Raw genomic sequence first — 72089 nt, forward strand, 5'->3', positions numbered from 1 at the left:
GATGCAAAGACATACCGGGGAAATGGTGTGGTTGCAGGGTTGGACTAGGATCTAGAAGACTCAGGTCCAATCCCCATTCTGCCATGAAGCTCAGCCTACCTTCTCCCTCATGGGGTTATTGTGAACGGAGGAGAGGAGAAAGATATACACCAATTTGAGTCTCCAATGGAGAAAAGTAAAATTGCTTGGTGTAGTCGTTAGGAGCACAGACTTCGTTAGGAGCATGACTTCTGGTGAGCTATGTTTGATTCCGCACTCCCCCACATGCAAACAGCTGGGTGACCTTGGGCTGGCCACAGCACTGATAAAGCTGTTCTGGCCAAGCAGTAATATCAGGGCTCTTTCAGCCTCACCTACCTCACAGGGTGTCTGTTGTGGGGAGAGGAAAGTGAAGCGGGTTGTTAGCCACTTTGAGACTCCTTCGGATAGAGAAAAGCGGCATATAAGAACCAACTCTTATTCTTTTTCTAAGTAAATTGATAAATAATAACATAGCCAAATAATCATGGAGGGGCAACTGAAAGAAACATCAGCTTCAGTTTCTCTGTCCAAAATTCTATCATGCTAAAATGGCTGCTGTGCTCAAGAAAAGCTGTGGTTCCGTTTATGCTGCTGCTAGTATTTCAAACAACTATTCTTTATTAAACTATGTATTGTCTTTCCTTGTGGCCCACAGTGGCTTACAAATGAAGTTTGAACCAGACAAAATAAAATCATATGCCAGATAACCCAACTTCTCCTACAAGATGTGTCAGTCTAAACCCTATTAAAAGACCTAGCAAATGACATGGCCTTATGGCACCTCCTAAAAACTTCTAGTAATTCTTATTCTAACAAGGCAAGATATAGGTATTATTTATTCCTTGAGTGAATGCTCCCATGCCCCACAATTGTCATCTTGCAGTCCCACCTTCCATCCTCATGCACAGCTCTGTGGTATTCTGAGGTGAGACAGGGCTTGCTTCATACACTACACTTTCAGGACAGCCATTCAAGCCTGGCTTTCTCTTTCTTCACGTGGACTTCCATAGACCCCAGGTCCTGATATGTTTCTGCCATTTTTTCCACCACAGACTCACTGCGTTTTTAAATCATGCATATGCGGATCCTCCAACTATCCTACCACTCTACTAATCAAAGCCTGAAGCCTTCCTCTGACCAATAGCCGCTTAATTTGGAGGAAAGCTCCTTAGGTTGGAGGAACTTGTTGGATCCATGATACTATCTTGATTGAGACTCCCAGAAGGAAATTCCCTTTGCACTTGCTTCTCCAGGTGTGTAGTTCTAGCCATTCCTCTGTGCCCATAGCTGGGCATTTCTCAGCCTGCTTAGAGGAATGTAGATTTTAGTGCCACAAGATTCCTTTTTGTTTTTGCTCTGAATGGCTGTTCCACCAGTCGTTCTCTTGAAGTTTTTCTTGAAAACATTATTCTCTCCAGGTGTCAACAAGATTTTTCTCTTCCTCCTCTTAAGTAAAACCAAATATTCCACTGGTTATGTAGGTTTAAAAAAATATGAATACAAGTTTTTACAGACTGTTTGAGAATATTTGTAGAAAAATTATAGTGATTTCAGTGAAAGCATTATAAAAAACAATCATTAAAAAAATGGCACACGGGTGACCTGAAATGAAGGGGGGTGAGGTGCAGTGGTCGTGAACGGAGCAGAAATGAGATTGTGCGGATATCATTTCTCCCAGCTTGACACGGCTGCTTCATCAAGGGTTCATTTTAGTGCCCCTTTTGGAATGCACCTCAAGAAAAAAATGTCTTAGATAATCAACAATGGAAATGCTTTTCCTGGCACCTAAATTGGTTTCAGGACTTTCAATTAAATTGTGACAGTCTTAGAGATGGAATCCCCCTCCCCATTGCATTAATATCCTGGAGCAAACCTTTTGTGATAGTATACAGATATGAAGTACTAAAGCATGTGAGGATGTTTCTGGCAGAGCCAAAGAGCAGCAACTTTGACCTGTATGGCTTTAAAGTTACTTCCATGTAGGCCTCCTTATGCATGTCACCATTTTAAAAACAAACAAAGCTTTCAAATGATGTTAATCCATTGGTTTATTGCAAAGCCTATCGAGAAAATACTGGTTATAAAGAGAGGTTTGCTTGATACCGTGCCATGGCAGATCAGACAGATGGATGGGAGGTAAGCTTTAGCTATTATTTAACTTTGAGACTCCTTTGGATACTGAAAAGAGGGGTATAAAACCCAACTTGTCTTTGTCTACTTTTAGAGAACTTGACCTTTCGTTGATTGACATGGATGCCTTTCCTCCCATTTACATGCAGAAGAAGAAGAAGAAGAGTTGGTTCTTATATGCCGCTTTTCCCTACCCGAAGGAGGCTCAAAGCGGTTTACAGTCGCCTTCACATTCCTCATGCAACATTTGACAAGCTAAAATATCAGGAAAGGAAACCACCTTATTCCCAAACTTCTTTGAGTTTGTTTTTTTTACCATCCTCTGGAGTTCTCCCCAAATTGCACCTGATTTCCAGACTACAGAGATCAGTTCCCTGAAGGAAACAGCAGCATTAGGTGGCAGAGTCCTTGGTAGCATAACCCCACTCCCCTTGTGCTCCCCAACCTGTGTCCTCCTCAGCCACCATTTCTAAACCTCAAGGAACTTCTCAAGCCAGAGATAGCAACCCTAGAATCTATGGCGTACCTCCAGTGACATCTTTAAGAGCAACAAAGGTTTATTCAAGGTACTAGCAGAAAAGCATATTGTATAAAAAAATACAATGGGCTCTAGCCTCCTACTCCCCCCCCTCCAACGACAGCCCTGCAGAAGCCTCACCAGGCCATGGCGAAGCTGGTCAGGGCAGGGGCAAGTTCAGGCAGGCACTCCCTGCCTCCCCCTGGGCAGCCTTACTAGGCTATCACAAGGTTGGTTGGGGTGGGGGCGAGCTCTGGTGGGCGCTCCTTGCCTCCTCCCTCCGAACAGCCCCAAGGAGGCCTGGTTGGGGCCGCCTTACATTACTGCTGCCTCTTCATGCGGCTGGAAGGCGGAGGGAAAGACTGCCAGGGACAGCGTGTCCCCTACCTAATTGGTCCTCTGGGGGGGGGGGTGAGTGCCCTCCCTGAGGGCCAATCAGGGAGATGGATGCAGTTAGGGGTTGGCCATCTCCTGTCTGATTGGTGCTCTGGGGAGAGTGACTCCCCAGGGTAGGCGATGGGTCCTCCCACCCACCCCTGGCTTTATTTATGGTATAGATAAACTTTTGTTTATGTGCACACTTCATCAGATGACTATATAATTGTATGCACATGAAAGCTTATACCTTGAATAAACCTTTGTTGGCCTGGACTCAAACTTTGTTCTGCTGCTTCAGACCAACATGGCTATCCACCTGAATCTATGGCCTCCTACTGTCTATAAATGCTTACATATAAGTGGCAAACTTTTCATATGCATAATGATCCTCTTTTGGGAGCTTTATGTTCTCATTGTGAAAACAAGCTTACTCCCTGAAAACTTAGAATTCTGCTCAGGGTTGCCAGGCAGCAGTAGGCAATTGCCTGCATACAGTTGCCTGCCGCCAATTAATTCAGTGATGAGAAGAAAGCGTGTAGGAATTGTATTGCTGACACCATGATGTACTTACCAGGTAAAAACCCAGAAGTGACCCCTGCCCCATGGTGCTCTGAATGCTCCAGTGATCTTTCAGGGTTTTGCCAAAAACATAACGTTGGTGATGCCATTTTCCAGGGCTCTGGCCCTGAAAATTTCCTGGGAGTTGCCTGCAGGGGCCTCAGCCTTCTGAAGCTGCCATTTCAGGGACCTAAACTCTGTGTGTGGAAATCAATGGTGATTACAGATGAACTCCAGGGCCCAACTGGAGGCTGGCAAGCACAGCAGGACATGGTTTACTACAGTCCCAGGTGAAACTGTCCAATTCAGGTGGCAGCTTTTGGGGAAATGTCAGCAAATGGTTAATTTAGTTTACGAATAGATTTTTCCAGCATTGAGAAAGACAATATTTGGATTTTTTTTTGTCAAAATGGATTGGTAGGATGGCCAGTCAACAACTGGCAAATGTTGGGAGTTGGGGGGAGGGGGACATGGGAGGCATTGTCAGTGTGATAACTCTACATCACTTTGGGGCAACTCATGATGTGACATAAAACCATAGAGTTTACAGTGATTCCTTGAGTTGAATGTTACCATGCAATGCTGTCATACTGACAGCACTATTTTACATTTAATTTCCTGCTGACAGAACAATGGTGGACACTGGGGTTTGCTGGCAGGACGTCTCCCACCATTGGTCTGGCAACCCTAGGCTTAGGCCCCTGACTGAAGAATGTGACAAAAATATAACAATATTACCCAATAAACTTATCTAGCTGCCGCATCTTTTCTAATTACATTGATTTAAACAAATGGGTACTAGATGTTTGTACATATTTTACTCCTACTTGGTTTCAGATTGCCAGGCAGAAAATCTAGAGCAGGCCAGAAGTGCACACAGTTAGAGATCAGGACTCCTCATGATAAACTTTCTAAGCTGTTTTAGTATCTGGCATTATAGAGTACATCTTTGCATATCACACCCACATGGGAAATTCAGCCAGACATCCAAATGGCTAAAAATACAAACTATTAAACTCAGTTTCACTTAATACCATAAGTCTCAATAAATGCATAATGAAAACTATTGTTTTCTCAGTAGAGCTGAGTGGGGTGGGAAACATGTCAGAGTGAAAACAGGGAAGAAAAGTCTCAAATGTCCTAGTTCTGTCTTTCTTCTTCTCTGTCATCTTGGGGACGTCAGTCAAGGTTTCACAATATCAGGATGTTTTTGTTTTGCCTATTCACTCCAAGTGGACTGGTATTTGAATGGACTGTGGATGACTGAGCATACATTTTGCATGGGAAACATTTAAAAGAAAAATGGGTAGGCATGCTGTATGTAGGGGAGAGACTTTTCTTTCTTCTGTTCCCCACTGGACCTAGACTTCTGTTATTCTATAATCTGTGTAAAACAGAATTGTTCAGGAGATGACACATAATGGAATATAGGGCAGTTTCATAAAGGGTGTAGAATTTCAATCTATTTCACTGATAATTGTATGCATTATCCTGCTCTTACTGCACCTGCTGAGCAAAAATCTTATCTTCCCAACACACACACTTTCTGGAAACACTTCCTGATTACCAAGAAAGTATCAATGGCCATTGTGGCACCCCAGCGCATCACATGGGGACCCCAGGTTTCTTGGATGTCTCATGCTATTTGTCTGCATTGTCTTACACTATGTAACCTTCCTTCAGTCTCCATTAGAAAAATGGGGTATACATAAAGTAAATAAATGAAACTCTATGCCAAGACAGTACTTTGCTTGGGTAGACTTTTTTCAAACCATTAAAAGCAAAAGAAAAAGAATAATCATGTAGCTAACCTCTTCTTGCCCATTCAGGTGGATTTTTAAAGTAAGTTTTGGAAAATAAATTTGGTTCCTTCCACTCCTTTGTTAAAGATCAACTTGGAAATTCTGACTATTTCATCTACAATCCTCACATAATAAAGGAGTGGAAAACATTTTTGGGGAAAGAAGAGGCCGAAAGCCACAATAACAGAACCTTAACTTTCCTGCTGTTTTGTCTTAGCTTCACCCACAAGAATCCTTGGAGGGTAGAGAAGGCTTTAGCATTCCATGTGGGTTTTACTGACTAACAAGAATCACCAACTGGTAAGGATGGGCAGTTTTAGAGGGACAAAGAACAAAGTGTCATGTTAATGGCTTTGTTGTCACACTTCTGTTCCAATTCCAGTTTTCCTGTAAATATTAATTTTAGTATCTGGCATTGCCTCCCCTCATTGCTATAATAGAATTGTGTATGTTATGTGTTTGTCACATGTTGTAGCTTTGAAATAAAAATCTCCCTATATTGGGGAGAGTGGAAAGCAAAATGGAGACGAAATCATTACAAATGTCAGAAAATGTAGGGAGAGATGAGAAATATATAATGAGTTGCTGCCCTCCTGGTAAAGACTAAAGATTTATTGGAATTTCCACTTATCACCAGTAGACGGAGATCAGTTCACATGGAGAAAATGGCTGCTATGGAAGACAGACTACGGTGAAGTCTGGCTCTCCTCAAATCCTGCCTTCACCAGACTCTACCCCCAAGATTGTACCTCCCAACATTACTAGTAATTTCCCAACCTAGAGCTGGCAGCCCTAAATATGTCCCTTGTCATCAGTGTACTATTTGGATGAAAGATACAAATGTGACCAATAAAGAAAGGATCACCTAGAAAAATGTAAGGCCCAATGGGGTTAAGGCTCATCATAGGATGTGCTAAAAGTTTAGATCTCTTTGGTGCTCATACTGTTCCATTATGATTTGACCTCATTATTTGGTTTGTGTACCAGTTTTCTACATGCAGGGGCATTTTCCAGGAGAAAACGTTCACCCACTCATTTGTTTTGCAGCATTCACAGTGCATCTTTCTCTCAAAGAGTTAAGGTGGAATGCAACTCTCAGAGTCACCGGGTGCAGTCGTGGAAATTCTGAACAGAATTTCAGAATATTCCTTGCAAAGTCTGGACAGGCATCACATTGCCCGGTTGAATCTGCTCTTTGAAACAACAGGCCTTTCTGACAGAAATGCTGATTTTATGAACTTAGGCAGATTGTGGCCCTTCCTTGCATAGCCAGGGAATTGCTGATTGCCACTGTGGGATGGTAGGTGAATTTCCTCCAGGCCAGGCTGGATTCTGGAGATTTTTGGTGGAGGGAGGATCATTTGGGCATGAAATTGGAGTTACTGTTGGGTAGGCAGATAATTGGGAGTTCCCGCAGTGCGCAGGGGGTTTGACTAGATGACTCTGGAGGGCCCTTCCAACTCTATGATTTTATGATTCTATGAATCGCCTCCTCACAAGCAAATGTGCCTTCAGGTATGATTCTGCGCATATGATTCCGGGAATAAACTGCAGCGACCTCGATGCAAATTCTACGATAACACGCACAGGTTGGATTGCAAAGCTATTTAGGACTGGGACGCCGGCCTGATTGAAAAGCTCAGACTCCCTTTCGGAACTGTGCTAAGAAGTCACTACTCCCCCGGCCCTTCCTTTCAGCCACCTCTGATAACTACGGGAATAATACAGCGAGCCGCTGCAACTGGAAAGATGCAATCTTTGCTCTTAATTCTACAGCTCCCCTACTAGGCAAAGCCCTAAAAATAGCCCTCCGGCAGGAGCCTCCCGCCCCTCCCCCCGGCTGCTATTATGTTCTCGGGCCCTGACTTTCCCAGTACTCACGTCACAACTTCCACCCTGCTGAGGTCACAACCTCATTAGCATACCAAGAAGAGCCCAGCCAGTCAGAAGCACCCAGGCTTGTGACGCCTTCGTTTCCAAGAGTATTAAGAGCCCGGGTTGCAGCCTCCGCCGGATTAGTGGAGCGGGGAGAGAGCGGCGGACGTGATAGAAGCCTCCCTCGAGAACATCGTTAGCCGCTGCCGCCGCCGCCGCTTGTGCGGCCGTGAAGCCTCGACCTCCCCCGGCCGCTTCCTTGTACCTCCTTCGCATCCTCACCCCGGAGCCTTAAAGGGGCCACTTGGACCTCAGCACTGCACTCGACATGAGCCAGATCCAGCACTGGAATGGAAGCTGCGTTAGCAACTGCAGCCGGCCAGACATGGTACCCGAGATCGCCGCAGCTGTGGGCTTCGTGTCCAGCTTGCTCCGGACTCGGGGCTGCGTTAGTGAGCAACAGCTTCAGGTTTTCAGCAGGGCCCTCGAAGAGGCGCTCACAGGTGAGACCAGGGCTTGCCTGTTCGGGCGACCTTCCCGCAGCTGGGCCCCCTTTCCTTAACCAGGCAGCAGGACGGCAGGTCAGGCTTCCCCTTTCTTCTGCTGAGCAAACGTCTGGGTGATTCTTCTGTTTACCGCCTGCCGCCCTTGCTTCCTCTTTGTTCGTCTCGGTGATGCCCTTTGCCCTGTAAAATGAAGACTGCTTGGTGTTTGCCTCTCCTCTAACTGTAGCTTGCAGTTGGGATTTTAGGGGGGTGTTTTGGGGAAACTGTAAAACTTGTCAGTTTTTTGTAGCTACGGAAGTCTAAATCCTTTCTAGTCAGAGGCAAACTTTAAGCTCCCCCAAGCATACCGTTTGCTATGGCTGAATAAGGTGACTTCTCTGTTCTTGTAATTGAAAAGCAAGTGAAGGAAGGCAGGCATTCACTGAAGAATTATTTTGCACCATCTGTATTAAAATGAAGAATTAAAATGAGGAAGCAGATGTATGTTTTGGGGGACCCCTGTGGTCTTTGTACTCCTCATCTGTGTTTATTTTCTAAGCCCCTGTGAGCAGAATAGATTGGTCTGTAAGCAGCTGGTGTCAACAGACACAGTGCGTTGATGCTGAGGCCTATTCCTCAAACCATTTTCAGCTGTACTGGGGTGTGAATTTGTTTCTCTCCTTAGGGGAACTTCCCCAGATGCTTCTTTCTGTTGGCTACTTAGGGCAGCCTTGGTCAAAACCACTGCCTAATCTATGTTCCCAACATTATTAGAAAACACAGTAGGAAGGGCTTTCCAAGCACACTTATTACCAGATAGAGCCTGTGCATTAGCTTGCGGTAGGGAGAGGGTTGCTGGGGTATTTGCGAAGGTTGTGGTTTGCTGAACAACTTGAAGTTATTGGCAAAGTGGGCAGACAAGTCCATTCAGAAACTCTCCTGGAGCCTTCAGAACCTGGCTTCTGATTTCCTGATGATTTGAAAAAGGAAACTTTCATAAGGTTAGGCTTCAAATAGGATTAACAGTGAATACATTCAGTGTGTCTGTTTGTCTTGGAAAATAGTATGAGAATTGTCTAAAGGGAAATCATGGGGGCAGGGGAGAAATCTCAAGGACCTTGTTCTATATCATAAGAGGAAAAGAGAGAATTGTGCCAGACAAGCACAAAGCTCATAAAACCTTAGATGTATAAAAGGGTCCTAACAGAAACCGCTCTACAGATATCTGTTGCTATGTTTTGGTGTGTGCGATACCTCTTATTGTGAAAATGCCCTGCTACAAGTTGTTTACCATTGTTGTTTTATCTCTTGCCTTTTTCAGAGCATTACAAACATCACTGGTTCCCTGAGAAACCCTTCAAAGGCTCTGGCTACCGCTGCATCCGTATCAACCATAAAATGGACCCTATCATCAGCAAGGCAGCTAGACAGATTGGACTCAGCCTCCAGCAGTTATACCAGCTGCTCCCCAGTGAACTCACACTCTGGGTAGACCCTTTTGAGGTCTCCTACCGGATTGGTGAGGATGGATCCATCTGTGTTTTGTATGAGGGATCAGCAGCACCTGTGAGCTCCTATGGGATGCTCACTTGCAAAAATCAGATGATGCTGGGGCGCACCAGCCCTTCCAAAAACTACATGATGACAGTCTCCAGCTAAATGCTCCCAGTTGTCTTTACACTGCCAAGACATGGGCTACTGTATACCTCAACCGAGGATGTATTTTTAAAAAAATGAAGAGCTATTTATATTTTTTTAAAAAAGAGAAAATCCAAAATGAAATCCAGTAGCAAGCACTGCTCTTTCTGCAGAGTGGTGTTGAGGTGCCTTTCTAAAGCTGTTGCAAGCTTGTGAGTTTATTAAAATAATGCCAATATCTACCTAATTAGTGTTGGATGACAATTCTGGAGGGTTGGCCTGCCTATTTGGGAAACTGCAGGGTTGGGAACCAGAGTATAGGGGGTGGGGCAGGACACAGCACTTTTAAGCAGTGACTCATTCTGGGGTAAGTGCTACAACAACTGTGAATTTTATGGCCAGAACGCCAGGATGCAAGTACTCAAGCAATGAACCATACATGTTGACTGGGACATTGTGAGCTTACTCTAGCCTTGCCTTTTCATTTCTTCAAAAGTTGCATGTTTATTTTCTTACACCAATACAAGTGTTTTCTGACCAGTTTCACCCACTATACCTGTCTGATCAACTCCTCCCCTCCCCATGACATTTGTTAAAACACCCAGTCACAGCTGTAGCCACATTTTCAGTCCCTTGGGTGATGGGGTTTCAAGTGGCGGCCCATCACTTTGCACAGGAGCTTGATTTCTTTCTGCACATGGTCCTGTTCTTCACGCTCATGCAAAATTCCCAGTTTGCCTTGTGAAATACTAAGGAACTTTGCTTGGCAGGTTCTATCTAGATCTAGAACTGGTCCTAAGCAGAGTTCTATCTATCTAGATCTGGTCCTGAGCAGAGTTACACCTAAGTCCAGTGGGCTTAGAAGGGTGTAACTCTGTTCAGATTGCACTGTCTGATTACTCTGGAAATCAACTCCCATACACAAAATAAAATGGTCAGGCCAATGTGAACTTAATCTACCTGTTAGGAAAATATTCACTGGGTTTTGTCTGTTTCACTGCCTTTATCTTGCCCTTGTAAAATTCCTGACAATGCTGCCAATAAATGCCAAGAAGCAATTAAAAAAAACAGGGCACTTAACTTTTAAAATCTGCTTCAGAGCACACAGTTGGTTGGCTCTTAAGTTTTGAAGAGGCAACTGCTTTGCAACCCCCAGAGCTGCTCCTCCTACCTTTTGTGAATTGAGTTCTCAGACACTGTGCAATATTTTTCATAAACCTTGGGCACTCTGGAGGAGGAGGAGATCCTCTGGGATAGCTTCTGTTGTCAAAGCATCTGTAGTTTTTTTTTAATTATTCTCCCACAAGTCTTCATATGTTTGCGCTTGAGTGCATTAATGTCTGAACTCGGACATCTCAGTATCACAACAGCATGCCATTTAAGACATATGATGGCCTTTTGTACAGAATAGTTTAAAAGCTTCTTTTGTGAGGGGGGGGAGGGCCAGATATGTCAGGATCTTCTTTTGTGCAACCACTGAGATGGATGGAAGCTTTGCAGGAACTTTGACCATATTCTTGTATGGTTTACATTTATATCAGTGATGTTTGCGCAGGATCAGGTGCAGCGTGTCCCAGATTTCTTAACTTGCAAAATTTGAAACTGCATCAGTGCAGTGATGAATTGTTTTGTTTCTTCTGTTTCCGTATATGATGCTCTTGTTTTGAAGAGCAGAGTCTCTACTCAGCAAATACAAAGGTTGTGAAGCACTAAGTGTCCCCTATAAGCTAAAAAGTGTCTCCACTCCGTTAGCATAATTGTGCAATATTTGGTGACATGTTAAGGGGAACATTTTCTGCACTGTAGTTTCCCCCTCCCAGAAAAGTTTCTGTTCCAGTCTACATGGGAGTCTCATTCCTTATCTGGTGCATAGAAAACATAGGAGTGGGAACTGAAGTATGTTCTGGGAAAATGTTTATTTTGCTACACTCCCTGCCTCTACGTGGAATTTCCCAAATGCCAGTACTTGTTTGGCTTGCCAGGTTGCCATGATTAATGAAACTCTGTTAAAAGGTATCTTGAAATTTCCTTTTACTCCCACAGCATCAATGAAGGGTGCTTGTAAAAACCAAATGCTTATTCCATCTCCTTTGTTTTCCTCTCCAGTGTCCTTGAAAGGTTGTTGGGGGGGGGGGGAACAGTAAAGGTTACCAAATAGCGTGCTATTGTATTTGGCATGGAATCTAGTATTAGGATATTTTTGTTAGCCTTAAACCAACCAAATTTGGGCAGGATCTATTTTGTAATTTGTGCATGTAAAAGCTGTGAATTGATGTATGCTCTTTGTTGCCTTCTAATGACAAGCCTGACACAACCTGTTGCAGTGCTGAAGAACTGTGTCTTAGGAACGCCCTTTGCGTGTGAGTCTGTCTCTTTCTCCCCCTCTCCTTTTCAAAAAAGTTTGCAAAACTTGAGCTGGATTATTGAATGGGACCTACTTTCATAACTGGTGAAAATAATCAAGAAGTTTGTAAGCTATTTTGTGTTGGGGTCTGGGAGGGGAGGGCTGAGCATTGTACAATAGTGTTTTTATATGCAAAATGTACAGATATATTGAGAAATGTACACTTTTGTTACTTTAATAAAATTGTAGCAATTTAACTATGTTGCGGGAAAGATACAAAGTACTTGTTTCTCCTTTGCAAAAAGGTTCCCAACATCTTTGGCTCTGAAATAAAACAGTGTTGTGATTTAAAATGATCTAGACAATGTATAGTCAATAGCTTGTCATTGACCTGGTATTGCAGAGCAATCATTGCTTTTGGTGCACTTTTCTTCCTGTCCTGCTAAGATCGTGGATCAAGCTGACTTATGTAGTTCAAGTGAGACTCCCTGACAGGTTGGCTATTGTGGAGCCAGAACCTTTGCTTGTTCGACAATTGTTCACAGTCAGAGCAAAGACACAATAGCTGGAGGACTACTTATGAATTATTTTAACTGTGGATTGTTTGATTAATAATTCTGAAAGTGCATAGGGCCTCAAAGGAATCTGCATGTTGCAGATGATGATGACATTAAACCAGTGGTCCCCAACCTGCGGTCCAGGCCGCGGTTCTCTCTCCCCGCCCCCCCCGCAGTAAAAAACTTCCCAGGCCACAAGCTTGCGGCCCAGGAAGCTTCTTACTGCGGGAGGGGGGAGAGGGAATCAGGGCTGCGCCGCACATCATGCATGCACGCCCGACCGCGCATACGCACATGCGCGCAGCGTGGCCAAAATCGCGCATTGGCGACACTTTCGAAAGTGCCGCGCAGCGCGCATGTGTGCATGTGCAGCCCGGCCTCGGATGCGCGATGCGTGGGCGTGGCCGCGCATGCGAGGGCGGGGCAGTTGCCCTGCCGGTCCCCAGCCGAAAAAATTAAACCATCTAGGTAGGGAGATGGCGGAGGCAGCTACATGGCAGTCAGCTAAACTGCCCTACTTCCATGACTATCCTGCAGTTGAGCTACTAGGGGAATTGGAAGTGCCTTGAAGGTACATGATGATGGTCCTTCAGAACTGCAGGAGAGCAGCTTTTGACCCGTAATGCATATCTCAATATAGGAGGACTGGCTGTGCGACTAATGGTGGTGCCCAGGCTATGATGGCTGGGGTGGGTGGATGATGTAAAGTCTGCCCGGTAATCATGTCTGATTACCACTTCCTCAGGTATAAAAATATGCTAGTTCCCAGTTATAAATGGAGCCATTTTTTAAAGTTACATTTTCCTGTGAATGGAACAAATGAAGTCTGCTGTAACTTTAGCCTGCCCTTCCTGCCAAGCCTGTGCACAGAAACTGGCTGGGAGAGCCTAGAACCTCATTCTCAAACAATTACCTCCAAAAGTACAAATAATACAGAGTGGAGAGACTCTTGGATTTTCATTCTGATAAATAAAACCTTCAGTTTCTATAATAAGGGCCTCATCCTTGCAGTTCAGATTCTTCTGGGGTATTGAATGATTTAACTGTGTGAAATGTGCCAGAACATTAACCCCTCAAAGCAGATTACATAGAGTGGTAACTATGTTCTCAGAATGAAGGCAAAATGTATTGTTCCTGGATGAGAGTACAACATGATGCATGTGAAAATTGATGTGGTTTAAGAACATCGGTAATACCTCTCATAATATGACTCTAGTACATGCTAACAAGCTGCAAAAACGTTCATGCAAGATGAATGAAATTCTCTGCTTTATTTTTTCTATTCTAAAGTTATCCACTTGGTATTGAAAATGCTAGTTTGCACATATGTTTTCCACCAGCATTTAGTATATATTCTAGCTACTTGAAAAATACAATTTGATTTTGCTGACATAGGTCTAGCCACACAGTTCCACTGATAGCATGGCTCTTCTCTGGAAGGAAGGGGGTGACTCTTCACAGGTGTTCCCCTCTGACTTCTGACCCCAATTTTGTTCCCTGTACTGTTTCTTAAAACTTTGTTCTCTGTGCTGGGGGGAAGCTTTGAAGGGGAGGTTCTGTGGATGGTAGGAAATATGCTATTGACAATATTTGGTAAGTCTTTATAACACACATATTTGCAGTCATTAGTGGATTTGGATCCTTCATGTATATGCTAGAAGAGGCCTGGAGGTCCCCTGCTTATTGGAACCTCTCTCTAGACAATAGAGATCAGTTCCACTGGGGAAAACAATTGCTCCTTTCCATGGTGAACACTATGACACTGTAAGATCAATCCCCTCTCCAAACCCCACTTCCCAGGGTCCACCTTCACAATCTCTAGGCATTTTCCAACCCAGAGCTGGCTATCCTACTTGTAGGTATCCCACCCACATTCTGACTAGCTCAAGAGCTTGGTGAAATTAAGCCTGCTGTATCATATGTTCTTAGGCAGTACCCTAGGACTAGTTTAAACGCAGGAAAAACATAGGCATGAACATAATTATACTTAAATTCACTGGAGTTCCCATATACTGGGGGGGGGTCTGTTGCAGCTCTGTATTTTCACTGCCCCTCTCTCTTAATCCCATCACCCCCAGTATGTGCCCTGTTTGCAACAGTTTTAGTTTGGGATTTAGGTTACTAGATGTTTGCATGTACCACTGGAGAATAAAAGCAACACTGCTGTGATGCAGGAGTTAGAACGTGGGGCTAGCAGCGGGATGACTGGGTTTGAATATGTTGTTCAGCCACAGAAGCCTGCCAAGTGACTTAGGACCCATCTCAATCTTTCAGCATAACCTATCCTCAAAAGATGGTGGTTGTAAAATTTTAGTGAGGGCAGGCGGGGATGATGTGAAAAGCCATTTTGGGTCCTCAGAGAGAAAATTGGAATATAAGTTTAAAAGCCCTATGAGAAATAAAGGAACAGAAACAGGAAATCAGTTCTTTTATATGGGCAATGTTGGCATTGAACATATAGAAGAAGAGTTGGGTTTTTAATACCCTGCTTTTCACTACCCAAAGGAGTCTCAAAGCAGTTTACAATCACCTTCCCTTCCTCTACCCACACCAAACATCATGTGAGGTAGGTAATGCTAAGGGAGTTCTGATAGGACTTCTCTGTGAGAACAGCTCTAAGAGGATTCTGATTAGCCCAAGGTCTCCCAGCTGGCTACATGTGTAGGGGTGGCGAATCAAATACAGCTCTCCAGTTTAGAGTCAGCCACTCTTAACCACTACACCAAGCTGGAGCCAATCAAATTTGTGTCATTGTTTGTCTATTCTTGCTCCACCACAGCACAATTCTTGTAAGATTGTTCCTAAAAATGATTAAGAGGATAACAAACATTTACGCTGTTCCTGTCCTACTTAAGCCAGCTTGGTGTAGTGGTTAGTAGTGCGGACTTTTAATGTGGTGAGCCGTGTTCAATTCTGCGCTCCCCCACATGTAACCAGCTGGGTGACCTTGGGCTCTCCACAGCCCTGAGAAAATTGCTCTGACCGAGCAGTGATGTCAGGACTTTTTCAGCCTCACCCACCTCACAGGGTGTCTGTTGTGGGGAGAGGAAAGGGAAGGCGACTCTAAGCCGCTTTGAGACTCCTTCGGGTAGAGAAAAGCGGCATATAAGAACCAACTCTTCTTCTTCTTGAGTGTTTTCAGGATCACCTCAACTACTCTAACACAGCACAATGTGTCTGAGGATGGAAAGCAATAACATATGCAGGATGGGATAGGGAATATAAGGCAGTTATAAGCAATAAGAACCAGAGTAACTGGTGTAACTCGCGGTATAAAAACAGTATCAGATTATTTATCCCACCACCAGTACATTTTCAGTACTTAATTTAAGACCTAATGGTCATGTAGTTGGCTGCGCTCTATTTGGAATAAGACATACACGCCCTCCATATGACCTAAGTGCCTGATCTAAAAACTATTTGGTTCTATGCTCTCAGGTGACAGAGTGATTCACCAGAGTTTTCCTGGAGTCACTAGTAATCAAGATGATAAAACAATCACAGCTCTATTATGAGTGTGGGCACATTGTTAATTACCCACACAGCTGTCATATACAATACCTCTTCTGAATTCAATTCACCATTGTTTATTTCAAAGTGGCAGTCGGATTCTTAATCGCTGGATGGATTTTTTGAGATGTTTGAAAAAGCTTTACATTTTTATGTATTGTTTCTTAAAGCATAGTTTTATGCTTAAATGCTTTTAAAATAGTACCCTGATGGATTCAGTGATAGATGAGCAGGAAGGAGATGTAGTACTATTTACAGATTCTGCTCCACATATCAGTTACAGTTCACTTTTCCTTCACCTGCGTTCCTCTGACTATGTCACGATATCTAATAATAAAGTGGCTGTTCCCACATCAATCATAAAACTAGCAAGAACAGGCTACTCACAAGCAAAGTAAGGATCTCTACATTTGCAAGGCCCTCCCCTCTATGTAGAAAAATGGCAAACCAAAAGAAAAAAATACCTGTAACATGGCAGGATGAAAACTGACCAGTCATAGAATGTTGGCAGCAGTTGAGTATTAGGAAGAAGGGGAGATTAATTTGCTCAAGTCCCCAAGAACCTACAAGATTCATCAGGGAGAGATTTCCAAATTGTTCTCTCTTGTGATTCCTCATGGGTGCTCAGTTTCTATATACATTGAGTCTATAGCTGGCCTATCAGTGTATCTTCTAGGACTGTCACAATCTCTCCGGTTATCCTGTGTGTGTTATAGGGATCACATCACCCCTGTAATGAAAGAGCCACAGTGGCTACTCATCTATTACTAGGGTCAATTCAGAGTGCTTTGACATCACTTTAATTGTAAACTGCCTCACACAGGACTCTGAAAAGGAAGTACAGAAATATTCTAAATAAATAGATTCATAGCCATTAAAATAGGAAAGTGTTTTTTTCCCCTCAACAAAGTGTAGATTTCATCCTGTATTTCCTTGCCCTCAAGCTCATATCCACCGCTTAATTTGAGCTTCAGCTGTCTGCTGTACTGCCTACCAGCATCCATGTGATCTGTTTCCGTAGCTTGGCAAACTGTCCCTGATTAAATTAAACTCTACACACCACCTCTGTCAGCACTCAAAGGCCTGCCTGATCCTCTAGATGGCTACTCTGGCATTTCAGGGGTCTCGTATTCCGGGCATGTTCAGCTCTGACTCATGATGTATTGAAGCCAAAGCAGTTAATTCTTACTCTGGTACCAGAAAAGTCCAGTCAAGTAGCTAGCATGAGACAATTTGAGTTTTAAAAATAGACAGTTGGGTTCATGAGCTCTAGCAAACTTCATGGGGACCTGTAGCAGTAGTTATCATACAGCTGGGGTCTCTGCCAGCTCATTGTTTCCTTTCAGGTGTGTGTATGTGACCAAGCAGTTTAGCAGTTAACTGGTGATGAAATAATGGCTGTGGAACATGGGTGTGTTTCTATCACTGAAAGGTATTTGCAGATAGGCCACCGGCTGACATTCCCCACAATACTTTACAGAGCCGGTGGCCTATCTATATATAAAAATTGGTTGATAAGAGTATAAGGAATCAACCACTGAAGAAAAATTGTGAAAACGGAGTATATCTAGAAACCGTTTTGGTTGGTCCTTAAAAAATTATTGATATATAAAATTTATTGTACCAATTGCCTTGGAAAGGTTCTGTTTTTCTCTGTTTTTGTTCTTTCTGCTAGAGCTGGTGCAGAGGGGACCAAAAAGAAGTTTGGCAACCCAGGTAAAAACAATGGCAGAATAGGCACAAATCACTTTTGTAGTGCACTGAAAACAGACTACACATGCAGGGAAGATTGTACATACAAGGCTATGGAAGAACTGTCCCTAAAATGAAGGGAATGGGAGGAAGAGTTCAACCATTAAACAGTGATACGATCACACATATACTACAGCTTATCTTATATTCTAATAGTACAGTTAGCCAAATCTTTAGGTGCTTAAATTTGGGGGATGGAGCTGTGAACAGGCAAGACACAAGAGTCATGCAGGGTGCTCAGACTAAAAGCTTATTCAGGGCACAGTCCTTTCTAGGGCTGTTTTGGCCTTTGCAAGAGGACTCATTGAGCCCAGCTTGGCAGCAACCACCAGGTTATCTGCTGGACCTGACTTACATGACATCTAGGCCTGAAGGATTTTTGCATTCAGAAGCAATAGGAAGGTACATTTGGGGTTACAGGACAATGTAATTCCCCCTTAGATCCTTAGTGATACATTACCTAGCAACCAGATAGGTTACATGAATTAACATAGGCTATTGTATTGTTTAATCCAGGCAGATAGGACTAACAAGCACCCTATGTATGCAGGGGCTTAGACAGAACTAATTTACGGGGGGGGGGGGGAATCCATTCATGGAAAGAAAAATAAAATAGGATTTTTTAAAACCTAGACTTTAGCAACATATTAAAATGTTTGGAGACTGATTAGAAGGGAAAGCAAGCTCCTTTTAATTGGGGTATTCATATTTCTGTAAGATCTTTGTACCGACTGTTTTACAGCTTGGCTAGAGAAGAGACAGCTGGATAACAGGGAACTGTTGTTGGTATTGTAAAACATGCAAATATGAGGCTGTTCCGCCAAGGTGGCTTCCCCATAGCTCCTCCAAGCTCATTTTGGATACACCTGGGATTTTCACTGTTTGTGCAGACTATGTGGGTGTCTTTTGAAAAGTGTCTTGATCTCACAGGCACCAGCTGTCTCTCTTTACCAGGAAACACAGGGACCCTTCCCCCATGGGTTTTGTCAGGCAAGCAGCAACTGTCTAAAGGATAGGCAAAAAAAAAAAATTCAGAACTTTGGTATCCATCCTATAGAACCAAAATGCTGGGTATAACTGTAATATGTTAATACTCATCAGTATAATGTATTGAGCATTTAAGTGCTTATTTTAAGGTATACTTAACTCCTATTGGAGGATCTGGACTTTTCCAAACAAACATCCCTGTTGGTAATTATGGTTTTTAAAAGAACCCTTAAATGATCATGAGCACTTTTCAGATGTTCAGGATCTGTGCAGACTCAATGTGTACACAGATTCTTAGAGGAATCATTTTATTACAATTTGTAATGTCTGAAATCTTCAGAAATATTCATTGTAATTTAGTGGCACCATCTGAAATTCATGAAGTGTTTTACTTAAATTTTGCTAATGGATTACGTTGCTGTCTGGAAAACCATGAAAGAAATACAAATCAGTATAAGTCTGTGTATGAAAGAGAGCTTAGAATTGCACAGCAGAAGGGAGACAGTGAGAGAGGAATTAGCCCCACTGAGCAGACCTGAATGATGCAGTGGTAAAGAAAATGGCTGCAGTCCTGAGCAGTATCAACAGAGGCAGCACATCAAAATTGCAAGATATCAATCCTGCTGTATACTACATTGGTCAGACTACACCTGCAGTTCTGGAGGCTTCACTTCAAAAAGGATATGGACAAAATGGAGAGGGTGCAGAAGAGAGCAACAAGGATGAACTGGGGCCTGGGAACCAAGCCCTACGAGGAAAGGCTCAAGGATTTGGGAATGCTCAGCCAGGAGAAGAGGAGTGGTTCCTATTGGCAGCAGAGGATAGGAACTACAGTAATGGGTTGAACTATGTGTAGAAAGATACTGGCTAGATATCAGTAAAAAAAAATTCAGTCAAAGTAGTTCAGCAGTGGAATCAGCTGCCTAAGGAGGTGGTGAGCTCCCCCTCACTGGTGGTCTTTAAGCAGTGGTTGGAAAACTATTTATTCTTCCCCCCCCCCCCTGTTTTCAGCCACTCCCCTGTAGCCTTTACCTAGGAAAACTGTTGCCTAAGGAGGTGGTGAACTCCCACTCACTGGCATTCTTTAAGCAGTGCTGGACAGATACTTATGGATGCTTTAGGCTGATCCTAAACTGAGCAGGGGGTTGGAATAGATGGCCTGTATGGCTTCTTCCAACTCTATGATTCTGTCACTCCTGAAGATTTGGAGATGGAGCCTGGGGAAGACAGAGACCTCAGTGGGATTCAATGCCACAGCTTCCTCTCTCCAAAGCCCCCATTTTCTCCAGGGGAACTGATCTCTGTATTTTGAATATGAGCTGTAATGAGTAGGGATCCCCAAGCCTCACCTGGAGGTTGGCATCCACATATAGAAGAAGGTGGTCATACTTTGCTCTGCGGGTACTAATTTGCTGATGGTCCCTGGACCCTGAGAAGTATGCCTGGCCTCGACCAGGAAGTAGTGGTTTTCTCTACATCAGGAGCTTTTGAGTCCTGGCCCTTAGCTGGTAGAATGAGCTCCCTGAAGAGCTGCAGGCCATAACGGACCTCTTGGGGTTCCGGAGAGCCTGCAAAATGGAGCTCTTCCACCAGGCGTTTGGCTGAGGCTGGGCTGAACTCCCCAGGGTTATAAGAACAGGTCTCTCCCTCCCTCCAGGCTCAGGATTGAATATTAGACCTACCTGAGCTGCTAGGCAACCTGCTCTATTTTGTCATCTTTGGTTATTAATGTTTAGTCTGTTTTTACAATGTATTGATTATATTGTACCACCATTTATTTAATTATCATTAATGTTTTATAGAGTTTTGAAAGGACAATTAAGAAGTATTATTAATTGAAGATGTTTTATTGTTGTGATGTTGTTATGGTATATTTGTGAACCGCCATGAGCTGGCTACTGCTGGGAGCGGCAGTACTGAAATGTAATTAATAATATTTATTATTAATTATTATTAATTACATTAATAATAATAATTAATAATAAATATGTTGGCCTCAGACTATGCAAGGCTTTAAAGGTCAATACCAGCACTCTGAATTAAGTTTGGAAGCCACTGTAGATGGAATAAGACTGGAATGGTATGGTCTCTATATGATCTATTCTGGTCACCATTCCATACCAGCTATAGCTTCCAGACCATCTTCAAGGGCAGTCCTTTGTACATCACATTGCAATAATCTAATCTACATGTTAGCAGGGCATACAGTACAGTAAACATGTTGCACTGAATATACATACATCTGTTTGTAAGAAAAAGCCAATTTACATTCATTGACAAATGAAACTGAACTCTAGTACCAGGAAAAATGTGGGGTTTAAATCACACATTGAGCTGTACATGCATTGAACATAGCACAAGAATTACAAGATACATTTATAAAGAAATGTATATACTGTACATGGCTTGTACATGTGTTTACTTTAACTTATGAACAGGTGTTACACTGAATGCATGTATATCTTTTATGTATGGGGGTCCATCCGTTTATATGAAAGAGCCAATGCATGTTTACTTTAGAAATGAAATCAGGGACCAATACTTGGATTAATTAATGGTTTAAATCACCCATTGAGTTCTACATGAATTGAATATAACATGAGAAATACTCAACATAGGGATAAAATAAAATCAAGTGTGATGTGAACATGGCTAGCTTGCACTGGGTGTGGTGTGTGTGTGGAAAGTTACCTTGAGCTCTGAACTTTAAAAATATATCCTGAACAATGCAGCATGCCTATTGGATGAACCTTTCCAAGCCTGTCTTAGCAAATTTTGTTATTTATTGATCTGAATGTTTATATCTACTTTCTGCTTATTTCCCAAGTTAGTTTGTGGCATATATAAAAATAATTCATATATCAATAAAACTCAGTATGTGTACACACACGCACGTGCATGCACACACACAAAGCAAATCAAGATTCAGAGAAGCCAAATAATTAAAGTGATAATTAAAATCAGAATGCTGGACAAGTCCAGTAAAATGTAAGAATCACTTGCAGCTGCAGAATCACAGACTGCAGGCTTTGTGAAAACAGCACTGTATACAGTTGTCAGAGGGCACCACTGAAGGGGCCAAGAAGTGTCCTTGGCATGGACAGCTGTACGTTACGTATTTTTTGTACCTATAAGGAAAGATGGACACAATATCTTGTGTTGAGTGGTTGTGCTTGTTTTGCACTAAATTTATGTGCTTGGAAAGGTGCAGCTTCTCAGCTCTGTGATCCTATTAGTCCTGAGGGTTCTTTTCATATGTGAGTCTTAAATAGGCTGGCTACACAAATGTAAAATCTGCACTGACTTGTATGTGCATTTGATTGTTCTTCTAAATTGTCTCCGGCATTAACAGCACTCACAAGTCATTTTCACATGTTCTGTGAATGCACAGGGAAGTGTATGTGTGTGGGAGATGGTGGGGGAGCAGATTCCTGTCCAGTGTCCCCACGCCTGGCCTCCACAGGATCAGCATGGTGTCTCAGCAAAATTCAAACATGGTCAAGGGTATAGACTTTCTCTATGCAATTGGGAATCTACAAAATATGGGGATCCCTGATCAATAGGGTTGCCAGCTCTGGGTTGGGAAATGTTTGTTTGTTTGTTTGTTTATTTAACCTCTTACCTGCACCTCCCAAATGGCTCATGTTGTTGTTGTTATGTGCGAAGTCGTGTCCGACCCATCGCGACCCCATGGACAATGATCCTCCAGGCCTTCCTGTCCTCCACCATTCCCTGGAGTCCTTTTAAGTTTGCACCTACTGCTTCAGTGACTCCATCCAGCCACCTCATTCTCTGTCGCCCCCTTCTTCTTTTGCCCTCGATCGCTCCCAGCATTAGGCTCTTCTCCAGGGAGTCCTTTCTTCTCATGAGGTGGCCAAAGTATTTGAGTTTCATCTTCAAGATCTGGCCTTCTAAAGAGCAGTCAGGGTTGATCTCCTCTAGGACTGACCGGTTTGTTCGCCTTGCAGTCCAAGGGACTCGCAAGAGTCTTCTCCAGCACCAGAGTTCAAAAGCCTCAATTCTTTGACGCTCGGCCTTCCTTATGGTCCAACTTTCGCAGCCATACATTGCAACTGGGAATACCATAGCCTTGACTAAACGCACTTTTGTTGGCAGGGTGATGTCTCTGCTTTTTAGGATGCTGTCTAGATTTGCCATAGCTTTCCTCCCCAGGAGCAAGCGTCTTTTAATTTCTTTGCTGCAGTCCCCATCTGGAGTGATCTTGGAGCCCAGGAAAATAAAATCTGTCACTATCTCCATTTCTTCCCCATCTATTTGCCAGGAATTGAGAGGGCCGGATGCCATGATCTTTGTTTTCTTGATGTTGAGTTTCAAGCCAACTTTTGCACTCATGGCAAAATGGCTCATGGCAGGTTACAAATGTCTATATAAAACCACAGACAAAAAATACATCAGATAAGAACAACAAGATGTGGCAAAACCATTGAATTCCCAATACTGTCCCCATAGAGAAGGCAAGGAAGGGCAGATTACCCCAAGTCCGTCATTCTTTGTTCTGAGGGGGGGCCCAAACAGATCTTCCTTAGCGCACCGGCCTCAACCATATATCTAGAGATTCTGGGGGTAGAGCCTGAGAGTAGGGTTTGGGGAAGGGAAGGACTTCAATGCAGTATAATGCCACAGGTTCCACCTTCCAAAGCTGTCATTTTCTCCAGGTGAACTGAACTCTGTTACCTGGAGATCAGTTGTAATAGAAGAGATCCCCAGACATTACCTGGAGGTTAGCAACCCAAATAGCACTTCTTGCTAATCTATTATACTCTTTTTTTTTGGGGGGGGTGAAACTTTAGGTGCTCGTGTGTTATAGCAACTGAATGGGCATTGCTGTGTTTGGGAGCCCCAATCTCTGGCTATCTCATACCAATGCAAAGCAATAAGCAACTAAACAAATAATGTGTCCTGTCCCTGCTTTTGAGAAAGAAAAAAAAACATTGGTTACAAATTCTGGGACTGCAATGGGATTTTGATTTTGGTCCTTGTAGTAATGATTTGAGTGTAAATTGCTGCTTTATCAGCAGAAGGGGTGCTTTCTGGAACTGTAAAACTAGCCTGGGTTTGTAATGGGGGGTATGGGGTGTTGGGGGCATTTAATGGTCTTCGAGTGGGGCAGTGATGAATGAGTCAGCTTTTATTTTTAAGCAGCTGATGAAGAGAGAAATGAGCTACAGAGTCTCGTTTCTAGCTGTGTGTTCCAGTGTGCCAGGACTTGGCCTCCAGGTGTTTCCTGAGTTCTCTTTGTTTTCTAATGTGGAGGGGGGGGCAATGGGGGAGGAGCTGTAGCTCTGGGCTCCATGAAGACCAGTCAGGCAACAGTATAAGCCAAGCTGCAAACTCTTGTATCTGGGGAAATCAGTCTGTGGCCTGAAGCACAGTTTCAACACCTGCTTGCCTGAAACCTACTAGAGGAGTGGGAAAGAAAATGTTTCAAGAGCTGGCTTCAGAGCTTCCCATTCATTTTGGATGATAAGAACAGAAAATTTAATTTATTTAAAATTCTGGATCACTTGCACAAATAATGCTGAGTATGATGGTACTTAATCTGTGGTCCAAAGAACACCAGTAGCCCTTCTGGTCTCCCCTAAATTACAGTGCAAATAACTGAAGAGGTATCTAAAGTTTCTACTGCATGCTGAAGTAGCAGCTTCCCTCTGTGTTGAAATGTTATAACTTGAAAAGAAAATAGGCTTACCTCTTTAACAGTGCAAACAGCTGCAGTGGAAACTTCAGTGCAACCCGCAGCTGTGTGCATGTTTCTTCCATGCATACATTTGTATAATCACAAAAGATGAACAAGCAGTTGAGTTTTCAGTTGGAAGCCTTTTAAGTGTTCTCTTTCATGGCAGATATAAGAAAACGTGGTGTTCCATAAACAACAAGTAACCTAGGACAGGTGCAGAAGGGGGAAAAAAGGAACCATGGCTCAGCATCTGGGATCTCCAGTCTTGCAGAACCCATGGATACTATTGCATAGTGGGTGTCACCACAAAATGGCTGCCATGAGAGATGGGGCCAGCCACCCAAAATGGCTACCATGTAAGGAAAATCACAAATTGCTGGAAGGTTCCAGGCCTTCCATACCAGGTGGCCTTCATTGATTGGGCCCTCTCTTTCTAAACGAATGTGCCCCCTTATGTTCTGACAAGGTGAAGGAAAGCCAGGATTAATCCTTTGCCTTGGAAAGAGGCATTATGTGAAGGTAGCAAGGGTGCACCTAAAAAAATATTGGTAGGCACATAGTATCGATGAGCACCACATTAATAATTTCTGTCTTACAACAAGCCATGGACCCAAAGAGGAGAGTTGCTAATCTACAGTTAGTAGGTGAAGATCTCCCACAATTAGAAATGAACATAAATCAGTTCATGTGGAGAAAATGTCTGCTTTGGAAGGTGTACTCTGTGGCATCATATACCATTGAAATCCTTCCCCTCAGTTATGTTAATATGGATTTCTATAAAGGACAAAGTTGCTTCACACAATAACAACTTTTATACTCAGTCCCGTTTTCACAGACACAGTAGCATGGGTGACACTTTCGTACATGGTTGCTGTGCAGTGTACATGAACATGGACAAGATGACTATGTGATCTTTGGGACTCAGGTGTTTTATGCATGGGTGTTTTCCCATGTTTTCAGCATGTATACCTGACAGGTTTTTTTTTTTTGCATTATGCATTTTCCCTTGCTTTCACTGTGCATGTCCATTGTTTATTCTTTTTCATTTTGCATTGATTTTCCTTCCATCAATGCTCAGTTCACTTTTCGGTCACTGGTTTCCTGTGTTTTCTGAGAGTGGTTTGTGGCAGTTTTTCCCCTTGTGTTGCTCCCAAGCCAAAGATAATTCAAAAGTATATGGCCCTTTTTTTGCTTCTAGGAGGCTACTCCTCCACTTCCCAGGTGCTTACTTAACACTACTGTACAGCTGTGATAGGGCAATTCCATCATTTAAAAAAACCCTACCCCCTCCCCCAAATCACAAGTAAAGTTCCCCCTCAAAGTAAGAAAACTTTGTTTTTTGGGTTGTGGCTGCAGAACAAATATGTCAGACAGAAAAAATGATGTGTAAAGGCAGACACCAAACTCAAAGTCAAGCTTAAAGACTGCTTGAAAAATCTGCAGAAAATACCTTAATCAGGGCCTTCTTTTCCAGCCATGCTATTACTGGGGGAGCAAAACCCACCCACCAACATTACCTCTAAAGTGCTGATATTTGCACACATTCCCCAGCTGCACAAATTACATTATGGGGAAGTAATCCTTGTGATGCCGAGTGTGTATACAAAGAGTATGAATATGCCTGGGTACAAGCAGATATATCTTTTAATCTACAGAATTCATAGATACATTATATTTGTATGCCCTTGGATAATATCTAGATAGAGGTTTTCTGAAATGATGAAAAAGCAAAATGTTGTACTGCTTCATGCTAACAGACAACATGTAAAGTCATCACAACGGTTCCAGACAGATGAGCAGCTTGGCGCTTGATACTCTTCATTGTCTACCTACTTCCTTTCACACACAGTCATAGGAACGGAGAGCACAAAGCTACGGCTGTGGGTGGGAGCCCTTCATTTCCAACTTTCCTTGTTTATTAAAATCAAAATGTAGGAATGTAAGCAACTTTTCTGTAACACTTCCTGATGGGAAGATGTTTCTTGGTGAAGAACAATGGGAGCCATAAGACTTCACCCCACTAATGGCTGGAAGGCAGAATGAATAATAACAAACTAGGGTTGCCAGCTCTGAGTTGGGAAATAGCTGGAGATATTTGTGGGGAGGATGTAAGCCTAGGGAGGATGGGGTTTGGGGAGTCTCAGCAGGATACAGTGCCATAGAATTAGGATTGACAACTCTGGATTGGGGAATACCTGGAGATTTTGAGGGTGAAGCCTGGGGAGGGTTGGGTTTGGGGAGGGGAGGGACCTCAGTGAGATATCTTGCCATTGAGTCCACAAATCAAGGCAGTCATTTTCTTAAGGGGAATTGATCTCTGTAACCTGAAGACCAGTTGTAATTCTAGGAACTGGAGCTGCCACCTGGAGACTGGCAACTCTACATAGAGTCTACCTTCTGCAGTAGTCATTTTCTCCAGAAGAATCGGGAAGGGGCATATTCACCCTTCCTATGTGCCATTTTTAAGAGCCCAAACCTGGGTGGTTGGAGCTCTTGAAAAGGGTGCAGGGCCACAAGAAGCCCTCGCCCATTCACACCACCGTTCCAACAGAGGGAATTTTAGCTCTAAAATGGCTGAGGCATCCCTGTGCTAGATTTGGGGATGCCTTCACATGTAGATGAGCCCTCAAATTTCCTTACTTCTAATGGCCCAACAGGACCCACATTCAGAGACTGGCTCTTTTTAACATGATGTATAACATTATATCCTTTTAATGATAATGATGTTAATTTTTCTTATGTTTCTGACTGCTTCTGCCTGGACTAGCAGTTTTTATCCAGCTTCATTACACTTTACTTATCTGTTTCCCATGAAAGTCTGGAACCTCTGACCTCTATCATTATCCACATGGTAAAACAAACAAACTGTGACATAGATAGCTCCTGCTAAGCTAAGAGGTTGGTTTTGTTTAATATTTGGATGGGAGATCACTAAGGAACACCAAGGTCTCTAGGCAGAGGCAGGCAATGGAAAACTATAAGGATGCCATCCTCCAGGTGGGACCTGGGAATTGCCTGAAATTATGTTTCATTTCTAGACTTTAGATATCAGTTCCACTGGAGAAAATAGATGCTTTGGAGGCTGAACGCTATGGCAATATATCCCACTGTGGTTCCTAACTTTCCCAGGCACCATCCCCAAATCTCCAGAAGTTCCCAGGCTGGCTCAAGCAACCCTACCCCCTACCCCCACTGGTGGCCTTGAGGTTGGGGGGGAGAGCTGGCAACCCTAGGCAACCATCTCTGAATGTCTCTTGTCTTCGCACTGTGAATTGACAGTAATAACAAGCAAACACCAAAAACACCCAAATCCCTTCCTAACACAGGGAATGAAATACCATTTCTACAGAAGGAATCTGCCCCTGGACAGCCTTCAAATGTTGTTGGCTTCTAGAGCCCTCTCCACATGTTGTCGCCTGCATGCCAAGGCTGTCAAGGAGTTGGGTCTAGTTTGGGCTGTTTTTAACTTGCAAAGAGGGAAATTGCCAAAACTCTCGATCGCATGTCCCATTGGTGAGCAACAAGAGACAAGCCCGTATGGAGGGGGAAAGGTGTGATAGTCTCTGCAGCATTGTCCCACCCTTGCACTTTTTCTCCTCTCTCCATTTCCTGCTCTGAGTAATTTTTTTTAAAAAAATGGGACGGTCTGGGTTTCAGTGTGACCACAAAGCTACATTGTTAAAGGTAAAATAAAATCTTTAAAGTGTCCATGGTCTTTTCAGGATTAGGCAGGCAAAACACAGCCATTTTTATTTTCTGGAGGTGGGGAATGAGCTGAGAAAGAGGAGGGGCACCTTCTCCCAATCATACAGGGGTCTCAGCACTGTGTTTTAAAGCCAACCATTAACACAAAATGACATTTTGGATTCCAGGGACCATGTTCAGCATCTCAGAAATCTACCAAGACAGAAATAAAGTCCCCAAAAACATGATTCCTAAAAAAAGTGGGGGGAATGCTGTATCATTCTGGTGTTTCTCCATAGCAATGTGCCAGTGTTGATTTTTATTAAAAATGCACCCGTGTTGTGGCATTACTGCATAGCAACATGGAAGTACCTTTAAAAAATAGTTTTGAGGCTCAGGAAGGGGGAGTTTCAGTCCATGAGAGAACTGCTCTGCTGTGATTGGTGGCTTTCGGTGATTGACAAGCCAAGAAGTTCATTTTGCTTTCCCTTGCAGCCTTGTCAGGAGGCAAAAATCTGCAATGGGTCAGAGGGAAAATGCGGGAGGGCTCTCCTATGAGGAGCGCTGCAAACGTGAAGCTTACCATCCTGTGTTTGCAAGCAGGAAGCCATTTGCGTTTTACCCCTTGGTGCGGAAATGGTCAAAGAATTTGGACAGGATTCACAGCCAGCCTCTCTCTCCTCCAGCTCCCCCCTGCCCTGCCCTTTTGTGATTTATGTTATAAAACCCTTCAAAATGACTTCCTTTCCATAAGTACATGAATAAGAGAACACTTACTTGGTGACGTTTGTGCTGTGATAGATGTACTACTGGGCTTCTGTTTTATTTTGTCCTGTGCATTATCAGTCTTTGTTGCACCTTGTGTCAGAAGTTGCCTAAGAGAGCAAGGAGCCATTGAGCACTCAGATACTGGAAAGTGACCATTGCGCATTTGGGGTTTCATTTATTTATTTACAACTGATTTTTTTTAAATTTATGAGTCACCTTTACTGATATTTGCTTGAGGCAGCTCACAAGTTTTAAAAAAAAACCCACCATCAAACCATAAAAAAACATAAAATGTTTAATACTAAAAACAATCTGTTAAAACCAAGCCAGAGGCATAAAACTCGTAAAGCAACACACCACACACATCTTTGAAAATCCATCAGCATTCTTCAGGCAACGAGCAGACCATAAAACAATAAACAAAACAAAACCCTTGTGAGTTAAAAAAATGTGTTGGTCTAGCCTCTAAAAGTAAAGGCTCAGGGATCCATCACGGTGTGGTGATTAAGAGTCGGGGCCTCTAACCTGCTGAACTGGGTTTGATTCCCCACTCATCCTCCACATGCAGGCAGCTGGGTGACCTTGGGCCAGTCATAGTTTCCCTCAGAACTCTCTCAGCTTCACCTACTGCATAAGGCATCTGTTGTAGGGAGAGGAAGGGAAGGCAATTGTAAGACACTTACACTCCTTCAGGTAGTGAAAGGCAGGGTACAAAAAATAGCTCCTCCTTTTCTAAAAGTAGGCTCCAGGCAAGGCTGCAGGGATCATTCCAAAGGTGAGTTGTAGGGCTCCCAACTCTGGTTGGGAAACTCTTGGAGATTTCGGGATGGTGCCTAGAGGAATCAGAGTTTGGGGAGGGGAAGGGAAGGGAGGGGGCTCAATGGGGATGTGATGCCATAGTGCCTCCTCTCCAAAGTTGCTATTTCTTCCAGGGCCACTGAACAATGTAGTGTGGTGATCAGGTGTAATTCAGGAAAACTGATAAGGTTTTCTCTAGTTACCATCTGCTTGGTCTCTGGAGGCATGGGCACAAAGAGCAGGGTAGGGGAGGAAATTGTAACTAGTAAGATGGACAGGATGGGAAGATTTATTTCCCCCTCCCCTCCCCCAAAGGATGCAAGGGTAGCTTACAACCAATAAATATCCACTGAGAGGCAATAGTATAAAGTATAATTTAAAAATCCAACATGTTAAAGAAAATTCTGAAAGGTTATTGTTTGTTCAGCCCCATTCCAGCATCATGTTTGTCTGCTGTCCTTACTGCTGATTCTTTTCAGACATTCAGCTTGGTACTCCAACTGTATAGCTTAAGAGTGTGACCTCCTGCCATCCTCCCAATATGAGCCATCACATCCTGCAATGCAAGCCATGTGCATCTTTTTCCATGAGGTTACAGTATTGTTACATGCAAATGTGCATGCTCAAAAAGCCAATGTTCCATTCACACATACCAAAACTGGAAAATACACATATCACCCTGTTCACCCAAATGGCTACTGTATATTTCACAAGACATGCTCTCACTATGCATGGCTGGAGCAAAATTAAACACCAAAAAATGACTTGTGTATGGAGTGTACCTACTGCCAGGACTTTGCAAAGGTCAGATTCTCTGGTGGTTTCTGGGCACAAAAACCTCAAAACACAGCACTCCATTTTTAACTCGTCTTAAACAAATGGGGCTTCAGATCTCATTTGTTTTAGCATGGGCTTCACAGTCTAGAGTTTTAAGAAGCTTTATGAAATTGTGAGACTTGTGATGAACACATGAGAGCTGACAAGTCCGAGCAGAATAAATAACCAGTGTCGATTAGACAGCTGGTATGCACAGACTGTTGTTGCCCATTGTGCTGACCTGTATTGTCTCATTGTTTCCTCTGGCTCTTTGTCTGGCTTGTGGCACTCAGCAGTAGTCTCATATGTAACTTCAAAGCTTTTTCCCTCTTTTTTTCTTTAGTAAGTAGGTTCTCTTTCCCCACTCTCTGTGTTTTTTACAGGGCCTTGCACTCAATTACTATAGTCCATGCAAAGCTCTTCTTTGCACTACTGTAGGTTTTGCATATGTATGCGTGTGTGCAAGTACGTGTGCACGCACACACACACACATTGTGGACATGCTTGGAATCACTTAACATAGATTAGTAGCCACAAGTTAATCCTTGTTAACCACCCTGCAGCACTTACAATCAAACTAATAAAAAGATTTGTTTGTGTGCCCTGTCATTGTGTTCTTATGGATGAAGGGATTGAGAGAGGACAAACCCCAAACTGGCAGTCAGTCCCCATTGATGGACACGGAGGACAAATGTTATGCACATTGCAGTGGAACTGTGAAAGCCAGTTCCAGGTATTCTCTTCTCAGCTAGCCTTTGGTCCCCATTGTGCTGTGCTGTCTGTGCTGGCAATCTTCCAGAAAGAAAGCACATGGGCTAGGGAGACAGATGGAGTCACATGGGAGCATCCTTCAGATTGCCAATGATCTCCCTCTGGGCTTCATGACAGCTGACTCAGCCTCCCTGCCCCCTCCTCATGCCATCCCTTAGTGAAGTGTTTGGCTGCCGTCTGTACCATTCTCATTTATGACTGGTTGGGGGATAAAAGAGGCTTGTTCGCTGGGACAAGCAACTGGTGTGGGGGCAACTGTTGCCATCTGTCTAGTGGGGGTGCCTGGAAGGGGAGGGAGAGAGTTGGGGCAGTCCCTTTTTGTTTTGTTTCTTCTGTCATGCTTCACTAAGCTGCCCTTTTTGTCTTTTGGGGCGGCGGGTGGGGGTAAGTGGGCCCATGGAGCTTGGGAGCAAAGTGGCCTCCTTTTATTTGTTCATTACGCAGGTCAGGGCAGAGCTCACTCACCAATTTCAGGATTTGCATGCTGATTTTGGTTTGTAGAAATGTTTTTCAGTGGCCTAACAGTCTGATGGCAAAATTCTATCCCCCTTTCTCTCCCCGCTCCCGTCACATCTATTTGCCCCCTTCTACCCACTCATAGAGGAAATGGGTGAGGCACCTCAGTTCTGGTGCTAACCGAATTCCTGACTTTCAGTGTGTTATTGAAATGACCCGACTGCTGGCAAGTCAGGGATGGACCCTTCCTTCTTATATTGCCTTTAATGGTCCTAAGGCAGGGGAGTCAAATGAGAGAAAGATTTTCTTTGAATGTATTTATTTGTTTGTTTTTCGCTTTTCTCCTCAGCTGACACTCAGTGGCTTAGAACATCATTTCCCTGTCCTCCCTCCATTTTCTCACAAAAATCCAGTGGGGTCGGCCATGCTGGGAGTTTGTGACAGGCTCAAGGCCACCAGTGAGCTTCCATGCTTAGAAGTGTGGATTTGAACCCAGGCCTTCCAGGATCCTAGCCCGATACTCTATCCACTACATCAGGCAGATTGACTGATCTAAGAAAAGTACCTTTGAACATTTATGCTACTAGGATGCACATTACTGTACACTCCTTATTTTACTGGTCTTCAGTGGTATCACCATATATAGAACAAAGTTTGAGTCCAGTAGCATCTTTAAGAAAAACAGTTTTATTCAAGGTATAAGCTTTTGTGTGCATGCACACTTCCTCAGATATAGTGAAACAGATAAAAATAGCCGTTTCATTGTAAATGAGAAAGTGTGCTTGCACACAAAAATTTACACCTTGAATAAAACTCTGTTGGTCTTAAAGGTGTCCCTGGATTGAAATCTTCACTCTTTACAGTCAGTGGTAATCACATGATCCCATTTCACAGGAACTGAGGCCCAGTAACCATGACTTCCCCATCACTGCCTCAACACATCACAGGTAACTAATACATTCACTGGTTACTAATAAATTCACTATACCACACCTTTGCATCAGCTGTTTCCTGGCTCAATAATTATAGGAGGAAGGGGGAGTCTCAGTTTACAGACTCTCTGCATGGTTTGAAGATCAATTTTTTTTGTAAAGTTGAGGTTAAATTTGTGGTAAGGTATGAGACAGGTGCATGCATAAATCATGACATAGTAGTAGAACATGCCACTGCTTTGTACTGGGTCACAGTGCTGGTCTATCAGTGTCAGTATGGTCCACTCTGATGGGCAGTGGCTCTCCAGGGTCTCCGGGACAGGCCTTTCCCACCCATCCCGTAACCTGTACCTCTTAACTGGAAACTTGTGCCATGGAAGCTCACTGGGTGACATGGGGCCAGACATACTCTCTCCACCTAATCTACCTCACAGGCTCGTTATGAGAATAACAAAGAGGTCCCCATTAGAGAGAAAAGAGGGGTATAAATGAATTGAATAAAGAAAGAAAATATCAGGGATTATACCAGAGACCTTTGGCATGCAAAGCCGGTGCTCCTTGCATGTTCTCATTGTGTTCAGCTTTCACAGAGAGTGGATTAGTTACTGTGGCTGAAGATCATTGCCTTGCAGAAAAAGTGTACTGTTTGTTAGAAGGACCAAAAATGTGTTGGCTAGCATGTGGCAGCAAAGTGAAAGTGAACCTACAAACCATTATACTAAAAGAACAAAGAAAGGGTTAGATTTTTTGTACTATTAAGCAGTTGACAAGCACTCTGAGAAACTCTTTCCTATCCACACATGTCGGATAATACAGTTTCAATGCACTTTAGAAGTAGATTTTCCTGTTCTGCACAGGAAAATCCACCTGGCTGTAAAGCACACTGAAAGTGCATTATCCAAGGTGCACAGAACAAACCTGGGATTAATATTTAACATGCAATACTGACACAGTTTTTCATTGCTGATGATATAGCAGAAGATGAAAAGACTACTCTTTCCCATAACTCCACTAAGCAAAGTCTGAATCCTTCCTCTAGCATGAGGAGACCTCCTCCAACTTCAGTGGCTCTTCCTCTTATGCAGGAGACCCATTAAATGGGAGGAAGGCTTCTTAGTTTGGAGGCCACTGTGACTCTGCCTGAAGCCCAGACATGAAGCCACTGAGAGTGGCCTGTCTTGAGCAATAACCAATTCAGAATGCTTCTGAGTGCAAGCACTCAAATTAAGGTTGCCAACCTCCAGGTGTGGCCCACAACCAATTTCCAGCTACAGTTTCCCCAGAGAAAATAGCTGGTTTAGAGGGTGGACTTTATGCTATTGTGTGCTACTGAGGTCTCTCATCTCCCCAAACCTCATCACCCCCTGGCTGTACCAACAAATCTCCAGGAGTTTCCCAAATCAGAGTTGGCAACCCTAACTCAGAAGGAAATCATTAGCACATGATTGCTTAGAAGTTCTGTCTGTGTGGTTACCCAACTGAAGGTGAAAATAAAAGTTCTAAATGATGCAAAATGATCCTCTTGGGGGAGTTTTCAAACTTTCACAAAAATGTCTGCATTATTTGTATTAAGAGTAGCTTAGGATAACTTTCTCCCCCTCACTTTTTGGAGGAAGGAATGGATCTTTGCAGTTGTCAAGTGAATTAGGTTGCCTGAAGGATCCCAGTGTGCAGCTGACTCCATAGGCAATGGTCACCTTACAATAGTCCCTAGATTGATTTTCATAGACTGTAGTAGCCAAGGCTTTTGAGCTCTGTGGCCATTCAGACAAGCTAAGTCCCTCCTACCACATGACAACCATGAAAGTCCAGTGAATGTAGGAATGCTGCTTGTTTGAATCCATTCTTAATTTAAAGTTAATCCATGCTAGCAATTGGCTAGTCTGATTTCATTGTGAATTCTTCTGTATTAGGTATCCTTAATTACCACAGCAAGATGAACAACTAACTTTCCCGTCTGCCTTCAGTTTGCCACAAGGGCTTGGGATCAGGTATGTTATGTGAGTTGCATGCTCACATGTTTAGGGCGTCTACTGGCAATGTGACTGTGGTACAGCCTTGGGGAGTTGCTATTTGCCCCACTGGGGAAACTGGAGTGTAGCCATCACTATATCAATATTTCGGACTTCAGTCAAGCAAATAGCAAGTCCCAGGGCTACTTGCAGATAGGAAAATAGTGTGGGGGAGAAATCTTGCTTTCTATGCATGCTGTAATGTCAATGTGGATTGGAGTCCCATATGATTGGGAATTGAGTTCCAATAATGGAACTCACAGATCATATAAAATAGAAAATTCTCAAGGTGACCCTGGGGGGATACAAGGCTGTTAGTTTTTTTTTTAGGAATGTGGGTAGGAAGGGGATCTTATTATTGTGCTGCCATGTTGTGACATTTTAAAGTCTTTTAATGGGAGTTTTAATTGTTTTTTTTAAGACATTGTAACCTGCCGCGAGCCATTTGGGAGTGGCGGGAAATAAATCGAAATAATAATAATAATAATAATAATAATAATAATAATAATAGTTCCCTAGTTGTGGCTTTATTCCTGTTAGATTATAGAGCTTTGTGGCCCATTTGCAATCGTAGCTCCTGCCTTTCCCATTTCTTTAAAAATATTAATGGATTTGGTAGTCCCCCCAAAATTGTATTGTTTCAGGAACTTTTTAAAAGGGTATTTTGCATTTTAATAACCTAGTGCTGGTGGTGCTGTTTGTTTGGCTTTCCTGTTGTATGATTGTAATCACTCCTCTAGAGACTTTCAGAAAATCCATATAATATGCAAAAATGTCAATAAAACTGTGTTATGTTCTCAGGCACCTGCAGCTGCCAGATAAAAACTGAGATGTTTTCATTTAAGCCTGGGAATGTTGTTCTTTTCCCAAGGAGTATATTTCTACTCGACCAACTGATTAAAAATGTCTCTGTAACGGATGGGGAGGACAACGGATGCTTCTACATGGAGGAGTGTGTGGCTCTCAGGTATGCAGAACCTGACACCCAGCAAGACTGCCAGTTCTCATGCTTAATTTGTTATAGTCAACAGGATCAATATGCGTGGCACAGTAAGAGTGGCACAGAACCACTTTGAATAGTGTCCCTTCCCTGAGTACTTCTTATTTTCTTGCCACTATTACAGAGGAAGTTGTTGTTTGGAAGGCCTCAAAAATATTGAGAAGATAGTAATCTATATCCAGTGGATTATTAGCAGGTAATGGCTAATAATCAGGTTTTTTATACTAACTGGATACACAGGGGTGTTTCTGCAGATTTCTGTCTGTGGATTACAAATTTCTTAATGCAGCCCCAATCAAATTAATTTGCAGCCCCATCTCTTCCATGATTTTGGCATGCTTTGACTGTGTGATATATTTAATGCTGCCTTACCTCTCAATTCTGTCATAAAACAGGGGAATAGGATACCCTCCCCCCGATTTTGTAGATTGATATTGGAAATTCTGCACATTTCTTTATTAATTGAAATATTTATATCCTGCATCTCCTTGTGGCTCAAGGTAGCTTACAAATCACAATTTTAAAATAACACAATTTAAATATACAAAAAACAAAAACAAAACAAAAACAAAACCCAAAATTAACCCGCCCAGTTATTCTAGTAACTGCCAAATATGCTGACATTTTAGCAGTGGGATTTTGTGTCATAATCCAGATGTGCAACTTCATGACACCTAAATGGACCAATATGTTTGCAGTTGTTGAATGTATATAACAGCCTTTTTCAACCTTTTGACCATGGAGGGATCTCTGGAATATTTTTCAGGCTTTGAGGCACTTTGGAAGTGGTGACATGCCTCTTCAGAGAAGTAGGTGTAGAAGACAGAGGTGGGATCCAGCCAATCATTCGATCGATCATTTAGTGTTTCCATAATGGAAAAAGAGACTAGGCCTGCAGAGCCACAGGGGAAATGGGCTCCAGTGATGTGTAGTGGGATCAGCAGCCATCTGAACTTCTGGGAAAGGCCGTGTAACCCCTGGGGAGTTCTTGTTATAACCCCAAGTTTCCCTGGAACCCTGGTTGGGAATTCCTGGTATATAATGAAGCATCATTAGCAGTGGCTTAGTCCTTTGGCATGCTTACTATCTCAACACCGCCCGCGGCGTTGCGGGCGCCGCGGACTAAATAAAGCGGTAAGGGGTTCTGGGGCGGGATGTGCCCGGGATGAGGAAGGGTCCGGATTGGATCCTTCCTCCGGACAGACAATCGGAAGGACCAATCGGCAGGCGCTTTGCGTCTGCCGATTTGTCCCTCCGATTCCCAGCCCTGAGCAACTGCGAGCCGCGCGCAGTGCGGCTCGCAGTTGCTCCTTTGCTGGCGGCCTGATGCGGTGAGAGGCGCGAAGCGCTTCTCGCCACGTCAGGCTGCCGCCTGAGAGAGCCGCCGCCGTCAGACCACTGCCCGGGGGAGGCCCCGCCGCCCGAGGGAGCCCCCGCCATCAGGCCGCCGCCACGGAGCACCTGCAATACTGTGAGTATCTAGTGCCCTCTGTATTGGTCATACAGTGGGCTTGATTACTAGTTGTACTATAAATCCCTGCCTCTTGAGATTTATCTTCTGCGTAATACTGTTTCTTCTGCACTGTTTACAAACCTACCTGTTTGCTTCCCAGGCTATATGGTGTTTCTGATGAAACAGGCTCTTGCTTATGAAAGTACATGCAACAATGAATGCGTTAATTGTAAAGGTGCCTCAGCTTTGGCAGAAGGGATGGGAAACTTACAACATTTATATCCCACCTTTCTTTCTTCAGTGTTCTGACAGAAGGTGCAGCATCATACATAGGGTTGTCAATCTCCAGGTGGGGATTGGAGATCTCAAGACTGTATAAATCACTTGTTACTTTGTTATTTGTTTATTTAAAATATTTATTCTGCTTCTCCTGAAGAAAATGGCTTCTTTAAAAGGTAGCTTGCATAGCATTCTACCCTACCAGGGCCCCTCTTCTCCCTAAGCCCCACTCTCCCAGACTTTACCCTCAGATCTCTAGGTCAGCCTTTCTCATTATTTTTAACCATTGAATAACCCCTGAAACTTTCTTCAGGTGTAGAAAAACTCCAGAAGTGGTGTGATCATGCATTATATAGGTGTGTACATGCCCACCCCAGGGCCTAACCCCTTCCCAGGCCCACCACTGGCCATTTTGGGATGGGGGAACATATATGGTCATATTGCCCAATAAACATTTAACAAATGTTAAAACTATATTAAAAATTAATTAACTCCCACCCATTCAGGAAACCCTTCTAAAGTTGTCAGGGAAAATCCAGGGTTTCACAAAACCCTGGTTGACAAAATCTGCTCTAGGTATTTCTGAACCCACAGTTGGCAACCTTAATCATATATGATGAATAAGTCTACATTTTCATTCTGAGTAAATTTTTTGCTTTTGATGCTTGAAGATTGATGCCTTTGTTAATTTTATTTTGAGAGGTCTTAAAAATGGAAGAAACTTCTGATGTGTAAAGGGCAGATGGAGAACCTAGGATAATGAAAGCCTGAAAATAAATATATTTTAGTGACCAAGATCTTTGCTATGATTTCCTTTATGAAAGCATTTATGATAACTGATCTAATAAGGACACATTCCTTCTCACAGGATTGTCTGTTATTGTATATCCTGTCCTGGGCACTTACATACTTCTTCTCTGAAGACAGAGTGGTTGCTTTCCAGTCAGTTGAAGCCCCATTGAATGGAGGAAGATGGGATATAAACATTTTAAATTAAAATACATACATACATAAATAGGAATGTTCTTGTACAAGACAAGCAGGCATAGGCTGTGGTTACAAAGGGATGAGGGAATTGTACGGCATAAGTACACCATCTTTTTTCCTTCATAACTCATATAAGATTTTGCCCAATGAGCTTAGAAGCCTATAATTCTGCTTAGGACTGATCTGGCTGTTCTCCTTGTTCAGTAAAAAATAATTATCAGTATGATATTCAAGAAAGGCGAGGATGATTCAGGGAGTGAATTAGTACTGATACCCCTACCCCCACTATGTGTCCTCCCCATTCACAAGGATAAAAGAACCCAGACACTGCAGACTCAGAGAATGAAAACTAGCTATAAAGTTCCCTAGCAAATTGAAACACAGCCTAGCCTTTATTTGTGCAGTGCAGACAGCCAAATAAAACACATGATTTGTGCCTGAAGGCAGGCTTTTTATTGGGGGAAGGGGATCTTGAAAGTGCAGCACTGGGACTGTGTTTGGAAATTATTTGAAGCAGCATGGAAAGTTTTAAGTTCCTCCTGGCTCTGTTTTACATGTTATATGCTAACCCCTTAGCTGTTCTGATGGTTAAAATGTATTTGTGATAATCTAATGGACTTCTAGCTGTTCCTTCACTGTGGGGGTATTTAGAATCTTTTAGCAAGTATATCTGATTAGCAATGATCTCTATCAGTAGTGCCTGATACTATCATTTCTATTGCACTACATTACATTTAATCAATGTAATTATTTTTATCTGCCCATATGGTGCTGTGTGCTATAGTTATGCCTGGGAGAAGTCAGATTTTTTTGTTTCAAGCTTGGACATATGTCTAATTTCCATTTTGCTACATAGATGATTTCAGCTACTGCCACTATATATTCAAATTTCTTTTCCAAAGGTTTGGGTAATTTTTCAGTATCTGGGTTGCAATTTGGCCATACTTAAATGGACTTCGAGGAATGGTAGAGGACTGGGTTGCCAGGGCAAATGGCATGTTCACATAATCACTAACAAAGGCAGAGTATCAGCAGCAGGTGCTTGAGCTCCCATTGGTAGACGAGGGATTGAGAGCAGAAAAGGGGAGGAAACCAAAAACATGCTAACAGTTATGCATCGAAAGAAAGAAAGAAAGAAAGAAAGAAAGAAAGAAAGAAAGAAAGAAAGAAAGAAAGAAAGAAAGAAAGAACATCCTCAATGTTGTTACAGAAGAAAAGTCAGTGCAAAGCAAGTTTCAGAAGCCTCGCTAATAACATGCTGCCAGGATGGTGGGCAGGGTTTGCAATGCATAAGTGAAAATAACACAATGGATTCCGTATGGTGAAAATGGTGCCATGTGAAGAATTGAGAAATAAAACATCATTTTGGGCAGTCTTTTTGTGACTTTTCCATGATGCAGAATACCACCTGGGTTCTGGTAACAGTGAAACAGCCAGGACTATTAAACCTATTCTGTGGCTCTAAGAGTATTCTAACTTTCCTCTTCTGCTGACTGTGTCCTCCGCCTGCCTTGGCCAGAGTAAAATGAAAACTTGTGAGCTTATCCCCCCCCCCCAATTTCAGACACCATGAAGAGAAATGGCAATTTAAAAAAGAAGAAGTAATATAGAAGAAGAAGAGTTGGTTCTTATATGCCGCTTTTCCCTACCCGAAGGAGGCTCAAAGCGGCTTACAGTCGCCTTCCCATTTCTCTCCCAACAACAGACACCCTGTGAGGTGGGTGAGGCTGAGAGAGTGCTGATATCACTGCCCGGTCAGAACAGTTTTATCAGTGCCGTGGCGAGCCCAAGGTCACCCAGCTGGTTGCATGTGGGAGAGTGCAGAATCGAACCTGGCATGCCAGATTAGAAGTCCGCACTCCTAACCACTACACCAAACTGGCTCTATAAACACCTGTAAAGAAAGAAAGGGAGAGAGACAGGAGGCAGGCACCAGTTGGGAGAGCAAGCAGCTATAAAGACTGAATATGTTCTTTGGGTATGGGGCCTCACTGCTTCGATCCCCTCTCCTCATGCCAATCGGAACACTACCAAATAACGTCTTAAAATCCTGGCTCAAACATCCCTCTAATTTTTATACTAATCTCCATACTGGCTCTTGGTCCTGTCTGTATTAGTGACTCATGAAACCACATAGCTTCATGCCCTGAGGGTGGCTGGGAGGATCCTGGCACTGGCTGGCAGTGGAGATGGGATCAAAGCTTGACTGAGAAGGTGCTGCCAGACAACCTCTGTGAACTCTCAGCTGTTTATTTCAGTAGGAATTCTCCTTCTCAGCAATAAAGGATGTATTTCTCTACCTTCCCCTCTCATATAGTCCAGCAGAGAACTATCAGCAGCTCGTATATTTCTGAAAATATTTGACATAGAAAAGTACGTTAAGTGCCAGAGTAGACTCGTCTTTCCAGTAAAGAATGGGCTTGGGGAGTTTGGTGCCTTCATTCTAGACAAATTGGCTACATCAAGTTACCTTTCCAAACAATAGCTTCATCAGAGGGAAAATCTAGAGTTGTTCAGTTTTGTTCTGAATTGGTGTATACTTTAAAACAATCCTTTTCACAGCAAAACGGGACGAGAAGCTTCCTTTTGACAATTAAAGCAGCTATTCCCTTTACTTAGATGTTGCAAGTGGATTTTTTTGGTGGTGGGGGGGTCTATTGGGGTGTGGTTGTAGGGACCAAACTATATGTGGTGGTGTCCATTTAGCTGTAATGAGGATGCCACGGCCATTTTAAAGTCATTATAAATGCTACAATTTGGCAGGTGGTGGTACTGTTTTTCCCCTCCTCTATGCCATATCAAGTGCCAAAACAGGTGCCCACCCCAGGCCCTTTTGACCCTCAAAGAGATGCCAGGAGGGGGGACTTCACTTCAACTTGTCATACAGTAGCATTCTTAGATATAATAATAATAATATATTTTTAGTTTTATATCCCGTCTTTCCCCGTAGGCTCAGAGCAGGAAGCAACAAGTTTAAAACAGTCATAATCTGATTATTAAAATATTTAAAAACTTTAAAAAACACCTCTTTTAATAATGTAAAGTCCTACTGAGAGGATAGTTAGAACTTGGAGGATTTTGTGTTTTTTTATAGTGTCAAGTGATAGAGACTTCTAAACTAAGAATGCTTTTCTGGGGCTGTTTCCGCATGGAAGGGTAAAATGTGCATGGCCTCCTGCTTGCAAACACAGGATGGTAAATCTCACATTTGCAGCCCTCATCATGGGAAACCCCTCCCATGTTTTCCCTCTGCCCCGACACAGCTTTTTGCCTCCCAACAAGGCTGCAAGGGAAAACAAGACAAACTTCTCCCTATACTCCTTGGCTTGTCAATCACAGCAAGCCACTGATCACAGCACAGCACAGCACAGTCCTCTCATGGACTGAAACATTCTTCTCCCCACCAAACCCTGAAAAAAAAAATTTGAAGGCACTTTTGTGTTGCTATGTGGTAATGCCACAACAAATCAACAATTCAGTGTTAATATGGAGAATAATTTGGAATTTGTGTTCTTTTAGACTTTATTTATGTCTGGGCGGATTTCTGAGATGCTGAACATGGTAACTGGAGCACCGAAAGTCATTTTTGTAAATGGTTGGCTGAAAAACAAAGCTGGAGAAGGCTGCTTGATCAACCACACACCCCCTTTCCCAGCTCATTTCCCATGTCCAGAAAACACAAATGGGACTGGTTTTGCCTATTTGAGTTGTGAGAAGGCTGGACATGGTAACTGAAGCCCCCAAAGACATTTTTTTGTAAATGGTTGGCTATAAAACAAAGTGCTCAGATTGGGAGAATGCTCCTCAATCACCCACCCTACTTCTTTCCCAGCTCATTTCCCACCTATAGAAAACACAAATGGGGCTGTGTTTTGCCTGCCTGATCCCAAAAAGATCATGGACACTTTGCAAAATATTATATTTTACCTTTGACAATGTAGCTTTTGACCATGCTGCAGCACGGACTGCACTATTAAAAAAAAAAAGAATCAGAGCAGGAAATAGAGAGGGGATGGTGGGTGTGAGGGCGGGACAACACTGCAGAGACTATTGTACCTTTCCCCCTCGATATGGGCTTTCCCCTGGTTGCTCACCGATGGGATGTGAGATAAAAGGTGGCAAATCCACTTTTTGCGATTTCCCTTATCCTGAGGCAAATCTGGGCAAAATGTGTGCCAGCTCCTGGACAGCCTTGCAGGTGATGTCATGTAGAAGCTCTAAAACCCGCCAGCAACCAGAAGCTGTCCAGGGGCAAATTTGTCATGCGGAAATGGTCTGAGAGTTAAGTCCCATTGAATAAAATGGGACTCACGTCTCAGGAAACCATGTTGGATAATGCATTTCAACCTGTTTTTGCAGCTGGATTTTCCAGAATAAGAAACTATACTTTTAAAGTACACTGAATGTGTGCATAATGGGCCCTGCTTAGCGTTGCTTTCACAGTCTTCCATACCAATTAATGACTTTGTTTTAAAGAGGTTTTTTAAAATTATGTGTGTGTTGTGTGGGAGAAATTTAATATATATAGATATTAAACAATGTTATAGTATTGATCCCAAGACTTCAGGAGGAGGAGGCGAAGACAACTGAAAGTAGATATGACTCCCCTCCTTTTTTTGAATTTAAGATTATCCAAAGTAATTACAGGCAGTTTTATGAAGCTGACATAACATCAGGTTGATGAAAGGTCTTACATATATCAGACCCTATTCAGACTGCGGTTTCCTCAACACATTATATTAGAAATGTGTTTGAGACTCTCTTGTGATCTTTGTGTGCTTATATGTGCTGTTAATGTGGGAAAGTAATTTGAACCATTCATTTAAAAATGAACTGTATTCTGGCCAATGTATAGATGTTCAAATCAGAGATGTTGGAAATGTATTTTTAAACATTGCTTTATTTATTTATTTACTTACTTCCCTGCAGCTCAGGGCTGTTTACATAGAACATGAAAAAGCATGGAACAAGTATAGCATAACACAGTAACAATGTTGAATAAACAAGAAAGATAACTAGTAACAGTAATAATTATGTATGGAGAATATTCTGGATGTTTGTGGCAAACAATATATGCTGCCAGCTTTGACTTATCCCAGTTCAGTTGATCAATTATGTGCAAATGAGTAGACCAGGACAACTATACAAGATCCTGAAAACATTGGGTTTCTTTGCACCTCTGCTTGAAGTGCAGACAAAAGGGCAGGAAGAATATTGCTTTCCTTCTATTTCTTTGGCCCCTGAAAGAACAGGCCAGGCAGATGTTAACTGAAACACTGTCTCCAAGGGTAACCTGAAGTGAACACACACATGCTTCCAGCCAGCAGGGTTGGATTGGTGTCTTTTCACTTTCTTCAGTTCCCATGCAGCGTGGCTTGTGTTCCAGAGAGGAGGCATTCCAAGCTGAGTTGAGATCCAGCATGACTGTCCCCTTTTCTTTGCTGCCGGAGTGAAAAACGGTGAGGTTTTAAAAGCATAAATGAGCTCTGCCTGCCAGGACTCTGACCCTGTCAAGTGTAATCACAGAGGAAAGCCAAAATGGCACAGAACTATCTGTAGGCAATGCCAGTACTGAGTCTTTGTCCTTTGCAAGCCTCTTCAGGAGCCATACCACAGATCAACAACATGTCTTTTTGAAAGCAAAACAAAGCATGTCTTGATATTTATGGCACACGCGCTGCTAGAGCATAATAGTGTGTGGTGTACAGTACAGTGAGACAGATGGCCAGTTAAACAAAGGGGAAAGGCTTGAATGAAAATTAGAGACTGGGAACTTCTTATCCACAAAGCCTAAAAACAGTTCTTGATTAATTTTTTTTGGACAGGACAAGAGAATTATTGATTAGTAGATTATGGAATATCTCAAAGATAAACAACATCTAGCTGTAAGGATGGGAAGAGCTAGATATAGTCTCAATATCAGGAGCAGTGTGGTTGTTAAGAGAATTGGTGGAGTGGGTGGTAATCCAAGCTCCTCTCAGTTTCAATTCGTAAGAATTAAGTACACGAGAGGCAAGTCAGACCTCCTGAGCATTCTTACTTCTCGGATCTATCCCAAAGGTCAGCGGCTTCACTGTTTTTTTCCAGCTAACAACGCATTACTGGGCACTGGAGCTTCCACATGAAGGGTTTCCTCCACATTTTAACTTTCCGTCCCCAGCTATACTCCCCTGCACGCCCTCCCCAGGAAGAGGTGTGCTTTTCTGTGAGGTTTTTGAAACCATGGCAGTTGACTTATCCATATACACCTTTATACCATAGCATTACTAGGTTGATGACCAATTTAAAAAAACCTTAAAAAAGGCCTTAATGTGTCTGTGTCTGTGTGTTGAATGGCTGACGTGGGGACTGGGGCAGGGAAAATCCAGAATTTACTACCTATACGGCAATCACCCCAGCTCTGCTGCAATCTTTCCAAAAACATTTCAGCAAAACAGGTTTTGGAAAGATTTCAGAAAAGACAAGGCAATCCTGGGAGGTACATGAAAGCACTACAGTGCTGTGGGGAAGTGGGAAATCCCCTATGTTGCAACAGCATCCATCCTGGGGCAAGCAAGCTATGTGTAGGTGAATTTGGATATTGGAGGTGTGTTGTGCTTTTAATTGGGAGGCTGGTTGTTGCAGGTTTTTTCTAAAGAAATTAGATCTAGTGGTTAGAATGCAGAGCAAGTATAAAGTCCCCTAGATCTTTGTCTTCAATTATTGTGTATCCTACATTATTTTCAAATGCTATACCTAAAGGCACTTACAGTTGCAAGACTGCTTTTCCCAGCAACTCAAGAGGTTTTGCAAATAAGAAACACATTTAATCAGCACTCGGCTCCCCACTAGTGATGCAGAGACTATGACAATTCTTATTGCAGTTGGCTGCTTGACAATTGAAGTAGAGTAACAAAATAAGCCTGCACCGCACAGCAATGTTAGCACCAGTCCCAGAAAAAAAATCCTGAATAATGTTAATACTTTCTGCATACCCAAGAAGTGCAAATTTACTAAAGATCTTTTAATTCAATGAATTAAAAGTTTTGTGTGAATGCTAAATGACTTTTTTGTTTGGGTGTTGGACTAACACTTTGTGTCATCTCTTACCCAATGCTAAATGAGCACTATTTAAAAGGCCAATTAGTTGTGGAAGCAGGATTATTAGTTATGAAGCAGGGTTTTATTTTAAATCTCATATTTTAAGAATGTCTGTTTGATGTTCAGGACCAATTTTCTTGTTAATGTTTAAGGACACTCTTGTGACTTCTCGATAAACCAGGCAGGTTTAAACTTGTATAGAATGAATTACCCTTCGGGGACTGAAAACAGAGGTTCCATTTTTAAATGTCTGTGGGAATGGAATGCATATCTGTCCACATGTATGCAGCAAGATTCAAAGGAGCACAGAATTAGATTGCAAAAAAAAAATCACAACAGAGCATTTAAAGAACATTTGTTGATTGTTTTCTTTTGAAAAAAAATTCCATAAAACTGTATCACAACAGAGCAAACAGGCATGTTTTTAGTTGTTGGCGCAAAAAGAGTTGTGAATTTGGTATACCTAACTAGTATACAGAAGTATTTTTGGTTTATAACAATGTAATTATTCAGTGTGTTGAATTAGTGACTGGCTAAAATACAGTTGTTCACGATGAATAATGACATAGTAAGTGCCCATTTGTTGTTGTTGTTGTTAGGTGCGAAGTCGTGTCCGGCCCATTGTGACCCCATGGACAATGATCCTCCAGGCCTTCCTGTCCTCTACCATTTCCCGGAGTCCATTTAAGTTTGCACCGACTGCTTCAGTGACTCCATCCAACTACCTCATTCTCTGTCATCCCCTTCTTCTTTTGCCTTCAATCGCTCCCAGCATTAGGCTCTTCTCCAGGGAGTTCTTCCTTCTCATGAAGTGGCCAAAGTATTGAGTTTCATCTTCAGGATCTGGCCTTCTAAGGAGCAGTCAGGTCTGATCTCCTCTAGGACTGACCGGTTTGTTTGCCTTGCAGTCCAAGGGACTAGCAAGAGTCTTCTCCAGCACCAGAGTTCAAAAGCCTCAATTCTTTGATGTTTGGCCTTCCTTATGGTCCAACTTTCGCAGCCATACATTGCAACTTGGAAGACAATAGCCTTGACTAGAAATACTTTTGTTGGCAGGGTGATGTCTCTGCTTTTTAGGATGCTGTCTAGATTTGCCATAGCTTTCCTCCTCAGGAGCAAGTGTCTTTTAATTTCTTTGCTGCAGTCCCCATCTGCAGTGATCTTGGTGCCCAGGAAAATAAAATCTGTCACTACCTCAATTTCTCTCCATCTATTTGCCGGGAATTGAGAGAGCCGGATGCCATGATCTTAGTTTAGTTAGTAAGTGACCATACTCTTCCTAAATAGCACCCCTACCTAAGAACCTGTGCCTCTTTAAATCCAGAAAAGTAGTATAGAAACAAAAAGTATTCCAAATCCATCTGTTTCTTCATATGTTATGATTTTTAAGAAAATCTGAATATCATTAGGGCATATGGTTTTGAGTAAGGTGACCAGATTGTTCCACTTTTGGAGGGACATCTGGGGGCACCTAGCAAATTGTACTTATGTTGAAATTAAAAAATATATATTACAATACTATTTTTGCATTCTATGAAACTTTGTATTGCTCTATATAGACCAAATTTTTAATCAAGAACCCCCCCCCCCTCACTTTACCAATGTCAAAATCCAGTCACCTTCGTTTTGAGAAGCAAGGTGGCTAGAATCTTGGGTCTGAACTTACATGGTAGTGCTCAGGAACTCATGAGCTCTCAGTTTGGTTCTGAGGAACAATGACTTGATGAAGGGCTCAAGCCCATGTATCAGCTTCATTCATTTCTCTCAGGATCACACTGTGTCAAACTGTATGGTCAATTACAATTCAGCAGCCTTTGGCGTTAGAGACAGACAATTCCCAGAGCCACTGTTTCCTGTTGACTTCATTCTTCGTTCCTTCTTGTTAGCTCTGGTCAAAGTAGTTTTTACAAATCTGCACACAGCACGAGCGAGGCCTTGAGCAACACCCCAGGGTGGGTGGGGGGACGACGACCCATGACACAATGTCTGCCTCAAGCCTGACACTGATGCTGCCCTTGCCGCCATTTGACCTCGTTAGAGGTCATGACCCACAGCCCAAGTTCTGGGAAACTTGGGGCTAATCTCCTGGAGCCACAAACGTATAAGGGGACCCTTAGAAATGCAGCCAGTGTGGTTTGCAGCCCTCCTCGAAGACCATATGGTTTTTAGGGGGGTTGCCAGCATCTGTGGGGTCTTAATACCTGAGTTGATGTTTGCCCAAGAAGTTAAAGCAATTCCACTCCAACCCTTCAGGGTGGGAAGGGAACGGAGCTGCGGCGGTGACAAGCTGTTGATGGATTGAAGTTTGCCCGCTCCCTGCCCTGAAGGGCCGCCTGTTGTACCGAGCACGTTCCGCCCCTTTTCTCCCCGCCTGCGTTTCTCTCCCGGCAACAGAAGTATTATGTAGGGAGGTAAAAGCCTCCCCCCCCCCTTCACATGCACCTTTTAGTGCAACCGTACGCAGGGCACCTTGGCAACAGTTATCTGATTGGTTAGTGGGCAGAGGCTGCTGGGCCAATAGAGGCCTCCCCACTCTAGGGAGATAAAGGGGAAAGGCGCGGCTCTTTCAGGGCTATTAAGGGGTAGTGTCCGTTGCAAAACGGAGGCGGCGGTGGAGGGGGAGGGGGAGGGGGAGGGGGAGGGGTGGGCGGCAGCAGCAGCAGCTGCTTGTTGTTACTTGCGCAGTAGCTGCATATTTTCCCAGCTCTGACCTGCTTTTCCTAATGCCTGGTCCCATTTCATGTGGCCGTGCGCGAAAGACAGCCCGTCCCTCCCCATTTCGGCTTTGCTGACGCTGCTGAATTGGGAAGGGCAGTAGTTTGAGCTCCGTCTCCTTCGTCGTCCCCCCCCCCCCCCAGCTATAACCACGCTTTTGTTTCTCAGGGATTTTAAAACCCTCACACCGATAAATGTGTGTGTCTGAGCTGCCCAGACGGGAAAGATCATTTGAAGAGAGGTTAGATTCCAAGTACATGGATTGTTTTGAATTCATAGAGCAGACTAGACCATTCAAAGGTTTGGAACGTTTTGAACCTGTTGCCGTTGAAAGTTAGCATGGGCCAATTTTCCAAATACTGAATTGAGACACTGGTTGGTTGTTGGTGGTATAAAGTTTTATGGGTGAATTTGCTGTTTTTGAATTAACAGCTTTTTTGATGGGTGTAATTGGGACTCACTCAGTTGATCTCTTCCACCAATATATTTACTGTTTACACCCTGCCTTCCTTTGCAAGGGGGACCCAAAACAGTTTACAACATTGTCCTCCCTTATTCCATTTTTATCCTCACAACAACAATACTGAGGTTCATCTGAGAAAGTGTTTGGCCCATGGTGACCCAGTGAACTGCCATGGCAGAGGCAAACTTGGATCTCCCAGACTAATCACACGGTGTAGCTTTGGGCTTTGCTCAAAGAGAGCCAGTTTGGTGTAGTGGTTAGGTGTAGTGGTTAGGAGTGCGGACTTCCGGGTTCGATTCTGTGCTCCCCCACATGCAACCAGCTGGGTGACCTTGGGCTCGCCACGGCACTGATAAAACTGTTCTGACCGAGCAGTGATATCAGGGCTCTCTCAGCCTCACCCACCCCACAGGGTGTCTGTTGTGGGGAGAGGAATGGGAAGGCGACTGTAAGCCGCTTTGAGCCTCCTTCGGGTAGGGAAAAGCGGCATATAAGAACCAACTCTTCTTCTTCTCTTCTTCAATTGAGGCCTGGATTGTGGGGGTTTTGAGTGCTATGGGGTACAAATCTTTATTTGCATTTATAGTCTGCTTTTCTGTCTGAGTTGAACACACTTTAGAACAGTAATCACATTTATACACAACTGTAGTAGGGCAGGAAAAATGACCTAACCTTGATCAAAATTTTTTCCTGTAGCCTTCAGAGTTACTGTACTTTGTCAGCTCATGTAAATTGCTCTTTTTGCCCTTGAGATAGTGGATCAGAATGTATAAACATAAGGGTTTATTTATCTGATAATGTAAATCAGCTTGGCTATAATGAAGCTAATAGGGTGTTCAGAGTCACATGAGAAACTATTCAGGTGGGTAGCCATGGTGGTCTAAAGCAGAACAAAGTTTCTGAGTCCAGTGACACCTTAAGGCCAACGAGGTTTAATTCTGGATATATGCTTTTGAGTGTATGCACCCTTAATCAGGTAGTAGTTAGAGTATGGGACTCAGATCAGGGAGGCACAAGTTAAAACCCCCACTATGTTGTGAAAGGTTGCTGGGTGACCTTGGACCAGTCACATTCAGTTTAACCAGGGGTAGTCAAACTGTGGCCCTCCAGATGTCAATGGACTACAATTCCCATGAGTCCCTGCCAGCAAATGCTGTCAGGAGCTCATGGGAATTGTAGTCTACGGACATCTGGAGGGTCGCAATTTGACTACTCCTGGAAACTTTAACCTATCCCACAAGGTAGATGTTGTAAGGATGAAATGGAGGAGGAGAAAACCATGTAGAAAGATGCATTCTATTCCTGTTGGGGAGAAAAATGGGATATAAATTGAGTAATGCAATAAATTCAGCCATGCATATATTCTCTTGGAATGAGAGAGGTGCACATAACCAGTGCAGTTCTACCTGCATGTTGGGACTATATAGATGCTATATGATCTAATGGATTTATTTATACATATCTACAGTGCCACTAAACAGTATACTGCAGAACAGGATAAGCAAAAAAGGGTGGTCTTGCTGCAAGGACCTCATGTTCTAAACTTAATGGTGGTTGTGAAAGAGAAGAAGGAGAAGGAGAAGAGAAGGAGAGAAGAAGAGAAGAAGAAGAAGTGTTGGTTCTTATATGCTGTTTTTCTTTACCAGAAGGAGGTTCAAAGCGGCTTACAGTCACCTTCCCTGTCCCCGCAACAGACACCCTGTGAGGTGGGTGAGGCTGTGAGAGCGCTGATATCACTGCCCGGTCAGAACAGCTTTCTCAGCACTGTGGTGAGCCCAATGTCACCCAGCTGGCTGCATGTGGGGGAGGGAGTGCAGAATCAAACCCGGCATGCCAGATTAGAAGTCCGCACTCCTAATCACTACACCAAACTGGTGAGGTTTATTTATTCATGTAATTTATATACCACCCCTCTATATGACATCTCATGGCATTTGCTTTTCCACAGCCTGCTGCTAAATCAGTATATAAAATACAACCAACTATAAAATTACAGAAAAGCTCATAATTATGATAGACTAGTAAAAAAAGCCCACTGCAGTCAAAATGCAGTGGGCGCTAGGAGGGCAGGCCATGAGGGCGGCGGGGCTGTCCGGCCCTGTTCAGCAAGGGCGGGGGCGTCCTGTGGGACTGGTGGCTACCTTCTCAGCTGGGTGTCTCTGGATCCGTGGGGCAGGGCACAGCTGGCGGCGGCGGTCCCGATTCTTCAATTGGCGGCGGCTTCTGGCTGGCAGCGTCGGGGCGGCGGTCTCGAAGCTTCAAGTGTTGGAGGCTTGTGGGTGGCTTGGGGGGGGCGCGAAGCGCCTCTCGCCGCGTCAGCCCGTCACCTGCGAGCAGCATGGGCAGCAAGGAATTGTGGGAATTGGAGTCCAGGAGTCTTCCTGCTGGAGTCTTCCTGCTTTCGGCGAGGCTTGCGGCGGCTGTCAGAGGTGATGGGCTGACGCTGCGAGAGGCGCTTTGCGCCTCTCGCCGCATCAGCCCGCCGGGCAGGAAACCCCCGGCAGCCGCGCTCCGCGCGACTGCCGGGAGTTCCCTCAGGCGCCGGCCTGACACGGAGAGAGGCGCTTCGCGCCTCATACCTCTTCTGCCCGGGAGCAACTGCGAGCAGCACGGGCAGCAAGGCATTGTGGGAGTTGGAGTCCAGACTTCCTGCTGGAGTCTTCCTGCTTTCTGTAGTCTTCGGCGAGGCTTGCGGCGGCTGTCAGAGCTGGAGTCTTCCTGCTTTCTGTAGTCTTCGGTGAGGCTTGCGGTGGCTGTCAGAGGTGACGGGCTGATGCGGCGAGAGGCGCTTCGCGCCTCTCACTGCGTCAGACCGCCGGGCAGGGAACCCCCGGCAGCCGCGCTCCGCGCGACTGCCGGGGGTTCCCTCAGGCGCCGGCCTGACGCGGAGAGAGGCGCGTTGCGCCTCTCGCCGCATCAGGCCGCCAGGCAGGGAGCCCCTGGCAGCCGCGCTCCGCGCGACTGCCGGGGGCTCCCTCGGGTGCCGGCCTGACGCGGTGAGAGGCGCTTCGCGCCTCTCGCCGCGTCAGGCCGGGAGCAACTGCGAGCCTGCCAATTGGTCCCTCTGATTGTCTGTCATGAGGAAGGGTCCACTCCGGACCCTTCCTCATCCCGGACACATCCCGCCCCAGAACGCCTTACTCTTTTATTTAGTCCGTGGCGCCCGTGGCGCCACGGGCGGTGTACAGATGTGCATGTGATTCAGAAGTGCCAAAGTGGAAATAGGAAGTCAGTCAAGCTTCCTAGCACTTCTCTGGTATAGTATGGAGGATAAATTTGTTTTATCTTCAGGTGTTCTTAAAAGACAGTGGTTATACAACCTGCTGCTACATTTACACATCTTTGAGCCATCTCTAGACTTCATGTGTGAACTGAATTTCCAGATGAAGGGGATATTTCCACACTACTCAGAGAAACTGAGTATGTAGAAGGTCTGATCTGCAGCCATGAACACATTTCTATGGACAGTTTACCCTTGATTTGATCCGAACAATAATCTTTCCCATTGTTTACATATTCCACTGGAAACAGACACAGGGCTGACATGGCCTGGCATGTTGAGTCCCCAAAGGCTTAATTAGTTAACAGTTTTGTAGGAGTTATAATGCAGGCCTGCAGTAAAGTTCTCAAAAAAGCATGAAATTGTTTCTTAAAGAGCCCATCAAGAGTGCCAAGATAAAGCTTGGCCTTTTGCATTGTGAGTTGCATGTACCTGAAGCTCAGTCATCATAGTTATGGCGAGAGGACATAGATAGGGGACATTGATAGAGCATCTGCTTTGGATGCAAGTGCTCTGAGGTTCAGTTTCTGGTATTTTCAGGTGAAAGGATCAGGTAGTAGGTGATGTAATTTACTACCTGAGACCCTGGAAAGCTGCGCTAGAATATACAATTAGTGACCTCAATAGTCTGACACAGTCTATGGTAGCTCCATATGACCCATATCTGAGCTGCACTGCTTCCCACATTTCCTGTCTTTTCCTCTTAGCCCATCCCCTGAAATGCACATTTGTGCCAAAATAGCCTCTCTTACAAGTGTATTACCCATCTGTTTTACCTCTGTTTTTAAGTCTAGGGCAAACTGGAAGGTATTGGGGCTATAGGGTGGGTCAGTAAATGAGGGGCCCCTGCCTGAGATACACGTGAGGGTGACAAACATTCCATTCCTCCTTTAGGAACTATGTTGGTTTTGTAAAATATCTTGGCGTTCTGAGGCAAGATTTTGTCCAGGGAACAAAGAGTGGTGTGTATTGGGCTTCCGAGCACAGGAAAAGGGAGGGTGGTGCTGAGCAGCTGAATGAGCAGGAATTTACAATCTTCCTTGAAACACAAATAGTTTATGGCACAAATGCCTGCTCCACCACAACAGCAGCAGGACTCCCTGGTTCCTAGCCCTAGTCCACTTGGCTTGCTTTGAGCTGGAAATGCTGCTTCTGTTAGTAATGAGAAACAGCAGGCACCATCATGGTATGCAGTGGCTTTCAAAACAAGATGAGCTCTAGGCAGAGTTTCAAATGCCTGTGCAAGCCTGAAAACTCTACCACAATTCAAGAGAATATTGCTTACAATTTTTGTTCAGGTTACAGAAAAGCTTAGGGTACACTTCATCTGCATCGCTTAAGCAAGGGCCTAGGCTAGTAAACAGCCAAATCTGGTGTTTTTCAAACTTTGCAGACCTGGGCCCTACCTTTAACATGCAGGTGGCAGAATAGGGCCCACTGTCTAGGACCACAGTAGATCAGAACCATGTCTCAAGAATGGGCAGGGTCAGAATTATAACCTCAGTGAAGTGATAGGGAGGGAGCTTAATGCGTCAAACACATGTAGCACATGGCGGCGGGGGGAAATGATGGGGTGAAGTTGCTGGACAATTGTCCAAGGGGAGAAAGAATTCAAGGAAGAGGGATTATAGCCTCTGAACGCCCCTGTGCTGAAATGGAGGCCTCTGCTGCTGAGTCACCTTACTTTACCGTCTTCAATGTATGTAGAAAGAGAAGCAGAAGGTATGGGTCTCCTTGTTCTCTACACATACACTGACAGCAGGTCCATTTACAATGCTGTAAGAATGGCCGTTTGGTAGGGGCTCACAACCCACCTGAGCATTGTAACCATGGGCCTACTACACTGGAAATATGTGCAACTCTCTGTAGTAAAAGTGTAAAGAGATTTCCTGAATCAAGGAGTGTGGGTCTCCACTGTCAATATAGTCTCCCTTTCTGTTGTTAAAAGCTAATTGGAATTCTCAGCTGCTTGAAGTCTAAGGTTTTATACACAATGTGTAAATTTATTTAATTTTTATGCTGCCTCTTCTAGCCAGTTAGCCCATGGCGGCTCACAACAAAATAATTACCCAGGACCCTCTTACAGGAGAAAATGGGGGTGGTTTTGGCTATTGCTTAAGAGTGCTATGTGCCCACTTTTGTTGGGCAGACCTCTTCCAAAGCACCCATATTTTGCACTACTCAAATGAGCAGCAGGAGAAAAGGAGGGGGAAGAGCTGGTGAATAAAATGATGGGATTTTCAGCTAAAATCTTGAAATAAAGTCATTGATGCTGTAGGATTTTGCTGGTCTCTATAGTTTTTAAATTTTTACAGTTGTTGCTGTCACTTCCAGGTTTTAGCTGGGAATGACATGGATACCTAAATGACACATTTCCACCCATGCCTTGACCTTAAAGTCAGTTCCAGGTATGTGCCTGGTAATCCTATGGTCAGAGTATAAGACCAGGAACTGGGAGACCTAGATTCAAAGCCCAGATTGACATGAAGTTTACAGCATAACTTTGGGCTAGTCTTTTTGAACCTAACATACCTCACAGGATTGTTGAGAAGATAAATTGGCCAAGGGAGGATCATGTGCATCTGTATGAACTTCTTGGTACTTCTTTTGTAAGGATTATATATTGCTGTTCCTTGAAAATTTACTTGCTTTTTTAGGTGTAACCAAAAGACTTTCCAGGTCTTCATGTTCTTTCAAGGTATCTGCCCACCACAAAGGTTCTGACAACTTACATAACAAAGAATGGAGCCCAGATCGCTGCTGATATCATTCCCTACATAACATAATTAAATATGATCCTCCTGTGGGAAAACAAAGCAAAATATGTTCCTGTTCTGAAAATGTGCATGAACTGTAAGGAGCAGGATTAAGCGATAACCACTTGTGCACTGGGAAACTGCCATCTTTCATATTACATCTTGAAGTGGTTTCTAATTTTTCTGTTTCCTGGGAGTCTGATATAGTTTTCGTGTAATTCACTGTTGCGATGTATTATGCTTCTATTTTTCTGCTGGTATTTGTAACAGCTTTTGGAACAGAGGGAAATCAATTTGATCCAGTGAGATGTATTTGAAGGTTCCAAAGCCTGCACAGAATAAACACAGAACTAAATTTCCCATCCATGATGAGAATATAAGAATGAATTTCTAACAGGGTCATTCTAACCTAAATTATGTAGGACATCACCCTATTTGTATTAATGACTAACTTGTTTGTCTGAAACAAGGTCCTGTCCTTGCTCATTACTTGCACAAGCAGACCTGATAACTCCATGTTGCCAGGATCCCAGAAGAGCTGAGTTGCAGAGACAATAGCCCGTGTTCTACAATAATAATAAACAGTGTGATGCACATTTATGAGTGGTTTTATTCCAGTCTCTTTGCAGATGCAGGTCAAGGGCTTATTCACACGATCATTTTCATGCCCTAGCAGCCTTTTTTTAACTGTCATGTACTAATGTTCAGCCACACTGCCAGGTGTTGAGTCCATTGTGTGATTGCCAGCAGGCTTATGCTGAATTCTGTGCATATCAGAATTGCACTCACTCAGCTTTTGGTATTAATAGAATGCTAAATCTGGGTCTGCCTAAGAAAGGGAGGAAGAGAAAACAATGGATTTGAGTAAACGGAGCAGAATTTGGTCACATTCAAGGAGGCCTAGACATGTTGCAGAGACATAAAATGAACCCACTGATTTAGCAGTGTTGAAAACTATTTGCTTCTTCCATGATAGTTTAGTTCTTGTTTTATGCTGTGTGCTTCCTCAGCTGCTACTCTGCTTGTAACTTGAGGCAGGTTTATATAAAATGAACTATGATAAAGCTGTTGATGTGGGTGCCGCTCGCCTGCTTAAAGGCCATCTCACAATGTGGGTCAGACTGAAAGATGATCCCTTGAGGTGCTGTCTGCAAGCATGAAGGAGCACGACTGCAGAGTCCAGGGGACAAACTGTACGGCCTCCCTCTCCCTTTTTCTGCTATGAGGAACTTGGCCTTGCACACCTGCAGCATGGCAAATGGGTCAGGATGCTTGTGCTTCTTATAAAATCACTCCTTTCTTTGTTTCTCTGTCCCAGTTTCTCAACCAGACAAGCCTCGCTGACCTGTTTATCTCCACTGTGATTAGTATAAACCTCCAGTACTGGAAGAGTCCACACAGAATCTCGCTCCCCCACAAGCATTATATATACCTGACCTCCTTCTTTTGTTTCATTTATTGGCTAGATCAAGTGAATGGAAGGCCACCTTCCCGCACTGAAAGGAGAGCAAGAATTGCTGCCCGTGGGCATGATAATGAAATAAAGTGGCATTGTTGAAACATAATGGCATCTTGCAGTGTTTACAAAAATAGTAGGTACAGTCATCATCTGGGGCCTACACTACTTATATATGCATGCAGTGGCAGCCCAACAGTACCTTTAAAACAGGAAAAGTTACTACATATGGGTGCACTTGAAGACTTAACCCTTTCCCTACCCACTGCTTCCCTATTCCAAATCACTCTCTCTAGCTTTCCTCCCTGCCGCCCCCCTGCTTATGATTATATTTAAAGGGGCTTTCTGGCTTCCATCCCATATCATGCATTTGTGTGTGAAGGGTGCTTATACCTAAGCACAGGCCCGTCCTTCTAAAGTGGTTGACTTCAGTGGGCTTTCAAAAGTGTAACCTATTGAGAATGGCACTGGGAGTGTGGTGGGACTGCACACACACTGCTGTGGGTGGGAGGGCATTTTCTCCCGGGAAGCTTAAATGGCTGTTTGAATCTTGCGCTCAGTATTTATTTCTGATAGTTGTTTGTGTGGATAGAAAAGAGAAGACAAGCATCTGTAATTCATGTGAATTAACAATGGATACTGTGAGCTGATTTAAGCAAAAAAAAATGCTTTGTACTTTAAGCTTTCTGCTCAAATCTTTTTTTAGATGTGTGTGTGAGGGTCATCCTTTCTCATTCACCATCCCTTTTGTTGTTAAAGCAGTCGCTCCTCTATATTTCTGTGTGACTGAGGCAGATCTGTGCTGCCATCTTATCTAGCTGGACTTTGTGGAAATGGACTTAGACTTTTCTTATACTTCGCTACCATTTTCTCCTGTCTTGTCATCTTCAGCATCCACATGCTATAGTGTGGACGCAGAGAGACCGTACAGATGGCATTGCCTCAGCAAACACTTGCTGAAGAAGAAGAAGCATGCAAACTATTAACTTAGTTTCCCATTTATTTTACTATGAAGATGATGATTTTATGAACTTAGGCAGATTGTGACTGGGTGGGCAGGAAGGGATATGCCAGTGTCTGGCTCTTCTGGCCCCTCCTTGCATACCCAGGGAATTGCAAATTGCCACTGTGGGATGGTAGATGAATTTCTTCCAGGCCCGGCAGGATTCTGGATATTTTTTGGTGGAGGGGTCACTTGGGTATGAAATTGGGTCACTATGGGTGGGCAGGTAGTTGTGAGTTCCTGCATTGTGCAGGGGGTTGGCTAGATGACCCTGGACGTCCCTTCCAACTCTATGATTCTATGCCTGTGGTATCATTATTTATTATATTTATATACCACCCTCCCCTGAAGTGCCTGTTGCGTCCTTTCCCTGTCTGCTTGGCTCCATTTTGCATGATCTACTATTATATACTTTCCATACTTGTTCCTGTTTTCTCTCACCCTCCTCTTCAATATGTGTCAGCAAATTTCATTTTATTTTGTAAATCCAGGAGGTCAGGAAGGCTCCCATACTTCTATCATTCCATAGTCTGTGTAAAACAGAAATGTTCAGGAAAGTATGTTTTAGAAAGGTATTGGAACTGTGGTATAGTGGAACAGTTCAGGAAGGTGTCTTTTTAAGGGAAGAGGATTGTCTTCTGCAATATTTATGGTAGGTCCTTTCTGCATTGTTTATGCCACATCTTGACTTAAGTTTGTTCTCACTGTTTTCTAATTCTGTCATCATAGTCCTATTTCATTGTCCATTTGATATCTGTCATCTGATTGCACTTAAAATACTTTTCTGCTTCATTTGAAGTATATTCTTGCCTACAAAAGCGCATATCACAATACATTTCTAAGTCTTCAGTGTCTTTGCTGTTACCAGCATAAGGTCCACTAATATAGAACTTATGGAGAGGAATGAATGAGAATGCAATATTGACATCTAATGGCAGAAGGGAAGAAGTGCACAAAATTCCATTTGGTCTGTATCTTGAACCATGGGTTCTCAGCTGAAGCATGTCTCTGCAATTGTCACATGCTTCTCTGAATGGCTGAAATGGGCTTGTACCCTTTGAGGGGGTAGGAGCATTTGTACTTAGATCCAAGCTTATTAAAACTGGCCTGTAGTAGTAATTTTTTTTGGGGGGGGGAATTCCAGTTATAAGGGAGGAGACAATAGTTGGATTGTTAAGTGTAGTCCAGGTGGACATTATTGCAAGATGTTTTGATCTTGTGCTATCATTGTCCCCCAAAGGCGAAACATGCATGTATATGGAAAGGCTCAACTCATGATAATGCAGCAGAAAGTCAGTGGTATAATAATTAGTGTCAGTCTATGAAGTTAGAGACCCATATTTGAATGCCCATTCTGCTATGGAAACTTTCTGGGTGACACACTCTCACCTTACTTTATTCACTGGGTTGTTATATAATGATAGAATAACAGAGTTGGAAGGGACCTCCTGGGTTATCTATGCACAATGCAGGAGACTTACAACCCTATGAGGAAAAAATGGTGAAAAGGAGGATGATACAAGTTAATTTGGGTTCCCATTGGAGAAAAAGGTATAAATGAAGCTATCTTAAAAAGCTTACTATCTTACCAATGATGTGCTGACCCTCTGATTGGCCTTCACTAGAGAACATTTCCTCAATAGGGTGATGGAGTCCCTGACTGAGGGCCACTCAAAGGCTTTTCCCCGCTCTCTTCCTCCTCCATGCCACTTCCTGGCACTTGGCATGAGGAGGAAGACCTGCCAGGAGGTAGGGCTGGTACCTGCGGTTGGCCATCCAGATGCACTCCACTGTAGCTGCTCTGTGCACTCCACCTGTTTCCTCATGCCTCTTTGGAAAGAAAAATGTATAAATATTTAATTTATATAAATAAATATGGCATTTAGACAGCATTGAGCTCCGGCAGCAATTTTACCAGGAATCAGTAATGACAGCTGGGGTTTACACAGTGCTGGGAGTTCTTCTCTACTTGCTGTAGGCTTAGGGTTGCCACGTCTCCCCTGGTCATGGGCAGGGTTGCCAAACCCAGACTGGGAAAGCCTTGGAGATAATGTGGATGGGATCTGGACCTCAGTGGAGTACAGTACATTAGAATCCACCCTCCAAAGCATTCATTTTCTCCAGGGAAACTGATCTCTGTAGTATGGAATTAAGCTGTAATTCTGGGGGATTCCCAGTTCCCGCCTGGAGACTGGCATCTCTATATGCTCTGTGCATTTACTCTGTAATTATCTCTCCTGTACTGATTTAAAGACAGAGGGTATTTTTCTTTCTGATGAGAATGAAATAGAAAAACCTGTGGTGCCTTATTTAAGACTAAGATGAGCCACATCCGATGCAAAGTGGGAAATGACAGAATGGCCCCTTCAGATCACCTTAATTTGCCTGCGTGTTTGTGCTACCCACCCTCTTCCCGCTCTGGCAGTGTTGCTTCCAGAGATTCAGGGACAGGCTTTGAAAGCTGAAGAGTTACAGTTCTAATTATTCATGCTAACAACATTTTAAGGAAGTCATCCCCAAAAGCCAAATGAGGAACAGTGACTTACTAGGAATTGGCACCAGAAAATTGGGGCTGTCCCGCCAACTTGGATCACTGGGATCTATTAAGTATAAACTCTTGTGGAGTGTAGTTTGTTGCTATTTCCAGACTTGCTGGGAGCTCTTATGGCATTATGCTTATTTCTGGGGATGGATGGATTCATGTAGGCCATATAATCCCTGTGCTCTGGCCCTTTAGTGTGGTATTTTTGCATAGAGACCAGTAGAGCTCAGAGAAGAATACCGGTGATTTTAATGGTTTCAAAATTTGATTTTATCATGTATATTTTGAATTGTTAGCTGCTTTGGCAGACCCTGCGAATGCAGAAAGATGAGATATAAATTTTGTAAACAAATAGCTATGCTGGATTGTCTGTTTATGTATCAGAAGATATACCATTGGGCATATAACTCTCAATGCCAGTGTGTGCAAGATGGCCGTCTTCATCCTGGGCATCACATGAACAGCTGGCAGTAGGGCAGTCTGCCCCACACACATAGCTGAAGCCCAGCAGTTGTCTGAGACTCAGCCTGCAGTCCACAGGGCAGTTGGAGGCTACAATGAAATGGGCCTGTTGCTGTTTCTGGCGGCATCCAGGGCAACTGGGCAGGGAAGCTCTGCCTTGGGTTCCAGGACAGCTGCCCTGGTTGTCCATGCCTGATACTACCCTTGCCTGAAGACAGTTCTAACAGAAGTTACTCTGACTCTTAGCGCACCATCTATATTCCACTATGAATTATGATTTAAGGAGGGTCTAATCTGAAGATTTGATGGAGGACAGGAAGGCCTGAAGGATCATTGTCCATGTGGTTGCGATGGGTCGCACACAACTTCTCACCTAACAACAACAACAACAACAACCTGAAGATTGTATAGTCATAGTAATCTCTTTTTGACATGTGTCTACATTGATATTTCCTGCATTTCCAGTTCGGCACAGATGAAATACTGATCCTTTCAGAAAATACAATGTAGTGTGGAGAATCATAGACTGCTCTCTCTCTTATGTAAACTATCTTGATCATGCTGATATTTGGACTATGGAGCATTACATGCAGTGAACAGATGAACTAACAGAATGCACTTGCCAGATTCCTTAAATGCCTTATGCAAAACCATCTTCAGGAGTGCAGCCTCAGAGCCCTCCAAAGATCCAAGGGGCACTTCGTTCATTTCCCTCCCAGGTTTAGTTGTTACCTGATCTTCAAAACTTGCACAGTGTAATTGGTACATCTCAATACAGTCCATGCAATTATAAAAAGGGATTTATTGATCAGTAATGTCACCTATAGTTAATGCTTCTAGACATTTATTTTATATTGTCATCATGCACTTTAAATATAGAAGTTATTGCTGGCTGTTTCTTAGGATCCTCATAAAGCATGCTTGCTCCTCATTCTCCACTTGCTCCCCTTCCTTTTGTGAATCATATGGGAAGGGAAGGATTTAACGAGACAGATGAGAGCTTCAAGTTTACAAGCATAATACATTCTTGGGGCAGCATTTTGTGCTGCAATATGTATGAAATTCAGCCCAAAGAATTCTGCAGTCAAGCAAACAAGTTACAACAGAAGCAGTTAAACACATGGGAAGTCAGAATGGAACTCTCTTTTAAACATACATTTGGGATGTAACTCTCATTGCATTGCCAGTCCCTGAATGCACACATACAAAGGAGCATAGCCATAAAGCCCCAGGTTTCTCATGACATGCCAGGAGGACAAATCATCTATCTGGCTGAATGTTGGTGAGCTCTGCCAGGTATGTCACAGCCAATTTGGCTTACAGTGCATTATCTAACTTGCTAGGGGTGTTGCTTCATAACAGCAGCATTCTTTATATGCAGCCAAGCAGCTCATGGAAAGAACTATGAAATGTGTATTCTGCAAGCACTGGTTAACAGCCTGAACTTCCTATAGCTGGAGGTAGAAAAATCTCTACTACAGGCAGAGATAGCTATTGTCTAAGTTGGAAGAGGTTATAGATACTATGTGTCAGATGCCCCAAGGGCAGCTCAATGCCATCAGCAATGTATTCATCCTTAAAAAAAAATATTTCATCTGCCAAAGGGAAAGATAGTCTTTTTGGGACTGGGGTGATATAGAGGATTTCCTATAAATATGGTATACTTATCTGAATGTCATAAATTCTACATGAGAGTCTCTAACATTTTGACCTAGTCACATTTTAGGTCTCTTAACACAGCCTCAAACTTCCTTATGTACTTTAAAATCTTTTCGATGCACAATGTTGGAAGAAGGAGGCCAGTGATAAAGACATAGCTTGTTTAGTCTGGGATGGACTCAGTGTGGTGGAGGTAGCTCTCTGGAGCAATGAAAGAATTTAGAGATGTTTGTGTCTTTGGGGAATAAATTATGAACTTGTTATACATGATGGAATTTGCTATGATGCGATAATTTCATAGTAGAATTTGATATGAAGCATCTTTATTAAATATGGTATTGTGTCTCTATGCAAGGCACTAGGGCTTTGGATTCCTCTTATATGTGTTAGAATCAGTATGACAAAATTAATAAAGGTGTGAGAGAGAAATAAAATTTTATGAGGATGCTCCTTAGTCAGCAAATTGACACCAGGGGAGCTATATTCATTTAAAAAAAAATCATCTGAAGAGCAGGCTTCTATCAGTAATTTTCTCTTTCCCCATTTCCCCATTTTCTATCTGTAATTACTCCTTGCTGTGTGGCCAACTGTTTAATCTGTTTTCATTCTGTGTGAATTCAGTCTCATCCACCCCCTCCACATGCACACAGCTCTCCTTTTCATAACTACCCTCCTACATGGAAAACAAATCCCAAAGCTGTCCCAGCTGGCACCAGACCTAAAACGATGTGTGTGATGTGAAACAAAAGCTTATCCGCCACCCACCAAACAGAAGAGAGATGGTGAGGTATGAAGTCAAAATAACTGATTGGCTGCTGAAAACTCAGTAGGAGGAATACAGAGAGAAGGTTGGAAAATGGTGGGTATTTTTGTTGTCACCTGATTGAGTACAATGAGCGGCATCTCTTGGGTCAAGCTGGCAGTTCCTTCTAAATTATATAATCACAGAAGCCAAATCAAATGAAGCTATGTTTAAAACTGAGAATGTGGCCTTCTTCACTCCTGTGTGATCCCAGGCAGGGGTCTGGCCTTGTTCTGAAGGTGTAGTCTAGCAAAGGCAGTGAAGGCAGTGGTTAGATCTCGATGACACTGGCCCATCGCAGGCAGAGCGGGGCATCTGAGGGCATGGCGCTCCGGCGAATCTCATTCCCATCCAGCCTCAAGACTTGTAGTCTGGAAAAGTTCATGATGTCTACCATGGTGCAGAAACTGTTGATGGTGAATTCTGGGAAGAGGAAAAAATGCCCGCAATAACCTTGTCAGTTACCATTTTTTTCTTTATATTTTATGATTTTTTAAGTAACACTATGTATCTTGATATCTAATTCCTGCTGTCACAAGGAACAAGCCAGCCCAAGGAGACTGACAGTTGCCCTAGCAGCATTCTCCATCCAGACTGCCAAATAAATAAGCTGGGGTGAAATTCAAAGGGTAATTTTGAGCAGCGGCTTGAGTCATGTCCATGCAACACATTTTGACCTGAACTTGCTATAATGGCTTAAAAACAAAAAGGCTAGTATTTAGTGGTGATACCGAGATCTCTGTTGAAATTAGGTGTCATGGTACTCCGTGATGTCAGAAATATACAAAATTAAGAACCTTTCACATTACAAAATTCTCCCATTCTAAATTCACCTGTCACCATCTTTTAGATTAGGAGAGGGTGTCCTCAAAAGGAACTAGGTCCCAGTTGAAGACCATGCCCATTCTTAGACGAATGAAAAACACCTAAATACTGTGTGTGATTGTACACCCACCTTCTAGCTGTCCCTCAATCAAATTTTAAACTCCTGTGTGATAGGCTGCCTTACAGTCAGTTATAAGTGCTTACACAATAGCTGAAAAAAGGTCAAAAGGTTGCTTGAATGTTGCTTGAAATTTTTTTTGAACATGAATGGATCTTTGCTTCCCTCCCCTCCCTCTGTGGCTACTCTTGTCCTTTTGTCGCTGTTCTCTAAAAGCACCATGCCCATTGATTTATGTAAGTAGGCATAAAAGATAATAACACTTCATTGCAGCTGAAGAATATATTCCCCAGTGACAAGATTATATAGAAAGGCTGTTCAGAGCAAGAAGTCAGAACTACAGCCCCATTCAAAGGTCTGTTTTCTCAATTTGTGGTTTTAAGAATGATCATACCCACTTTTCCCCGTAGACTCTGAAAGGCTCAGAATCAGGATCGACGGAGGTATGTATTCTGGGAGGACTATACTGCAATGTTCCATTTAAGCAGCCAGAGGGCAACCAAGGTCTAGCACTTTCCAGCAAACAGAGCAACTCAGAAAGGTTTTCCAAAAACAGCTTTTCTTGGTTTGAAGCAGGAAGTGGTTTTATGTGTCACGGAGACTGGTGATTCAGAATTGCAAGACTCCTTTCTCACACTAGCGGAAGGAGGGAAATCAGACAACTGAATGGGATAGGGTTGGGTGCTTTAAGTCACTGCTGGTGTTGACAGAAACCCCTTGCATGAAAAGTAAAGCACAGGGGATTGAGACTAGTGCTTGGGAATGGGAGGCAGAAGTGTGCAAGCATATAAAACCATCTGGGCTGCATCAAACTGATGAGCCCCTCCTGAAAGCATTCTAGCTTCTTAAAAGGTTTGTGGTTTGTGTGCTGGTTTGTGACCGGCATGCTCTCTCGAAGTTAGGTGGCTGTACTTCTTTCTGACTTTCGTGTAGTGACATATTCCAGAGGAGCGGCTGCTTTAGGGAGCAGACCTAAGCAGGTCAACTTAGAGGTTATTCAATGGGACATGCTACCAGGAAAATATTAGCACAGCAGCCCAACAGTACAATTCTAAGATACACTTTCTTGGGAGTAATGTCCACAGATGGACCTGAATAGGGCTCTGAGTAGATTGTTCTCTCAGCCTGTGGAAATCAAAACAACAAAGGGATTCCAGGCACCTTAAAGACTTAACACATTTACTGTAGCACAAACTTTCATCAGTCAGGGCTCACTTGGTCAGAAAAATTACGCTGCCAACAAGAAATAAACACTTCATGCATCTGACAAAATCCAGCTCTTGGAAAACTTACATCACAATAAATGGGTTAGTCTTTAAAATGCTGCAACCATTTTGACTATTATGTAAAGAGAATCCTGTTGCCTGTGTATTTTTGGCCGATTCTAGATGGGCAATAAAGGCTGGGGTGGCGTCTTTATGGACCTGGGGATAATCCCTGTGTCTATATGATGCCATCAGGCTGCTGCCCTTCTGCATCTGGTGCGGATCGGGCCCCAGAAGCCCCGTGCTAAGGGAATACGGATTCTTCTATGTCCCCTTTCGATGCTGTGGGGGCCAACAGGGCCTATGGAAGCGTGAAAGAGACAAACGATGCCCTGAATGGCTGCACAGCACTTTGTGGCACTGCAGGGCAGATCAGGGCATTGTTTGTTTAGTAGAACACAATCCCACCATCCAGCAAATGACAACACCCCCTGTCACTCCCCTGCATGGCGGAACCTACCTGTCACTAACGCTTTTCAGTGGGACACCCAGTGTCCTGCTGTAAACTGGTCCTTGCGGGACACATTTCCACGCTGGAGATGATCCGGTGCTGAAATGTGTCTCCCATGGGGACGCAGTATGCTGTGAAGCATGTAGCTCTGCAGCAATGTACCAGTGGTAGCCCACAGTGGTGCCGCTGGTGCGGAATTGCTCATTGTGATTCTTAAAAAAACAACATGTACGCTGTTCTTGCCACAGAGAAATATTCTAATAAACAATATTTGAGGTTCACTATTTGATTGGTGGAGTGGGTTTCCTTTGGTTTGTTGAAGACCAATAGGTGAACTCAAGTTCTTACGTTTTCAGCATGTCAGTGTTGTCCTAACCAGAGTTACACTCCTCTAAATCAGTGTTCTTCAAAGGGTGCAGCTCTGTTTAGGTTAGCACTATTAATTCTTAGGATGGCACTTCTAACTAACTCAACCTGCTACTAAAGGCATGGATCCCCAATCACATCCAGCCATGTTTGCTGGAACTGAACCATTTCCAACAATCAGGTAAAACGGAAGTTATCTACCCATTGCTTTGGTTGTTCATTTTCATTTCAATCTGACTGCTTCCTACCATTATCCAGCCTATAAGACTTTTATTCACAGTATAATACCTGTGAACTACAATGCAATCCTAAACAGAATAATGCCCGTCAAAAAGCATTAATGTCAAAGGACTTAGAAGGGTGTCACTCTGTTTATTATTACACTAGTTCACTGTAATTGCACTGCAGAGCTCACGCTCAGAAATGAACATGATATTCCAGATGTGGATTTGTCATGGAGTCATATTTAATAACACCAGTTCATACAGTTTTTAATTTTTTGTCTTGCATACTACCTTCTGCAATTATTATTATTAGTATACTAGCATGAAAGCTCATTGCAACCAGGAATGCAATGGGCGCTAGGACACAGGGAGGTGCAGATCTCTCTCTCTGTCGCTCCCTCTCGCTGTGTGTCTCTCTCTGTGCCTTGCAGCAGGAGGCATAGCAGGTAATCAGGGCTGGTGTGCAGTTTGGGGCAGCTCTCTCTGTCTCTCTCTTCCTCTGTCGCAGCGGAGGCAGCTTCTCTCTGTCTCTATCTCCGTCGCAGCAGGAGCCATAGCAGGTAATTAGGGCTTATGCTTAGGAGGGAAGCAGGGCTAGTCAGCCAGCCTTGCTGGCTGCATCCTGATTGGCCCTATTTCAACTTGGACAGCCGGACATTCCACCCCTTAGGCTGTTTCACAAATATAGAGAAAAACAATGAATAAGGATTTATTGGCCGATTGTAGTACACTTGATATTGACATTTTTATTATAATTTCAAGGCTCTGCCTTGATTAGTTGCAGTCATGCATCTATCTGTGCACAAGTGTTTTTAGGATTATGTGTTGTAATGAGTATTACTTTGCACACATTCAGGTGTGAGATGGGGTGTCACTCATGAAAAGAAATGTTTAAGAATAACTCAAGTGCATAGGCAGAAGTATCCTAGCTATGGGGTGAAAAGGAAGATTAGATGATATTGCTGAACATTACTATTACTGATAGTAATCCTAAACAGAGACACATCTTAATAAATCCATTAACTTCAGTGGATTTAGAAGGGTGTCACTCTCTTTAGGACTGCACTGTAGTTCTTAGCCATACTGCAAGAAAAGGTTTGGAAACGTCTCTTGGCTTGAGTCCTAGTTTGTAAGTGAATTGAAAGTAGTTATTGTGGCTTTGCATTCTATTAAAAGCTTAATGCATGAAAAAGAGCAGCTGAAGCTTTTTATAGAATGGAGGTAAATAACATCACCTGGTAAATAACAACCATTAAACATGTATAAAAGGAAGAGTACATTTTCCTCCAGGCAGTTGGCAACCCTTGGATATGTAGATACACAAACACACACTTCTGTCCTACAGATTGCCTTGTCATATAGGTCTTGCTGGGTTTTGGAGCAATACAAATGCCTGCAAAACTTGTTTACCTAAAGCAAACTTGGAATAACTTTACACATTTATTTAGAATGACCATTTCTTCACCCTGTTTTCATTTACCTGAAAAGGCTGTTGTCTACCTAGTGCCTCCTAAATCCCTTTCTAGTCTCCTAGCTGCTTTCCCACTCTGTCTATATAGCAGCAACTGGGGCTTCTAATGTTCTTTTTCATCTTCAGAGGAAAAGGAGCTGGAGGTGTAGAGATTTGCCAAATTTGGTCTCTGCTCTGTTGGGCACACCCAGACAGGAGCAGGGCCGAAAGGTTAGTCTCTGGTCTCTGGGTAATCCTCAGAAAGACAGGTTTTCTGCACATAGCTGACCTCGAGAAACATTCCTGTGTGAAGATAAAGATATACAGCGCCTTGCACTCTGATAGCAATGGAATGCGTACATAGTCATAAACTTTGACAAACTTTGTTGTTGTTAGGTGCGAAGTTGTGTCTGACCCATCGCGACCCCATGGACAATGATTCTCCAGGCCTTCCTGTCCAAAACTTTATGTCCATTGATATGTGTGGTAAAGTTTCTATTTGATCTGTAAATCTGAGTAAAAAGCTTAGCCTGCTCAGAAGAAAGATCAAGCTCCGGAGCAAGCTAGCACAGAGAGAGAAGCAAGCCTCATGTCTGTTGTTACTTCATAAAGGGGTAAAGGTATCACCTGTGCAAGCACCGAGTCATGTCTGACCCTTGGGGTGATGCCCTCTAGCGTTTTCATGGCAGACTCAATACGGGGTGGTTTGCCAGTGCCTTCCCCAGTCATTACTGTTTAGCCCCCAGCAAGCTGGGTACTCATTTTACCGACCTCGGAAGGCTGGAAGGCTGAGTCAACCTTGAGCCGGCTGCTGGGATTGAACTCCCAACCTCATGGGCAAAGCTTTCAGACAGCTGCCTTACCACTCTGCGCCACAAGAGGCTCATATTTCATGTTACTTCATGGAGGAAGCTAAATGGCTACTCTTCACAAGTGCTTCTGAAGAATAGTATTCTGCCTAGGACAGCGGTTCTCAACCGCCGTAATGCCGCGACCCCAACTGCGGTGGCGAGGGTGGCATGCACATGCACACAGGTGTGCACCCAAACAGACAACTATCTGGAGGCAGAGTGGAGGTGGCCAGTGCCATAGCTTTGCTGCCGCCTGCCTGCTGCCACCCGCCACTGGCCACTGCTGCCAGCCACCACCAACAACCTGTTCTGGCAATCCCACTTGGGGTCAAGACCCCAAGGTTGAGAACCACTGGCCTAGGAGATAAATACAACATTATCTTAAAAGCCCAACAGTTTACCAGGTATATATATAGAATTTGTTTTATATATATGAAATCTGCTGCTTTGCGGCATTCCTCATTTACCATTGGGAGTGGGAAGCAAAGGTCTGAGAAACTCCTTAAAAACTTTAAAGGTCAGCTGCAGAGCTGGAAAATGATTGAATAAATAACAAGATGGTTTAATGGCCTCACTGCCATACAGAGCCAGCTACTGGTTTGAAGCAAAACTTTGAGACAGTTTGCAATGTTTGTCAAGCCTCTCCAGGTGCAAAGCCATGCTTTGCCCCTCCAGGAACGGATGGCACCAGTAATGTTTAATTAAGACGGTACAGAAAGTTATGTTTGCAATGTTATTGCCTCTTGCAGTAATCTAAACCTTGACGAGCTCAGCAGGTGGGAGCTGAAGGGAGAACAGATTTCCTTCAAGAGGTGTGGTTTTTTCCAAAGTATATACAGTTGATTCGTTTGTGGTTTGGACTGCACATAGAGGTGGGGGAGAAGTGCCATGTTGACTTGAAGCAAAAGGGTTGATTCCGCAACTGGCAACACACTGAAAGTGTAAATAAGCTACAGAGACACATGATAGAGGTTTATAAAATGTGTGGTGTTCAGAACATGGACAGGGGGAGATTTTTCTCCATCTATCATGATAATAAACTGGGGATCACCTAGTAACATTGAGAAATAAGTGCAGGACAGACAAAATGAGTAAACTGGGAACCATTGCCATTGCCAGTGGAGGTAGTGATGGCCATGAGCACAAATACTCTAAAAAGGAAGTTAGACTATTGGAAGAGAGGTCCATGCAAGGCTACTAGCCATGGTGACTGAAGTGAGTCTCCATATCCAGAGGCAACGAGCCTTTGAATATCAAAGCTGGAAAACAGTAGCAGGGAAGGGCCCCAGCCTCTGTGCCCTGTTTGTTTGTCCCTCCAGAGCCACTTTATTTGTTTAAGCTTTCCTCTCTCATTATTCAAGTTTACCGGCGAAGGAACTCTTCCTAAAGTCTGTGTTGTTTCCATTAGGATCATGATCTCCAATGATGTAGGGCTCATGACTAGACATTTATCAGGAAATAACTAGTGCATGATGACTTGGCTGAGTGAAGCAGCCATCACCAATCACAAATGGAGTGTTCTGTCAAGTGCAAATAGGATTCATTGCTGGAGGCAAAGACATTATGGTATAAACACAGGGGTTGGTTGACTGCCATCTCAACAGAGCTCTTGAACAAAACTATAAAACTTATCTTATGTCTGTTTCTAAAAGTAGCCAGCAAATCCAAATGAGGTTGTGAATATTTAAGTGGACAGGTGCTCTCTCAAAATTAGCAATAGAAATTAAGAAGGATTAATTTTGTGGGTAGACCATGGAATTAAAAGTCCTAAATTCTGGGTTAAGTTCTTTGTCAAGCCTTGTATATATAAATAAATGAGGTGCTACTTTGTTTTGTATTAGTTCCAACTCCCACAGCTGTTGAGAGAATCATGCCTTTTAAAAGCAAGAGCATCAAACAAGAATGCATCCATGTTTGGATTAGATACTCATCGCTCTTCATTCAAGCCTTTGTAAGATAAAAACAGCAAATTATACTGTTATTTTCTCCTGGAGATTCTCCCCCCCCCCAAGTTATAAAAGAATTTATTAAAAAGAAAATGTTCACAAGCTTACTTTTAGGACAACACCAAACTGAGCAAAAGAAATGAGTAAAATGCAATTTCTCTCTCCCTCTCATGCTACACATGCCCTATCAGATAGGAAGTTGCAGTTTCCATTATCTTGCAGCTTCCTTCAGCTGTCCAGGTCAGGCAGAGTCAAAGAGGCTTTTCCTGGAAATTTCCAGAAATCTTCCTGGAGTCTCTCTAGTTTTGAAAGTAATTAATAAAGCCACCAGCAGTGGGTGCTGCAGGGACTCTGTTAATGATGAGCATCTGCATTCAGTGCAGATCTGGCTCACTGAGGGCCCACCTGAGAGACAGGTGGTGGAAGAGACCTTTACAGCCCTGGCATGCAGGTGAGGATCTGTTCTTTTAATGCAGTGGGAGGCCAGAAAAGTGCTAAAACAAAAGTCTCTGCTTGATATATTTTGTGTCCCTTCTTGGAAGGCAGTTTCTCTAGCTCTTGGGAGTAGGATGAGGGCAGGTTGACACTGGCATGCCTTTGGCTTCTTGCTACTACTTTGGCTCCACTGGTTGCCCTTTCACTCCCTGGCTAGAGTGTTGCTTTCAGCATGCCTCCTGCACAAGATGGGAATTAATGGATCACAGTAATGTCTTAAAAAAAACAAATGAGGACTTGGTCCATGCTTTAGAAATCACCAGGCAAGTATTTTCAAACTGAGGTAGCAAGAGATTTGTGCAAACTAAACATGTAATAAGTCTCTGGGTACAGACAGCATAGACCAGAGGATTCTTAAGGAACTGAAAGGTGAAAATTCTGACCAGTGTATATAACTCTTCTTCCTCATGGTCATCCCACAAGGATGAGTATTGGGACTGTTGCTATTAATTTATTTATAAATGATTTGATGTGAGTGATGTAATGGCCACATTTGTGGATGATACCAAATTATTCAAGATGGTGGAGCTCCAGGAAGGTTTTTCTAGATTGGGAGAGTGGGCAACAACATGGCAAATGATGTACATTCCAAATATGCCTATTGGAGCAAAAAATTCTAACTAAATATATGCTAATGAGTTTGGCTAAGACTGAGAGGGTCTCAAACTTCATAAGGCTAATGCTTTTACAAGAATCCTGAAGAATTAAAGATGTTTCCATTCAAATAAGCATTCTAAGGAATGCCCCAGACAACAGATCTGAACTCTGAATGCCATGACTGATTATTGTGTAACTCTTCCCAAACAAGAGCTGAATCAACCCATCTACTGTGCTTCTTCAGTTAACCTCCAGTTTAACTTGTCATTTTGTATTTTGATTCTCTACAGAATTGTTTATTCACAATACAAGGGCATGAGACGGTATTGTGGAAACAGAGCTCTGAGTTGGTGGAATGAACTGGACCACTTCAGATGCATGTCTGTATTTCAAACAGAAAAGTAGTCCAGCAGAGAGGAAGGCTCTACTCCCCTAACTTTGCTTGCTGTTGTACAAGTTGTATATTTGCAGTTTAAAGCAGCAACAACATTAATGTAGGAGAGCATATTACAACATGATCTTCCAGGATTCCTGACAGTCTAAAATGACTGTGAAAATCTGCCACCTCATTGCCACATTATTCTCTTGCATATTAGAACCAGGCCAGGTCCCCTTTCTTCACTAATGTATTTGAGAGAAAAGCCTATCATCCATTTGGTTTAATATCACAAAGTAACTTTGAGGACCTGTACAAGAGAAAAAATCCTTTTCTGAGACCATCTTGAGTACTCCCATCCCTGCCTACCTACCTAATTTTCTGTGATGCCATCTTAGCTTTTCTGGGCCTCAAAGGATTTCCATACTGACCTCTGACAAATTTGATTCAGCCTGAAGATCGGTCTGCACTTTTGAAGAATACACCTTTGTAATGTGTAGGGTCAAGGTGCTCATTTTGTGACAACTGATCTTGAAGCTCAAAATTGCTTTGCCAGTTCAGAAGCCAAAACAACTCTTGTTCCTTCTTAGAAAGGGGGCTGTTTTTCTGAGTGAGACAGAGAGCCCAAAATGATGTCAAAGAGACCATTCTGACTTAACCATGCTTGCTCATTCTTTCTCCATATCCTGCCATTTTAAA

The 72089-nt window shown here is 43.3% G+C and overlaps 2 protein-coding genes across 2 annotated transcripts in view; one reads left to right on the forward strand and one right to left on the reverse strand.

The window, feature by feature from the left end:
- The first annotated feature begins 7407 nt into the window (after nucleotides 1-7407).
- On the forward strand, nucleotides 7408-12104 carry BTG2 (BTG anti-proliferation factor 2). The gene is made up of 2 exons (XM_077334594.1): nucleotides 7408-7784; nucleotides 9088-12104. Exons 1-2 carry the CDS (start codon nucleotides 7610-7612, stop codon nucleotides 9423-9425), a joined length of 513 nt encoding a protein of 170 aa, XP_077190709.1. The 5' UTR covers nucleotides 7408-7609; the 3' UTR covers nucleotides 9426-12104.
- A 48643-nt stretch (nucleotides 12105-60747) lies between these two features.
- Nucleotides 60748-72089, reverse strand: part of FMOD (fibromodulin) — a 20671-nt gene continuing 9329 nt past the window's right edge. Inside the window, exon 3 of the mRNA XM_077334596.1 lies at nucleotides 60748-62849. Coding sequence (XP_077190711.1) covers nucleotides 62698-62849 — 152 coding nt within the window. The 3' untranslated portion in view covers nucleotides 60748-62697. The remainder of the gene's footprint in view (nucleotides 62850-72089) is intronic.

The sequence above is a fragment of the Paroedura picta genome, chromosome 4, assembly GCF_049243985.1.
Source record: "Paroedura picta isolate Pp20150507F chromosome 4, Ppicta_v3.0, whole genome shotgun sequence".
NCBI lineage: Eukaryota > Metazoa > Chordata > Lepidosauria > Squamata > Gekkonidae > Paroedura > Paroedura picta.

What these genes read in the sequence shown, in the direction of transcription:
- BTG2 (XM_077334594.1), top strand. Translation starts at nt 7,610, where the DNA reads ATGAGCCAGATCCAGCACTGGAATGGAAGCTGCGTTAGCAACTGCAGC. An exon ending in CCTCGAAGAGGCGCTCACAG is followed by an intron (nt 7,785 to 9,087) that starts GTGAGACCAGGG and finishes TGCCTTTTTCAG; the next exon opens with AGCATTACAAACATCACTGG.